The 72,089-nt window shown below is 35.6% G+C and overlaps 4 protein-coding genes across 7 annotated transcripts; 2 read left to right on the top strand and 2 right to left on the bottom strand.

Annotated features, from left to right (window-relative positions):
• Nucleotides 1-4,008: 4,008 nt before the first annotated feature.
• Nucleotides 4,009-4,470, bottom strand: LOC115719943 (uncharacterized). The gene has a single exon (XM_030649114.2). The coding sequence runs from the start codon at nt 4,468-4,470 to the stop codon at nt 4,009-4,011; it is 462 nt and encodes a 153-aa protein (XP_030504974.2).
• Nucleotides 4,471-27,232: 22,762 nt separating this feature from the next.
• Nucleotides 27,233-47,672, top strand: LOC115720625 (ALBINO3-like protein 2, chloroplastic). Its single transcript, XM_030649788.2, has 16 exons — nt 27,233-27,724; nt 27,850-27,956; nt 28,076-28,203; nt 28,301-28,372; nt 28,773-28,874; nt 29,115-29,174; nt 29,359-29,424; nt 29,938-29,985; nt 43,532-43,762; nt 43,858-43,913; nt 44,021-44,138; nt 44,410-44,499; nt 44,632-44,741; nt 44,842-45,842; nt 46,016-47,305; nt 47,448-47,672. The coding sequence occupies exons 1-14, from the start codon at nt 27,318-27,320 to the stop codon at nt 44,996-44,998; spliced, it is 1,752 nt and encodes a 583-aa protein (XP_030505648.2). The 5' UTR covers nt 27,233-27,317; the 3' UTR covers nt 44,999-45,842; nt 46,016-47,305; nt 47,448-47,672.
• LOC133034213 (F-box/FBD/LRR-repeat protein At3g26920-like) lies at nt 46,046-47,624 on the top strand. Its single transcript, XM_061109257.1, has 2 exons — nt 46,046-47,305; nt 47,448-47,624. The coding sequence occupies exons 1-2, from the start codon at nt 46,046-46,048 to the stop codon at nt 47,622-47,624; spliced, it is 1,437 nt and encodes a 478-aa protein (XP_060965240.1).
• A 15,537-nt stretch (nt 47,673-63,209) lies between the features above and the next one.
• LOC115720973 (ALBINO3-like protein 2, chloroplastic) lies at nt 63,210-68,968 on the bottom strand. Of its 4 annotated transcripts, none has more exons than XR_009686205.1 (15): nt 68,452-68,968; nt 68,234-68,322; nt 67,913-68,019; nt 67,749-67,820; nt 67,180-67,281; nt 66,820-66,879; nt 66,415-66,480; nt 65,926-65,973; nt 64,996-65,163; nt 64,847-64,902; nt 64,616-64,733; nt 64,253-64,342; nt 64,000-64,109; nt 63,497-63,895; nt 63,210-63,419 (listed from the first exon to the last, which is right to left on the bottom strand). XR_009686205.1 is itself a non-coding variant. In XM_030650196.2 (14 exons), the coding sequence occupies exons 1-14, from the start codon at nt 68,871-68,873 to the stop codon at nt 63,751-63,753; spliced, it is 1,653 nt and encodes a 550-aa protein (XP_030506056.2). In that variant the 5' UTR covers nt 68,874-68,968; the 3' UTR covers nt 63,210-63,750. The 4 variants fall into 4 exon arrangements, 1 of the variants encoding a protein (XP_030506056.2); XR_009686203.1 differs by having other exon boundaries at nt 63,501-63,895; XR_009686204.1 differs by having other exon boundaries at nt 63,505-63,895.
• Between the last annotated feature and the right edge of the window lie 3,121 nt (nt 68,969-72,089).

Here is a 72,089-nt window from a genome sequence, read left to right as displayed (position 1 = left end):
TGAAATATATGTATGTATTCAATAGATAACAAAACATATAGAATCTTAGGGTAATAACCCTAAATTACATACCAAATTGTCTCTCATATAACATATCATTGCATGCTCAAAATAACACTTATAGAGATTAATAACCCTAATTCATGCTTTCACTTGATTAGCAATATTATTGTACATCATGACTTTCTTACCTTCACATAACTTCTAGGGTAATAACCCTAGACCGCATTACTATCAAACTCAAGGTACTAATTTACCGAGTCTAACTTAATTATGCCTTGTGCGCATAATTCTTTATTACAATATATTTAGCATGGCATAGCATTTACACATTAATAATTACTAGGGTAATAACCCTAGGCCATTAAACCGCTCACTTTAGGGTAATAATCCTAATCTCGGTTTCTAATTATCACCAATATAATATTCAATATAAGCACCACCGTGCATATCTCTACGTGCAACTACTGTCTTACCTGTTGTCCCGCAAAGGCAGAGATTCCGAATCCCCAAGTGCTCCTGACCAGGTGCCGGTAATCCTAGTCACACAATCCGGGATTTTTCACAAATAGGGTTAACCCCTGATTTCATATTCATAAAATAAATTCATGGCATTTCAAATACAGATAATCACATAGAGCTCGAAAAGAGCTTTCCAACGGTATAAAGAACGTCCCAAACGGAGTCCCGAGTCAAAAGTTATGGCCAAAACAAAATTCAACATTTCCCGATGAACTCCAACCGGAATTCCGGATGAACCAACCGGAATTCCGGTTGTCTGGGCAGAGAACACGAAATTTCTCAATCTTTAAACCCCCAAAACTCACTCAAATCATCCCCAAACATTCCCAAACTTTCCAGAGCATCAATATATGTCATAATAAACATATTCCACAACTTAAACCCAACAATTGCACTAAAAATCAAAAAGTGCCATTAAAGCACCAAGCTTGAGTTCCATGAACTCAAGCTTGCTTTTCACAACTAAATTCTCAATCAATCCACTTACAGAAGCTAGCAAATATTATAGGGTCTTAAACACATACTTATGCATCAAAATCACATATTAAACTCAAAATTCAGATTGCCCAAAAGTATAAAAAAATCAAGTTCCAAACTTGTAAAATTCAAGCTCTTGAACAAGAGCTTCAAACCCAACAACTCCATCAATTTTTCAACCATAATTACCAACAATAACCTGAGTTCAAGGTAAGAGAAAACCCTAGAATTCTTACCTAGAGATCAAACAATCATTTACCAAGAATTCAAACACAACAAACTCAAACTAACAAGAGAATAACACCTCATGCAACATACACTTTCAACAACCAAAATCATGTTCCATCATCAAGAAAATTCAGCAAGGAAGTCAAAATTGAAATCTAAAAAAGCTACCTCAAGTTTAGGTAAACTTCCTTCACTTTCAAGCTCACTAATCCACAAACTCCAAGCTCCAAAACAAGCAATTCCCATCAAAATCAAAGCTAGAATAAGGAGAGGGTTTGAGAGAGAGAGGGTTATGGGGAAGGGAATACCAGAATTTTCATCTCATTAACTCAAAATTCAGCTTTTACTAGAATAAATTAAATAAGGTCAAAAGACCAAAATGCCCTTAGGGCCAAAGCACACATATTCACCCTCACAAGGGTACTTTTGTCATTCCATGCATATTTAATACCAAATAAAATTCCGATTATCAAATATCAAATAAAATGCCAATTCATTCCATCCAATTGCATTTCGGGCCCGAACCCGGTTCGGCCCGAAATTCCCGATTGTGACTATACCGCGCCAACCTGTCAGAACACACCTGAAAAGACAACATAGGCACACTATATAATAGTATAGTTCTATTAAGCACGTAATTAAATTAATTTCATCATTTTACCCTTCTCGGATCATAATTACCAAAATGCCCCTGACTCACCAACGGGGTCTTTAATATATTAAAATTCATATAAATCACATATATTGAACTATATAATAATATAATTCCTCCATTATACATAATCATCTAGTTAGGGTTTTGCTAATCCATTTCTGAATTCCGGGTATTACAAGAGTAATAGCATTGGTAGTGTCTATTGGGGTTATAGAGTCAGGTACAATGGTTTAGTGTTTGTGGCAGGGTTTAGTGTAGACAAAGGATAGTTTTCTGGTATTGGTTGTAAGATATGGGGCACAAGAGGTGCTGGAGTTGACACAGTTGGTATTGGGGGAACCATTGTCTCAGTATTTGGGGAAACATGACCAACAGGCGTAGTATTAGTGCATGAGTTAGTTAAAAATGTAGCAGTAGGAGTAAAGAAAGGAGCTGCCTTAGTTACCTGTTCAGTCTGTGATTGGTGAGGCATGCCAGGATAGTGTGTCTCATTGAAAATGACATTTTGAGCAATAAACACTTGTCCATTTTTATTTTCACAGATATAGCCTTTGTGGACAGGTGAGTACCCCAGAAACAAACACTTCTCAGATCTGAACTCTAACTTGTGAGAGTTATAGGGCCTTAGATGTGGCCAACAAGCACATCCAAATGGTTTTAATATAGAATATTTAGGCTTAGTGTGAAACAAACACTCATACGGGCTAATATTACCATTAGCAGGGGTTGGCAATCTGTTTATAGTGTAAGTTGCACACTGAAAAGCATGCCACTAGTAGCTGAAGTCCAATTTTGCCTGTGCCAAAAGTGTCAGCCCTGTTTCAGTGATATGCATATACTTTTTTTTCTGCTCGGTCATTTTGTTGGTGAGTGTGAGGGCAAGGGTGAGAAAACAAGATACCTTGATCAGCTAGGAACCTAGCAAATGGTTTATACTCACCTCCTTAATCTGCCTAGACACTTTTTATTGGTAAGCCAAACTGTTTTTCAACCAAACTCTTGAATTGAATAAACATTTCAAATGCCTTGGATTTTAATTTCAGTGGATAAATCCAAGTGAATTGACTATAATCATCCAAGAAATGAATATAGTATTGAAATCATTCTTTGGAGGGTTCATAAGAAGGACCCCAGAGGTCAGTATGTATAAGGGAAAGTGGTTGGGTGGCTCTTTTTGAGGAACTGGTGAAGGGAAGCCTGTGACTTTTCCATTTCTGGCATGCATTGCAAAACAGGAATTGTTTTAAAGTGTCAGTGTGTGGTATGGTTGGTAGTAGCTTCTGCAATGTGGACATAGCTAGATGTCCCAATTTGTAGTGCCAAAGGCTGATATCTGAGGGTGTTGAGGCATGAAAAACAGATTGCTCATTGGGACAAGAAAAAGAACTTTTATTGGTTGAATGTGTGTTACAAAATTGGTGTCTAATAGCACACTGGGAATTACAATTACAATCTTTATTACAGACACAATCAGTAGAAAAAGACTCAGAAGTAGCAAGGTGACATTGCAGAGAAGAGTTTGTGTGACTTGAGGAATCACCAAGAAGGTAGAGGCCATCTCTAGCTTTCCCTTTGAGCAGTACAGACCCTGTTGTCTTGTCCTTGACAAAGCAATAATTTTTGTGAAATTCAAGAAAAATGTCATTATCTTGAGTGAGCTTAGAAACACTAACAAGATTCTTAGTAATCGAAGGCACAGTTAAAACAGATTTCATATGTAAAGGACAATTTTTATGATAAGAGGGAATAGAGACAGAACCAGTGTGAGAAATAAACAATATCTTACCATCACCTATGGCAAGAGTCTCAGGGCCAGAGAAGGGTTCGGACTCATCAAGATTGCCTGAATCAAAGGTGACATGAGTAGTGGCTCCTGAATCAAAGTACCAGGAGTTGTCTTCTCCAAAGTTTTGGATCATAGTGATTGTATAGGCCTGAGGATCACAATCGCAGTCAATCTCAGTAAGAAAGGCATGATTGTTACCTAGTTTTGGGGTTGTCCAGTTTTTATCAAAGCGATAATGACACACGGCTACAGTGTGGCCAATCTTCATGCAGACTTGACACAGAACTTTCTGATGAGGAAATTTAGAAAAACCTCTGCCTCGACCAGTTGATGTTGTTAGCTAATTGTTGTTGGCAAATGATCGAACACCTGTGGATCTGCCTTGGCCAAGAGCCATGTTTGCCTGCATTTTGACAGTGATATCATTCATAGCAAGATGATGTTCGATCCTACTTTCGTGAGATAGAAGAAGGGCTTGAACATCTTCGACCGTCAAGATGTCACTTCTTGATGTTATACCTGAAACCACTGAATCAAACTCTGGTCCGAGACCATTTAGAATCTGAAGAATTAAATCTTGATCATCAACAGGGGATCCTGCAATCGCCAGAGAGTCAGCAATCGATTGCACTTTGTCAATGAAATCAGAGATGGGAAGATTTCCTTTATGCACATGTGAGAATTGGCCCTTAAGCTGAAGTTGTCTGGCTTTGGTTTGAGAAGCAAACTTCTGTTCAAGTGCGCGCCAAACAGAAAAGGATGTACCATAGTTTGCAACAGATGCAAGAATGGTTTCTGACATAGATGAACGTAACCAGGATAAGAGTAACTGATCCTTTCGTCTCCATTGGAGATATTCAGGATTCGAGTTACCATTGAGCAGTGTGGTGGGAGGAGGAACTCCTGTGAACAAGATCTTATCGAGATCATGTCCAATCACAGTAGGAATGACCTAAGAATTCCAAGAAAGGAAGTTTACACGATCGAGTTTGATTGTTAAAGAGAGGACAAAGAATTTGAAAATGGATTCCAGGATTCAGTAGGAGTGGGTTGTGAGGCAGGTGCTTGAGGAGCTTGTGTTGCAGGAGTCATGGCAGGGCCTGAGGATCGGAGGTAGACGAAGACATAGTCTTGAGTCAAGACTTCTGATACCATGTAGAGAAAGAAAGCAGAGAAGAAAAGAAAGACAGAGAAAATGCAAAGAAGCTCACTTTATTCAACTGATAAGAATTGTATTTATACAAGTACAAAACAGAGCAATTAGCTCATAACAGAAACAGTTAACAACCATTAACTAACTAACACATTTAACTAATCTAAGCTAACTGAAAACTAACTAGGATTAGTGAACTGTGTTAACAATTACCATGGCTCTGAGGCCAGTTGTTAGGGATTATTTACCAGGATCTAAATTTACTACCATGTATGTTATTTAATATCCTAAATATGAATTTCTAAAACAATGTAATTTAAACACATATAAAGTTTAAGAAACTTTCCATTGGAAGCAGCGGAATTAAATGACTCCTTCTGCTCAGATTTCTAACCCTTGTATCCTTTCTATAGCAGAGTATCACCAAGATCTGAGCCCGATTCTCCTTCACTTGAATGGATTCTTCACAGTCTTACACACTATGATTGAGGACTTACTTGTTATGAGTGGGCATGCACTCAATCACTATGGGGTTCAAAAATTGAAGAGAGAAAGAGGGAGAGAAGGATTCAAATGAGAGAGAGATAGAAGGCTGAAAAGATTTAGGTTTTCATCATCTTTTAATTTGAGACCATCACTATCTATTTATAGGAATCCAACTAGGTTTAGGTTTGAATTATTTGGCATTAAAAAATTGATAAAATAAATGGTAATATAGAGCATTAGTGTTCGGTCTTGGATGTGGGCCCATCACTTTGCAATTTTACCATTTTTCAACTATTTATCTTATTTTTCTCAAAAATGCCTTATTTTCCAATTCAACCATTTATATGCCAAAACTATTTATTTAATAATTAAAATGTATTATTAAATAAAATTGCCATTTAACATATTTATTAATTAGACTTAACAAAGTCTCTTAATTAACAAATAAACCCTAGAATCTCTTTTCTTCACAATTAAGCCCTAGCTTAGTGAAAATTCAAAAACTAGACATAGTCTAATTTTAGAATTATAATTGATAAACTAAAATCAATTAACTGAGTCTTACAAGCAATTTGTCTCAACTAGTGTGGGGACTATGGGCCTATATAACCGAACTTCAAATAAGAAGATCTAGAATTTACCAAGTGAATTCCCTAACTTATTAATTCCTCATTGAACCACTATAGAACTTGGAATTGCACTCTCAGTTATATAGAACGCTCTATATGTTCCACGATATAGATACGCTATAAATTTAACCATCGTTCTAATCCTAATAATCAAAGATCCTCTATAGATGATTTACACCGAGTAGAGACAAATTTACTGTAACGCCCTAAATAATTAGGCACGCTACCCAAAATACTTATAAAGCCCTAATCCCCTAACCGGGATTACTAATTAAAATAGCGCAGAATTTAAACTTTTATATTAAACAGACTGAAAATAAACTTGTAATATATTTAAACTTTTCAAAATAGTTGAGATCCCAAAAATATTTACAAACTTATTACAAGTTCTTTCTTACTAGCCGACCTAAGCGGCAAAACAGAATACAAAAGTCAACACTGTTAGACCCATAACCCGCTTGGTCTGAAGTGGCATGAACATGTACATTCTTCGCCCTGCTCCTGAAACTCATGGCTGATCAGCTAATGCCTTACCCTTTCCTGCACAGTAGAGCACCCGTGAGCCAAGCCCAGCAAGACAGTATAAATCATAACAAATATATTATGCTCATTCACATATGTCTGTATAGCACAGACCTGATCATTATTTCATCATGCCCATTTATGTCTACGTGGCGTAGACCTATGTGTTGCGCTCACACATCTAATTAAATCTACGTGACGTAGACCCACGTGTTACTCTCACACGTCTAAATACATTAAGGCCTTAGAAGCGGTTCATCTCGGTTATGAGTACCGAGTCCAACCTGATTATGCCTTGAGCACATAATCCTTAAATCTCATTTCAATTAACATGGCATGGCATTTATACACATATATCACTAGGCTAATAACCCTAGGCTATTAGACCGTTCCTATTAGGGTAATAACCCTAATCCCGGTTACTTAACATTCATGCTTATCATTATCAACATAAGCGCCATTGCGCATACTCTACGTGTTAATCACTGTCTTACCTGTTGTCCCGCAATAGTAGAGATTCAAAATCCCCGGGTGCTCCTGACCAGGTGCCGGAAATCCTAGTCACACACACTCCGGGATTTTCACAAATAGGGTTAACCCCTGATTTCACATTCATAAAATAAATTCATGGCATTTCAAATACAGATAATCACATAAATTCTGCTGCATATCCGTCTCGAGTTCCCAGGTTGCCTCTTCTACTTTACTGTTCATCCACAGTACTTTCACCAGTGCCACTGTCTTGCTTCTCAAGACTTTTTCTCTTCTATCAAGTATCTGCACTGGTTGTTCCTCGTATGACAAGTCTGGCTGAAGTTCCAATGCTTCATAACTCAGAACATGGGACGAGTCTGAGACACATTTCCGAAGCATTGAAACATGAAACACATTATGTACAGCTGCCAGCGCTGGGGGCATAGCCAACCTGTACGCTACTTGCCCTATCCTCTCAAGGATTTCAAAAGGTCCAATTAACCTCGGGCTAAGCTTTCCTTTCTTCCCAAAGCGTTTTATGCCTTTCATCGGAGATATTTGAAGAAATACGATGTCCCCGACTTGAAAATCAATATCTCGACGCTTTGGATCGGCATAACTCTTTTGCCTACTCTGAGCCGCGAGCATTCGCGCTCTAATCTTATTAACTACCTCACTTGTTTTCTGAACAGCTTTGGGACCCAAGAACTTTCTTTCACCCACTTCATCCCAGTGAATGGGCGATCTACATTTTCTTCCATACAAAAGTTCATAGGGAGCCATCCCGATTGTTGCTTGATAGCTGTTATTATAAGAAAACTCGATCAGGGGAAGGTACTTTACCCATGATCCCTCAAAGTCAAGCACACATGCCCGTAGCATGTCCTCTAAAATCTGAATGGTCCTCTCGGATTGCCCATCCGTCTGAGGATGAAAAGCTGTGCTGAACTTTAACTGAGTTCCCATAGCTCGATGCAGACTCTCCCAGAATCTCGATGTAAACTTCGGATCTCTATCCGACACAATGGACTTTGGGACACCGTGCAGACGAACAATTTCTCTAACATATAATTCAGCATACTGATCAATAGAGAAATTCGTCCGAACAGGTAAAAAGTGAGCAGACTTTGTAAACCTGTCCACTATGACCCACACAGAGTCAAATTGTCCCGTGGTTCTAGGCATACCTACCACGAAGTCCATAGCTATATCTTCCCATTTCCATTCTGGTATTTTCAGTGGTTGCAGCAACCCTGCAGGTCGCTGGTGTTCAGCTTTCACTTGCTGACATGTAAGGCACTTTGCAACATACTCAGCGATGTCATTCTTCATGCCTGGCCACCAAAACATGGCTTTCAGGTCTTGATACATCTTTGTCGACCCTGGATGAACTGAATAAGGAGTCGTGTGAGACTCATCCATGATCTCTTTCTTGATGTTTTCATTCATAGGCACACAAACTCGACTTCCAAATCTCAACATTCCCGTTTCATCTACTGAGAAATCACTAGCCTTCCCAGCCAAAACCCTAGCTCGGGTTTTTATCAACTCTGAATCTTGCTTTTGTGCTTCTTTAATTCTCTCTAAAAGAGTGGATTGTAGGGTAATATTAGCCAATTGCCCCACAACCAACTCAATCTGAGCTCGAGTCATTTCATTTGCTAACTGTTGGGAGATTTGCTTCATAGTACTCAAGTGACTCTGACCTTTTCTACTCAAAGCGTCAGCAACTACATTGGCCTTACCAGGATGATAAAGGATCTCACAATCATAATCCTTCACCAATTCTAGCCAACGTCTTTGTCTCATATTCAAGTCCTTCTGGGTGAAGAAGTATTTCAGACTTTTATGATCAGTGTATATCTCACATTTCTCGCCATAAAGGTAATGCCGCCAAATCTTTAGCGCAAATACCACTGCTGCGAGTTCTAAATCGTGAGTAGGGTACCTCTGCTCGTACTCCTTTAACTGCCGAGAAGCATAAGCTATTACCCTCCCAACCTGCATAAGCACACAGCCGAGACCCTGTCTCGAGGCATCACAATATACCACAAACTTTTCCTTATCTGAAGGAAGAGTTAGTACAGAGCGGTAATCAAGCGTTGCTTTAACTCCGTGAAACTTTTCTCACACCGATCGGTCAAACAAACTTCGGTTCTTTTGGGTCACTCCGTTAAGGGTACGGCAATCTTTGAAAAACCCTCAACGAACCGACGATAATAACCACCAAACCCCAAAACTTCGACCTCTCGTAGCCGACTTCGCATCGGCCAATCCCGTACAACTTCAATTTTAGCCGGATCCACCATGATCCCATCTTTATCCACTATGTGCCCCAAAAATGAGACACAAGATAACCAGAATTCACACTTTTTGAACTTAGCATAAAGCTGGTGATCCCGTAATCTTTGCAAAACCGCTCTGAGATGCAACTCATGCTCTTATTCTGTCTCAGAGTACACCAAAATGTCATCGACAAACACAATCACAAACCTATCCAGGTAATCCTTAAACACCCGATTCATCAAATCCATGAATGCCGCCGGGGCATTAGTGAGTCCAAAAGACATCACAAGAAATTCATAGTGTCCATACCGAGTACGAAACGCAGTTTTCGGGATATCTTCCTCTCTAATTCTCAGCTGATGATAGCCTGAGCGAAGATCAATCTTGGAAAAGACCGTCTTCCCCTTCAGTTGATCAAACAGATCATCAATTCGAGGTAAAGGATACTTGTTCTTAATGGTAAGCTTGTTCAACTCCCGGTAGTCAATACACATTCGCAGTGTTCCGTCTTTCTTCTTCACAAACAAAACCGGAGCACCCCAAGGTGAGTAGTGTTGGAATTTATTTTACCAGGATCTTAGATCTACTCACAAGTATGTTTATTAACATCCTAAATATGAACTTTCTAAAACGATAAATTAAACACATATAAAGTTTAAGAAACCTTACATTGGGTGCAGCGGAATATAATGACTCCTTCCGTTCAGATATCTAGCCCTTGATTCCTTTCTGTAGCAGAGCATTATCAATATCTGAACCTGGATCTCTTTCTCTGAATCTTTGATGCTGAAACTCCTTTGCTGATGATCTTTCTTCACGATCTTCCTCACTATGATTGAGGTATCACTTGATGTGTGTGGGCACTACTCATACACTAAGGATTTCGAAATTATCAAGGAAGAAGAGAGAGAGTGGTCAGCTAAAGATAGGGAGAGAGAAGGCTCAGTTTTTTCTGAATAGAAAAAGTCAGAAGAAAAGTGTAATTTTTCTGAAGCCTTCACTATCTATTTATAGCATTCCACTAGGGTTAGATTTGAATTATATGGCATTAAAATAATGAAAAAATCAATTTAAAAAAGCTACAAAGGTGGTCGGCCATACACTTAATGGATTGGGCCTTGGGCTTTGCAATTTTGCAATTTTAACACCTTTTGTATCTGATTTTCTCAAAAATGCCAATTTCCTAATTCAATCATTTAAATGCCAATTCTAACTATTTAATAACTATAAATAATTATTAAATAATATTGTCATTTATCATATTTATTAATTGAACCATACAAAGTATCATAATTAACAAATATGCCCTTATAAACTCTTTCTTTACAATTTCGCCCTTACTTAGTGAAAATTTCACAAATAGACATAGTCTAATTTGAGAATTATGATTGATTAATCAAAACCAATTACATGAGTCTTACAAGCAATATTATCTCAACTAGTGGGGGGACCATGGGTCTATATAACCGAGCTTCCAATAAGTAGATCAAGAATTTAGCACTAAAATTCACTAACTTATTAATTCTTCGTTGAATCCACGCATAGAACTTAGAATTGCACTCTCAGTTATATAGAATGCTCTATATGTTCCACCATATAGACACATCATTAGTTATCCATTGTTATAATCCTAATGTGATCAATGATCCTCTATATGAATGATCTACACTGTAAAGGGATTAAATTACCGTTACACCCTACAATGTATTTATTCCTTAAAACACTTGACCCCGTATAAATGATATTTCAGCTTATGTGAAATGAGTACTCCACCATTTATGTTCGTTTGGTCAAGCTCGAAGGAGATCATCCTTTGCTTACTATTCGCCAGATAGAAGCTATAGATTCCATGTTTATGCTAGCGCTCCCACTCAATTGCACTACCGCGTTCCCAAAATGTACGTATCACCCTGACCTAAAAGTAGGCTTAACTAACAAATCAAAGAACACGAATAGCCTTTCAAGATTGAGCCTAATCATAACAGGATTAAGAACATTTGATCTAGGATCAACTTGGCGATATTGACTTGAATAGATTTTACGGTAAGTTTAATTAAATCTAAGTCAAAGTTCAATATCGGTCCCTTCCGATGCATACTCCATGCATCCAACCTGAGCTTTACTTTAACCAATGCTCTGGAAAGAACATAGTATTTCTCCAAATACAAGTAAACTCTTGTTGTAGATTATCATATCAGTAAAACCCTATGTCTGATAAATCTAGGAAACTTTATTCACATAGTCATGTTTACTTTCCAATGTGTTGACGACACAATAAACAGGATCAAGTATGTGAAAAGGGTTTCAGATGAATTTATACATTATGTACATATAATCAAGAAATAAATCATGTGAACCATGCAACATTAAATGTTGTTTCTGATCTATATTAATAAGTAAATCTGATTATATTGAAATGAGTTTTATTTAGGGCATAAAACCCAACAAGTAGCTCGGTCTGATGAATCCCAGATTCAGTAACTCTTGCAATTGTATCTTCAATTCCTTCAACTCAGCTGGAGCCATTCGGTACGGTGCCTTAGACACTGGATCCACTCCCGGAGCCAATTCAATAACAAATTCAATTTCCCGAACAGGTGGCAATCCCGGCAAATCTTCTGGAAAGACATCAAGGAACTCACATACCAATCTCGTATTCTCAGGCCCTGATGTCACAGGTTGGCTAGTGTCCACTGTAGTAACTATGAACCCTAGACAACCTCTACCCATCAGGTCTTTAGCTTTCAACAGTGATATTCTCGGTATGCGTGCCCCTTGAACTTTACCCACGAACACCGCTGGGTTAGCACCGTCGGGCTCAAACACCACCATCTTCCGTTTGCAGTCAATCATCGCTCCATATTTAGACAGAAAATCCATTCCCAGGATTATGTCAAAATCAGATAATTACAGCTCAATTAGATTGGCGGTCAACTCACAACCGTCAATCAAAAAAGATAAGGACTGAATCCACCTTGTGGATATTATCAGGTCTCCCGAGGGTAACAGGGTTCCAAACCCCGAAACATAAATATCACATGGCTTATGTAAACTTTCTATCACTCTACTCGATACATATGAATGAGTAGCTCCCGAATCAAATAACACAGTATAAGCACAACCATTAATAGATAACTGACCTGTCACAACTAACGGACTAGCATCAGCATCTGCCTGAGTTATAGTGAAAAGTCGCCCCGGGTTCTGAGCAACATTCTTCTTAGGCTCTTCTCTCTTGGCTTGGGGACAGTCTCTGATAAAGTGGCCCACCATGCCACATTGGAAACATGCCTTGGCTCGGTACTCACCAGGATGATGCTTCTTGCATTTAGAACATTCTGGATATGATCGGAATGAGGACCCGCGACCCTGACGACCACCTCTGTTTCCCCGAAACTTTCAATTTCCCCCTGAAGCTCCGGAAGCCTCAGCCTTCCGTTTGTGCTCAGGGTTGCCACTGTCGGTCCCCTTACTGACATTACCACCAGCAGGAGGGTTTGATGCCATGGCGGCATCCTTTGCAGCCTGCTCCTTCATTACTTGCTGCTCGGCCTCCTCAGCAATTAAGGCCAAGTCTACCACTCTCTTATACCGAGTGTCATGTGATGTGGTAATCTTCAAGTCCCGACTAATTGTAGCATTTAGTCCTCGAACATATTTATGCTTTGTGGTAAAATCTGTAGGCACCAGATCACCAGCAAATTTAGATAACCGATCGAATTCCAGAGTATATTCGGCCACAGACATTTTCCCCTGAGTCAACTTTACAAAATCTTCTTGGTGTGAAGTCCTCACTGCAACGTTATAAAACTTTTCTTCAAAAAGTTTCTTGAACTCTTCCCATGTCATCACACTGACATCTCGAGTCTGATTCACTATATCCCACCATACGCGGGCATGATCTTGAAACATAAAGGCCGCACAATTCACCCTCTCAGTTCCCGTCACCCCCATATTATCGAGGATATGGGTAACAGTGCTCATCCATTGATCGGCCTTAATAATATCAATGCCTCCCAGAAAAGCCGGAGGTTGCAGCTTCACAAACCGCTCGAACACAGAGTCCCGGTGCGGCATAATATACCCTTGGTTACCCACCACTGGCACAGGAGCTGGTGGTAACCCTTGATTCACTGGGGCAGCTTGTTGCCTTAAACGTTGCAACTCTTCCTCTTGACGAAGTATGACACTTCGCATTTCATGAAACGTCCGCCGCGCCGCGGGAGGATTAGCATTAACGCCCCCGCATTATCCCCCGGATTTTGCGGAGGTGGAGGCAAAGGCTTGGTGGATCGGTTTGGGTAACCCCGGGCTCTACTTGCTCGCCCTGTGGTCTAGATGATTGCGGAGGGTCCATTACTAGTACCCCTGTAATCAACAACCCCAGCGAGTTAAGCACCAATACCACACTTACGCACTTATTGCCTTAAACCCTAACTCATCTATTTACCTCATACATATTTACATAAACAAATAGCATTTATAGCATGGCATCACATAACACATACATACTCTAGATGCTTGCATACTGCCTAAAATGGAAAGCGGTAAACAGATGATCACACATACAGTCAAGTATTTACTCTCAATACTTACTGCACCATGAGTCGAGCCTATCTCTGACGACGAATGTACATGTTCGGCCGGTCTACAAGAAGTTTAAAAAACCTTGGCGCTCTGATACCAAATTGTAACGCCCTAAATAATTAGGCACGCTACCCAAAATACTTATAAAGCCCTAATCCCCTAACCGGGATTACTAATTAAAATAGCGCAGAATTTAAACTTTTATATTAAACAGACTGAAAATAAACTTGTAATATATTTAAACTTTTCAAAATAGTTGGGATCCCAAAAATATTTACAAACTTATTACAAGTTCTTTCTTACTAGCCGACCTAAGCGGCAAAACAGAATACAAAAGTCAACACTGTTAGACCCATAACCCGCTTGGTCTGAAGTGGCATGAACATGTACATTCTTCGCCCTGCTCCTGAAACTCATGGCTGATCAGCTAATGCCTTACCCTAAACTGCACAGTAGAGCACCCGTGAGCCAAGCCCAGCAAGACAGTATAAATCATAACAAATATATTATGCTCATTCACATATGTCTGTATAGCACAGACCTGATCATTATTTCATCATGCCCATTTATGTCTATGTGGCGTAGACCTATGTGTTGCGCTCACACATCTAATTAAATCTACGTGACGTAGACCCACGTGTTACTCTCACACGTCTAAATACATTAAGGCCTTAGAAGCGGTTCATCTCGGTTATGAGTACCGAGTCCAACCTGATTATGCCTTGAGCACATAATCCTTAAATCTCATTTCAATTAACATGGCATGCCATTTATACACATATATCACTAGGCTAATAACCCTAGGCTATTAGACCGTTCCTATTAGGGTAATAACCCTAATCCCAGTTACTTAACATTCATGCATATCATTCTCAACATAAGCGTCACTGCGCATACTCTACGTGCTAATCACTGTCTTACCTGTTGTCCCGTAATAGTAGAGATTCAAAATCCCCGGGTGCTCCTGACCAGGTGCCGGTAATCCTAGTCACACACAATCCGGGATTTTCACAAATAGGGTTAACCCCTGATTTCACATTCATAAAATAAATTCATGGCATTTCAAATACAGATAATCACATAGATCTCGAAAAGAGCTTTCCAACGGTATAAAGAACGTCCCAAACGGAGTCCCGAGTCAAAAGTTATGGCCAAAACAAATTTCAGCATTTCCCGATGAACTCCAACTGGAATTCCGGTTGGTTCGGAAATTCCGGATGAACCAACCGGAATTCCGGTTGTCTGGGCAGAGAACACGAAATTTCTCAAACTTTAAACCCCCAAAACTCACTCAAATCATCCCCAAACATTCCCAAACTTTCCAGAGCATCAATATATGTCATAATAAACATATTCCACAACTTAAACCCAACAATTGCACTAAAAATCAAAAAGTGCCATTAAAGCACCAAGCTTGAGTTCCATGAACTCAAGCTTGCTTTTCACAACCAATTTCACAATTAACCCACTTACAGCAGCTAGCAAATAATAAGGATTTAAAACACATCAAAAATTCAGATTTAAGCAAGATAAAAACAAGCTCAATACTTTGAGCAAAATTCCTCCATGAACACACATACAAGAGCTAGAGTTCAAGGATAAACTCTACACCAATTCACAGCTGCAAAGACCAACTAAAGAATCATTTTAACTCATAATTTTAAATAATATCACAACCTAAAATCACCCACAACAACCTTCAAGCATGAACAAAGATATAATATCATGAAAACCCTTAAATCCACACACATGCATATCAAGAGAACATCACATAATTCATGCTTTTCCCATAATAATTCAGCAGCTAAAATAAGTTTAAGATCATGGAAAGCTACCTTAATCTCTTGCTCAAACAAGCTCCAAGCTTCCAACAAATTTTTTTCTCACAATCCACCACAAAATCAAGCTATTTCTCACAACTTAAATTGAAAATTAAGAGAGGGTTTGAGAGAGGGGAAGGGTTGGCCAAGAGGAAAGCAAAACCAGAAAATTGCTTTTCATTTCATCAAAAATCAATTTTAATCAAACATAATAATTAGGGGTGAAATGACCAAAATGCCCTCATGGCTTAATATTCACACCTACACCCTCACAAGGGTAAATAAGTCATTTCATGCTCAATTAATTTCAAATAAATTTCAGATTATCATTCATCAAATAAAATGCCAAATAATCAATCCAATTTACATTTCGGGCCCGAACCCTGGTTTCGTAGAAATTCCCGGGTGTGACTATACCGTGCTAACCTGTCAGAACACACCTGAAAAGACAACACAGGCATACTATATAATAATATAGTTCTATTAAGCACGTAATTAATTTAATCTCAACAATTTACCCTTCTCGGGTCATAATTACCAAAATGCCCCTGGCTCACCAACGGGGTCTTTAATATATTAAAATTCATATAAAATCACATATATTAAATTATATAATAATATAATTTCCTCAATTATGCATAATTATCTAGTTAGGGTTTTGCTAATCCATTTCTTAATTCCGGGTATTACATTTACCATTTCACCCCTCAATGTATTTTATCCTTAAAATACTTATCTTCCTATAAACGATAATTCAATAAACTAATATAATCACTGAAATAAGAGCTCTTTCATTTATCTCTATTAAGCCAAGCTTGAAGGAAATCATCATTTCACTTCTATGTCCATATAGAAGCTATAGATTCCATATCTATGTTTAGCGCTCCCACTCAATTGTACTATCATGGTCCCAAAATGTACGTTTTACCCGAATCAAAAGGTAGGCTTAACTAACAAATCAAAGAACACAAATAACACTCTTGAGATTGAACCTAAGCATGTCAGGATTTAGATCTTTTGATCTAAGATCAACCAGTGATATTGACTTAGAAAGATACAACGGTAAGATTATAATATCTTTACCAAGATCAATATCGGTCCCAGTCTAATGTATACTCCATACATCCAAAACTAGCATACTTTGCCAATGTTCTGGAAAGAACATAACACTTATCCAAGGTGTAAGTATACTTTATCGCTGACTATCACATCAGTGTAAATCCAGTGCACTGATGGATTAAGGGACATTATTTTTTGAAGCATATAATCACAATTACCTTCCACTGTGTTGACATCACTGTAATTGTGAATAACTATATGTTCTGGATTTAACAGATTTTGTACACATTAAACCATAAACATGAAAACTACATGTAAATATAAATGACTTCTGATCTTCTATTGATAACAAATCAGATTATATTGGAATAGGTTTTATTTAGGGCACAAAATCCCAACACTTGGAATAGTCAAAATCTTTGAAGCTTCAATAACATCAAACAAAGAGTCAACAAAAATAGAATTTCATTTCCCATTTTCCAACAAAATTTCACTAAAATTTGAAACACTAGAGTGACCATGAAATGAATAAGAAATTGATGCAGTCTTTTTAGGAATCCAAATATCAATTTCAAATTTATCTTGGTACCATTACAAATTAACCACCGAGCATCATCAAGGAAAAGATTCCTGGCCCTTTATAAGGTTCTTCAACATTTAAAAACGTATAGTTAAGAAAATAGAGATCCCTCAAAACATTGGCAGCTAGAGACTCAAGAAAATTATAAATTTGCCAGATTGGCTTAGCAAGAAGAGCTTTATTAAACACAAAGAGGTCCTTAAAGCCCATTGCATCATTAGACCTATTTTTAAGGTACATCTTAAAATTTTCTTTAATTTTATTATATTTAAATTTGCCTTTTTGAAGAGGGGCAACAATAATAATAGAAATAAGGGCAGAATATTTGTACCCAAAAATCCAAACTCGACCGACCTGAGCTCAGAAAACTTGACAAAAATGGGTTGTAAAATTTATTGGGTGGGTTCGGGTGAAACTCGATTACAAACTGGGTTAAGTTCATGGGTTAGTATAATTTAACATTTCTGGAACCCAAGTTTTACTCGAACTCGCCTAAAACCTGGATACACTATAAAACTAATAAAAAAATTATAATTTATTTACTTACCCCAAATGAAAAAAAAAAATCCTATCCAAACCTAAATCTAAAATAATTCTCCCATCCCTGACCCTTCCCTCCCTCCCTCTCTCTATTCATTTCGGCAACCAACCAAGAAGCCCACTTAGACCATCTCAAACGATGCCTACGAGTGGACTTTGTTTTGTGAGAGGACTTTGTTTTGTTAGACAATCTAGTTTGATTAGATATGTATTTGTTGTTTAGTTTCAGACTTTGATAATCAAACTTTGATAGTTTGATTATATGTTTGTTGTAGGACTGTGGACTTTGGTTTGTTTGGACTTTAGATTATAGACATTGGTTTTTCACACTATAGACTTTAGTTTGTTAGAGTTGGACTATGGACTAACTTTTCTTAGAACTTTTAAATTAAATAGCATTCATTTGTTTTGTTACTTAAAAGTTAAAACTCTACTTAAGGACTTACTAAATTGTATTTGAAATTAGAATAATCAATGTGAGAAATGAATGGGTTTAAAATATAATATAATCGGAAATAATAATTTGTTATGTTGTTTACTAAACTGTCCGGAAAAAAAATTAAAATCATTTTATTTTATTTACATAACTAGAAAAAATAATCTGAATGCTAAAATTTGACTAAATTGTCATTGTTAAAAAATGTAATAGTTTTTGGAAAGGCATATTTATCTTTTAATTTTTTAATTAATAAAATTAAAATATAAATAAAGTAAATTATGATAAGGAAAGACATTCCCTATAAATGGGAGTAGAATTTTCTTATTCTTTTCTCCTTAATTAAATGGATCTCACTAGCTTCTCTCATTATAAAATTTAGTAAAGAAATGAATAAGAATCAATTCCATACAATTGATTCTCAGTAAACATGTCATAGAAATAATGAGAATAAGGATTAAAGATTAGAATTTATAAATATTGTATTGTAAAATGCCAAAAAATCAGATTAAAGAGAAAAAAAGCTACTGAAATTTGGATAGTTTTATGGGAAAAATGATATTAAAAAGAATTAAAAAAAAAAAAAGCCATTTTTGTTGGCCTAGCCTAACTCGAAATCCAATCCTAACCACCTGGACCCGTGCTGACCCAAGCCCGACTCACCCGCACCCAAAACCTGCACTCCCTAACGGGCGGGTCTGGTATACACTTCCCCCACACCCAAAATCAAAACTCGAAAAACTCTTAGAGGTTGTTTGGCTTCATAACTTAAAAAATAATTTTCTGTTTTTTAAAACTAAAACTAGTTTTTAAATTCTAATAGGAGTCATTTGGCAAAAAAATTTAAAAACAGTTTTTTAAAAATTAAGTTTTAAAAAACTAGAAAACAGAAAATAGCAAAATATTATTTTTAATTTTCAAAAATATTTTTTTTGTCTAACATATTATATTTTATATTTTTGCTCACATACTCGGATCCTAGACCCGGAACTATATCCGAACTTGGACCTGAATGGGTTCATGTCATGGTATAGTGTTAAAATATTATTTTTTTAGTAAGAAAAAATCTAAAAATAGTTTTAAAAAATTTATGCCAAATACCATTAAATTTTTAAAATGACAAAAATCTATTTTTTATTCTTACTTCTAAATACAATTTTAAAAATTGAAAACTAAAAGTACATCTACACAGGCTCTAAAAATCCATAAAACCTATTTTACTGGGCTTTTGATAATGGTCCTTGGTGCGTTCGGGGGTACTCTCTCTTTCTACAGGCCTAGACTCCTAGCATTGCTAGACCGATTATCTTCGAGTGTATTAAGGTGTGGGTGCAAATACACAATCTACCACAAGAATACTTCTCACTTGCTAATGGTAACCTATTGGGTGGACTTGCTGGTAAAGCGATGACTATGGACTTGGACGAGGAAAAACCAGCTTCATGGAACGTGTTTCTCAGAGTGCAAGTTGATTTAGAATTTACTAAACCTCTGGTTTCAGGGTGTTACTTTGATCTGTACTCGGGTGTCAAACGGTGGCTCCAGTTCAAATATGAAAAGATTAGAATTTTTTGTTATAACGGTGGGTGTCTCGGCCACCAGAGAAGAGGTTATTCTCTGTCGTCCCCGGTTACGGTGGCGAGTTGCGATGGTGTTCCATTTCCCCTGTACGGCCCATGGCTTTCCATGGCGTCTTCCTCCCAAGATGTGTTTTCTGGAGCTCAGCCTATTCCTCGATTGGGATCCACGGTGGCTACGCTGGAAGCGTCTAAGGCTCTTCCTCCTCCGACGATTTCAAATCCTGTTGATGGGAAGTTGATGCCCCTGTTCCCAAGACTGGTCGAGGTCCGAGGCGTGCGTGGATGGTGAGTGATCATGGTTCGGCTGGTCAGAGAGCTGCTCAAAGAGCTGGTTGGAAACCCAGGAAGGGGTCAGTGTGTCGTGAGTTGGTCATTTCCCCTATGGGTAATGGGGTTGATGTTCGTATGTCGAGGAAGGAAATGTCGCCTGCCTCTTTTCCTATTTTAGAAGACATCCTTGTTGACTGTGCTGGGGAAAAATTGATTTTTTAAATGATAAAAGAATAGTGGGCCATGAAATGGAGGATAGTAAGGTTATTGTAAGGGTTGCTAGTGGGCTGGCTTTCGTTTCTAATGGGCCAGTTGATTATTGAAACCCAGTTAATGGGCCAAGGGTCTTGGGTTAGGAGGATGTGGTGACCAATGGGGCGGTTTTAACTAATGAGACTAATTTTATGGGCCCAATAGTTGGTGGGCAGTTAAGTGGTATTTGCTCTTTGAATGTGGGGCTGAATGCTTTGGGTGGTGAAATGGGACCTGCGGGTCATGACATTGGGGTGTAGAATGTCCATTCTCTTTTCAAGAAGAAATGGCTTTATCTAGTTTTTTTAAAGCCCAAGAAATTTTTTTGAAAGATCAAAGCAATTTGGGAAGATGGATTTGTTTGAGATCAAGTCCTTGGGAGGTGACATTGGTGTTAAAACCACTTCTGAGACTAATGTTCAAACCACTCCTTTCAAGAAAAGAAAATTGTATGGAGACTCCTATTCTCTGTGCTCAAGACCTCAGAAGATTATCCAAAAACATCTGCGCGTTTTCCTCGACTTCCCATGGGACACCAACGAGAAAGAGGAAGATCAAGCGACCAAGGTTGCCTATGAAGACCCCTCTGAAGACCTCTCGGATTCCTTGAGTCACACTGAGGGTGTCTTGAAGAACCCGCTTATCGGCACTTTTGTCATCGAAGAATCCTGCTCTAGTTTGTCTGCCCACTCTCATACCCCTGTGGAGGAGAATGTCATATCTCCTCCACAGGAGCCATGAGAGGCCTTACTTGGAACTGTAGAGGGTTAGGGCATTCTGCTTGAATTAGGGTATCAATGTCCCACTCTGATTCAAGAATTTATCATCCAGAAGCTTTAGAGTTTGAGTTTCGTACAGAATTGGCCATCCCATATAAACACAATCCCTCAAAACTCACCTCCAAATTAGAGATAAACGATGCTAGGGCTAGGGAACACACATTGAGAACCCAACAGGAAGATATTTCTAGTCGCCACAGGCGCTTCTTCCAAGAAATATCCAAAGGTAGACGTTAGTTCTTGCGAGAAGAAGCCTGGCCATAACCACCCAACGTATCCTTTATTCCTGTTGCAAAGCCTTTATTTTTACCCAACGTCATAATTGCTTTTGAACCGGGTGACTTAGATTTTGAGATTAAGCCTACCAAACCACGTATGTCCAAAACTCCTCAAGATCCCAGCGTCACCTTCGAAGCTGAGTTAATAGAATCGAAGCTGCGATCTATCTCAAGCTACACGGGCGACATGCTGAAGACATGTGGAATTACACATGGGAAATCATGCCAGGTTAGGTCAGTACGAGAGGGTGAATGTAGTACTACCCCCTGCACGCTTTGCCAGTAGTAACCCAGGAACCAGTGGTAAGACCAGTACTAGTGGTTCAACTAGTATGGGCGCTTAGAACCTTTAGCATATTTGTGCAGGGGCCATCCTCCCTCTTCGGGACTACTTCAAGGATTACATAAATCACATCGGGGTTGCCCCATTCCAGCTGAATCCTATTTCTTGTAGGATTCTTGCTAGTTTGAAAGTCTTATACAAAATTATGAATTGGGGTTGTCCCACGCCAGTAGAGATTGAGTATCTTTACTCAGTTAAAGTCGTTCCATCGACGAAGAATGCTGCAGGGGGATTTTTCTATCTTGGCACTCATGCTAGCGAGCCGAAAATTATCGTAGACTTGCCAAATAAGGTGTCCTTCAAGGACGACTTCTTCTAGACGTCTGGTCTTCCCCCATTGGCACAGCCACATTTCGCAAACTCCATAAGTGATTGTTCTCTTCTTATTTATTTACATCAGTCTTCCTTTTTTTTAAGTACTTGACTAATGTGTTGTTTGTTATGACAGCTCTTCTGACGAGACCCACCCCTACCCCCGAGATGGTTAGTAGGCACAGGCGCTTGATGACTCTCCCTGACAGTCTTCGATCATGGAAATTCCTTTTGAACGAAGTTAACTTGCGATCGGCGGGCCTTCTCGCTGACAAAGAATACACTTGTGATTACAAGATTCCCAAGTATACTTCTTGGCAGCAAATAATTGTTCCACCCGAAGACCAGGCCTGGAATTGCTTGGCCCAAGCACAATACCTTCAAAGCCCTGCCCCTCAGGAATCCAGTGCAGGAACATCCTGAGGTAATCAATGTGGCTAGTCACCTACTGTACTTAGGGTTGAGCGTGATACATTACTTACCTTTCAACACTCCCGTCTTAATTTTTATACTTGGAATTCCATTCTCGTGGACCGCATTGCTCATAAGTTTGACAGTTTGTATCCTAGATTCTATGTCCAGATCAACTGTCACGAGTCATTTTATGGTATAGCCGAGCAATATGGTACCATGAAAGATAGGGCAGGTCACATAGATGCGAGTTGGGATTTAGAACCAATCGAGCCTTTTGATAAATTCAAAATTCCAGGTTGTAGGGATTTCAGCGAATATTATGGTCCTTCTACCCCCTCATCTAGTGATAGCTCGCCTTCTAGTGATTTTGGTAAATCCCTTAGGTGGAAATTTACAGTCCTCCCTTTTTTAAACATCTTTTATAATGATTGTAACACCTCATCTCGTTTTGCAAACATGGGTTACAAAGACATCTTGGATTGTAAGGGGAAGAAAAGGTCATCCAACCCTGGAGGCCCCATTGCCGCTGAGGTGGTTCCTCCCAAGAAGGAAAGGGAAACCACCGCTTAAAAGAAGAAGTTACCGGCCGAGCCTATTGATCTCAAGGTTTTGGACAACGAGATTAAACAGGAAGTTCCTCCTCCCGTCATTCCTAAGGCTAATGCCCTTCATCTCGAGGTGACTTCCGCTACCGCTTCTCCGAATCAGGCCGTCGAGACCCTATCGGTCGCAGTTGGAGAAGCTGGCTCTGAGTTTGCCCAGGCATACGGGGTCGCTTGTTGGCGCAAACTTCAAACTCTCCTACCCCCAGATTGGGATTTTCTCAATCTTAGGGATCCAGAGGAGATGCTTTCCAGGACCTTGGATTGTCACTTCATGGTATGTCGGCTTTGTTAATATAATTATACTATCTTTTTATACCTCTTTTATACTCATCTATTTGCAATTCTCCAGGCTTCATTTGCTTCCAATCGACTACTCTCTCAGCGACTTGAGTATTTGAAGGGCGAGACTCACAAATTAATATCCCAATGCAAGGATGTGTGAGCAACGACACAACGCCCAACAGGAGATTACTCGCCTTAAGTAGGAAGCTGGGAAAGCGAAGGAGAAAGCAGAGACAGCAAGGAAAGAAGCCGAGAAGGTAAAAGAGGAGGCCGAGAAGGCCCTCAAAGTCCAAGCTGATGAGTTTAAGGAGAAGCTTGCTGAGAAACTTTTCGAGAAAGAAATTGAGATCGTAGAACGGTGCGATAAAGTTGGTTTTCGCACTGTATACCGAGTCTGGCTTTGGAACCCTAACATGGATACCAACTTCTTGGAGGAGAAGGAAGAGGAGACTTTAGCTCTCTGCGAGAAGACCAAGATGGAAGAAGACGACGACGAAGTTGAGGAAGAAGAAGAAATTATGTCCAAGTCTCCCAGCATGTAGACTTGGTTTATTTATCTCCTTTTTTTCTTTTAGGAAATGGCCCTTTGGCCGAGACAATGGTTTTGCCCCTAGTGGTACTTTTTTGTAAAGACATATTTGCAAGGTTGGACGGCCAACTTTGCTTTTTTAATGCCTCACACTTTTAAGTATGAACTTTATTATGCGGATGTTTACTTGCGTTTTATTCATAATATAAACTATCACAGACATAAAGTTCATTAGGGGTTTCCATTGATTGTCCTTTCTTTCGATGTTAAGTAGTTAATTTCCTACTTTATGTCCGAGCAGATCTGCTCATTCCTCAATCTACGAACCGTCATAAATTCCATCTTATCATCGGAAATGATCCCATTTTAAGCACTTTCAAATATATTTTTAATGAACTTGTCATTTTATATATATTCTTATTGCTTACGTGAGTAGTTTAAAAATCTACCCACGTGTTGGGTTTAATTATTTTTTCAAGACATTTGGATGTCTCGTTTAATACTTCCCCTAGCGCAAACTGTTAGTATTCAGTTTTATGCGCTAGTCGTAACTTTTGATTTCCCTTTCTCGTCAGATAGGTTATAAATCAAAAATTACAATGGTTTGATCTCTTTCTCGTCAGAAAGGTTTGATCAAGGTGTTATAATGATTCGACCCATTTTTCGTCGAAAAGATTTGATCAGGGAGTTATAACAGTTCGACCCCTCTTCCGTCAAAAAGGTTTGGTCGAGGCCATTTTATAAAGTTTTCAAAATTTGAAACTATGGGTTTGCATTGTACTATGTATTTCCAGATCAATTCTGGTTACTCATACATATATGCCCCTCGAGTAATTTTAAAGATTTTACGATTTGTAATTACTTGTTTGAAAGAAATGATTATTTTATTCACAACTGGAATTCGAAATATTCCATCAATAATGTGATTTACAATCATTAGTCTCAAAAGAACTTCCCCAGTTCAATTGTTTATTTTATCAATCTTCCAAGAACATCTGGTTTTGATAAAATGAGTTTTGATGTCCAGGGTCAATCCCTAACATTCTCCCACAAATCGTTTCAATATTCAGGGTCAATCCCTGACATATACCGGAGTTCCAGGTGGAGTAATCCTGGTTTTAGTTCTGTCGTCGACTGCCACTGGTTGACGTCCAATTATGGCAATCATAACGAGCCAGTATATACTCAGGTCGCAATTCTTTTACAAGTTTGCTTTTACCGGAGTAACTGCCTTTTGTACTCTTGCGACCCTCTCCCTCTCGAGATAATTAAAGTGTATCTCATAGGGATGCCTCGTCGAGGAGGGAGCCAAGATCACTTTGATTGCGATCAGCTGCTTGTCATTTTAGCTTCTCGAGACTAATATTCTCTTAACCCTGATGGTTATACTTTCTGGGGTCGAAAAGATCTTCCTTGCATGCAAAACATCTTTTAGCGAGATAATTGCCTCGCTATTTTTTATCTTGACTCGCCACACTATCTGTACTCAGTTTGTATATCGCATGATATACGTTAAGTATTTTTAGTGTTGTCGCTTTCTCTTTCATGCAGCGAGGTTGAGGCCTCGTCATGAGCGTATGCACTCACATGGTTTCTCGACAATACATAAATTAGCAGTTTGTATGTTTCTGTCTCGCAGAAGGTTATTCAACCAAATGAGTTATAAACCTACCTTGGGAATTATATTTCCAACGAGTTGTTCCATGCTAAGCGTACTTGTCGTTTGTGTGTTTGAGTTCTTCCCAGCTTGACACGTGTCCTCCTTTGATGTGCTTACAAAACTTCGGGTATAACACCTTCCTTGCTAAATGGGAATGGAATATCTTAAATGGTTGCCAGTCTCTGTGTTGCCGGATTCTGACTGCTAAATACCTTAGAGGGCAAGATTTCCTTAACTGCATATATAAAGACTCTGATTCTTGGTTTTAGAAAAATGTTGTTAAAACCAAGACTATCTTGAGGAAAGGAGCGTGTAAAATAGTGGCCAACGGGAGGGACACTAATATTTGGGGGGATCCGTCGATTCCCCACATAAAAGACTTCTACCCCAAGCCAAATGGATCTCTTGATCTTAATCCTTGTCTAGTTGCAGATTTACTCTCCTCTGAGGGAGGATGGGACATTCATAAGTTGAGATCTCTTTTCAAACAAGAGACTGTTTCTACAATTTTAAAAGGTGGGTCCCCCAGATCTCGGAAAAGACAAGTGGAGTTGGACTCTTGAAACCAACGGTTAGTTTTCGTGCAAATCGGCCTACCTGACCCAGGTCATGGAGAGTGCCCCCCTCTGTGAGGTCACTCCTTTGCTCTAGAACAAGCTCTAGACTAGTAAAATTCTGGAGCGCCATAAGATTCTTTGGTGGTCTATTCTTTCCAATGCTCTCCCGGTTCGGGTAGCGATTAAGAAGCGGTTTCCGATAGAAGACACTAGTTGCCCTTTGTGCGGGATGGGCGAGGAGTCTCTAGAACACTTATTTCTCTCTTGTGATGTAGCATTAAATGTTTGGAGATCCTCGCCTTGGGGCATTTATTTTGTTTGTGATACTTGTATCCGCTTGTGGGATTGGGTCAAATTCATCTGGGACCTAAAATAAAGGAATTGATGCTGAGAAAGTTTTCCTGTATGCTTCAATTACAGTGGACACGATCTGGCATTCCCGCAAGCAAAGGTTCATAACAATGATTCAGTTGATGTGAAGAAGTGTATTGACTCTATATGTACTTCTTTTGCAGATCTTCAGGATTCTCTTTTTCCCTCTCCCGAGCCTTGTCGGACGGAGGTGTGGTCTTCTCCTCCTGAAGATTGGATAGAAATAAACTGTGATGTTAAGGTGGGATTGGATAGCATGTGTACTGCAGTTGTTGCTAGAGACCATCTTGGTAGGGTGGTTTGGATCCAAACAGCTCATCTGGACTTCTCTGATGTGTTGTGCGGCGAGGCGGATGCCTGCTGCTTGGCTATCTCGATTACGAAGGATCTGGGCTTTAAGTTTGTCATTGTGGAGAGTGACTCGAGGGTAGTTATCAATGCTCTCAATGGGAAGGTATTCTATTGGGCTTTGGATAACTATGTCTCATTTTGTATTAGTTATTCTTCCTACTTTTCTAGTTGTATTTTCTGTAATATTAATAGAAATTGTAACTTGTTGCCCATAATGTGGCTAAGTAGGCGTTTTCCTACAAGAAGTTTGGAGTTATTCCTTTTGATTCCATTCCTTTTGATTTGGTTTGTAATGACCGTGAGGTCTAACAGTATTTTTATCTAGCAATATAATCACGCTTTTCTTCAAAAATAAATAAATAAATAAATAAAATAAAATAAAATTTCGGGTATTATTCTGAAAAAAATGGTGGTATTACATGATTCAGCAATACGACGTCGTCTCATTTCTATCAATGGTTTAAGCGTGAAATAGTCGGAGTTCTGGCCGTTAATGGCGAGCTACAAGATTCTCAAACGCCTCCGCCGATCTATTCAAGCTAACTATCTCTCTCACAAGCGTGATTACCACCTTCTCAACATTCTTAACTCTAATTCTAGCTCCGTCTCTTATGCTCTTCCGTTTTCTTCCCACCTCGGCAAACCCAACCTCCCGTTAAAAAATCCGTACTCGTTGTTGCTCAACTCTCGAGCTATTACCACTCAGTCTGAAGATGATTCGGTGTTTGGGGAAGCTCGAGCTGTTGATAGCCACCACTCGATCACTGTCTCGCCCGAGTTGATTGCAGAATCCAATGTTATGGATGAAGCTTTATCAATTAGCTGTGAAGAGTCAATGCTTCCAGTTCGTCTAGTAAGCTCAATGCTGGATGGATTTCATGAATTTAGTGGCTTGCCATGGTGAGTTTCCACACATTGTTTTTTCTTTTTACTATATTTTGATTTTTTTGCTTATCTACCTATTGCTTTGAATATGAGTGTGTTCATCTATATTGGTTGCTTTTGTTATGTGTATTCAATTATAGGTGGGTAGTTATTGCTTCCTCCACATTGGCTCTCAGAGCTGTTCTGTTCCCTTTGCTTATATTTCAGCTTCATAAGTTGAAACGAATTGGAGAATTGTTTAATAAATGTAAGTGTTTTTTGTATCTTCACTTCAATTTGTTCATTACTCACTCAATTATGTCACCATTAGTTTAGGTATCATGTATATCATAAATTAACTTCCTTTGGTTCTTATTATCTGCATAGTGCCATCCCCATTTCCAGAGCCTTTATCAGGAAAAGGTTATATTGATCATCTTTCACACTTCATGAAGGAAAAGAAAGCCATTGGCTGTCCCTCATTTTTATGGTTCCTTCCATACGTCTGTGTCCAGGTAAATATTTTCTTAAAGTGTAGGAGAGGAGTGATGTTTGTCTATGTAAGTTCTATTTGTAAATTTATTTATTCATTGTTATTCAAAATATATGCAGGTGCCATGCTTCTTCTTGTGGATGACTACTGTACGAAGAATGTCGCTGGACCATCACCCTGGGTTCGATTGTGTAAGTCTCTGAAGTTTTACTACTAGACAAGCATAATTTGATCAATTGTTGATACAATTGTTTACAAGGTTGTATAGCCAGAACTAGCACAAATGTTTTAACTTATTTTAGGTGAAAAGCATGGAGCTATGTGAAAGTTTCTTTTGATTGGTCTGATATATTTTCTTCGTATTTGATTGACTATCATTATTGATTTCTTCTTCTCAGTCATCATTCATGTGTATCTTTAAGGCTTTTTTTTTTCTTCTTTTCATTTTAATGGCTTTGGCTGATTTCAGTTGATTGCATCTTTTGTGTCCACCGTCATACAGGAAATCTCTAAATTTTATAACCATATGTTGCATATTTATATAGCATTCATGGATTTGTTAAATTAAATTTTCTACGGTGTTCATGTCAGGGGGGTGCATTTTGGTTCCAGAATTTGACTGAATTTTCTCATGGGATTTCAGGCTCCATATTCCCTGTAGTAATTGCTGGTTTGCACTATACCAATGTTCAGGTATTCAGTTGGTTACCAATTACAGCTGATAACTACAGTTCTAATTACTTTGTCTTAGTTATATGTTGATGTAAGATAACTAGTCTACAAGCAAACAAAAGATACTTAAAAAAAATCTCTCTAAATGGCAGATAGTTAGATAAAGATATTTTTACTATGAGCCTGTCAGCATACTTTACCATGTTACTGTAAGCTAATTTGAAAGAGGGTAGCCTGATATCTTGTTATTCAACTTTTCAGATTTCCTTCAGAAAATCTGCAATTAAAAAGGTCACCAGCCTGCTTGACTTATTAGTAAAAGTAAGTATTCTCAACTACATAAGTCTTGTATATATTTTAGACGACAACTATTCTTTTTCTCCTTAGTGGCATGTATCTCATTAGTTCTATATTTTCTCTTAGTAGTTATATTTCCATCGATTTTTGTTAACTGTTAAAAGTATTTTAGTTTGTGAAGATGATTTGAGCTTTTAACCTTGTGCAGTACTACAAGCACTACTTGGATTTCTTGACACTACCTATACTCTTAAGCTGTTATTTTGTTCCTCAGGTAACTTGATATTTATTGCTGTGATTTCGTTATTTGTTATTATTATTACTATTGAACTTAGGTTTTGTAATATCAGATTACATAATTGTACATTTCAAGGCATTACAAAATGTAGCAGTTAGCTTTAAAGTAAGGGGAATAGTGAGACAGAAGATCAACCAATTTTCGCCACAACTTTCAACTTTCTACGCATCTTCTCTGTTGGTCTTTCCCTGGCAACCAAACCACCTTTGGAATCTTCTAAGATGTTATATTTTTGACAGCATTGCTCATTTTAAGACATAGTTCAGTCTCTCCTATTTATTTCGGAAAACTAGCAAATATTTAGATCATTTGTTGTGGACTGAAGGCTGTCTAACTAAGCCCACGTAATTATAACATAGACTATCATCAGTAAAATATAAAAGGGGTAAACAATGTATTGTATTTGTTTCTTGGTATTGCTTGCATATGTGAAGTGGCATGCTCTGCTCTGACAAAGTTAGGCCTCACAATTTTACCATTGTTTTGCAGGGAAGTCTTGTCTATTGGGTCACAAATAGTTCACTCACGGCTATACAGGTGAATTCTTCTTCTTCATTGAAACAAAACAACCACAGAGAGAAACCCAGTTAGCCACACTTGAAATCATGGTGTGATTGTAACTATGGTTTTCCTCCGCCACAAATGAGGCTTTTCAATTCATATTGGGGAGGGTCCTGTCTAAGACAAGAGGATCCTTTCTCTTTTTTCAAAAAAAAATCATGGTGTGATTAATGAGCAAGAATTTTTTTTATATACATTTTTATTATAACAGAATTCATTACAGTTGGCCTAAGATAACAACGACACTGGCAACCTAAACTAACTTCCTAACCAGAATCAAGCCATCCCCCCTCAAACGAAAAGGGGTATTTACAACTTTGAGTTTGGTTTTGAGATACAAATTGGATCTTTAGGCAAGCATTTAGTTAGAATATCGACCACTTGGTCAACTGATGGCACAAAACGAACTGAAAGTGTATTATTCAGAATCTGTTCACGAACAAAGTGTTGATCGATCTCGATGTGCTTACACTGAGCATGAAAGAAAAGGTTTGCGGCTATGGCAGCTACCCCTTAATTATCGACCCAAACTATGGGAACATCAACAAGAGTGACTTGCAGTTCAGAAAACAAGGATCGTAACCACATGATTTCAGCAGCGGTATTGGCTAAGGATCGAAATTCTGATTCGGTAGAAGAGCGAGCAACAACTTGCTGCTTCTTAGCAGACCACGAAATGAGATTTAGACCAAAAAAGACCGGAAAGCCACCAGTAGAATGCCTGTCATCAATACAATTGGCCCAATCGGCATCCGAATAAGTTACAATTGACATTCGAGAAGCAAGTTTGAGAAGAAGTCCCTTAGTTATAGTACCTTTCAGATATCTCAACAAGCGTTTACATGCTTCCCAATGGACAAAAGTGGGGGCATGTATAAATTGAGAAAGTTTTTTGAAAAAAGGGAAAGAGGCCAATGTCTTAGACTAGCCCCATCCCCGGAATGGATATAAATCCTCGCTTGTGGCGGAGGAATACCGTTGTTACAAAAATAAAGCAGGTTCCACAGCTTTAACCAAAGCTAGGGACACTAAAACAAAACTCGCTTCTCTGTCTAATCGAATGAAAACTTCTGACTCCCTAGTGGCCTAGCGCAAAACTGACTCCCTCACAGTATAATTACCTATGAGGCTACACCAGTGCAAACTTACAACAAAGTTCTCCAATCTCTAATTAGGTCTAAGAATGAAAGATTTTCGAAATGCTTAGTCTTGTACACCCATGTGGCTGTCCAGAATTTGATTTTTTCCCATAGGATCTCTGTCGAGCTTTCCGAATCTTCAAAGATTCTCTTATTTCGTTCTAACCAAACAACCCAAAGAACCGACAATACTGCCGTTCTCCATAGGCTTGTGCTACGTTTACTGCCTCCAACCTTACTTACTAACATGTAAGAAACCGAACCAGGCATAGCCCATTGAATCTCAAATTCGTTTATCAGCATTATCCATAAAGATCTTGCGAGGCGGCAACTTAAGAACAAATGTGCGTTGTCTTCCCCATTTATCTTGCAACAAGCACACCATCCAGGTGATATACACAGGAATGGGCGCTTTTTTTGCAGTCTAGCGTGTAGGTTCAATTTATCTAGAGCCACCAACCATCCAAACACTTTGACTTTGGAAGGACCTCTACTTTTCCAAAGGATCTTTGTCCAGAACAACTCATCAGAATTCTCGGTTGAGGTAAACCAACCGAATGCTGATTTAGAAGAGAAGATCCCACAAGAATCTGGTAACCAAATACGGCTATCATCAAGAATGTTAAGTACTCTGACGTGTTCCAACTTTTGTATCAATTGTGTCAAGCTCGGAATCTCTTGATCCGTAATGTTCCTTCTGAATTTAAGATCCCAGCTTGCCACACAATCACCAACCTCGCCCTCATCGCCAATCATCTCCTGAGTACTTACATTCTTGGCCCTAGATATCACAGCTAAATTTGGAAATGGATCCCTTAATGAAGATCTCCCAATCCACTCATCTTCCCAGAAACGAATACTTGCCCCATTTCCTACTTTAAACTTTACCAACTTCCCGTATTCATCATAAAGATCTGAGATATCCTTCCATGGTCCTCGTGGAGACAATCTAACCCCCTGTTTTGTATCCCAAAAATTGTCTGCTTTGCCATATCGACTTTTAATGACTTTGTGCCACAGAGAGTTCGATTCTAGTGGGTATCTCCATAGCCATTTCATGAGCAAACCTTTATTCCTCATTTCTAGTCTTCCGATTGCTAAGCCACCCTCCGCTCTAGGTTTACACACCTCATTCCAAGCCACCAAATGATCCCCGCCTGCTAAGTCTCCTCCTTCCCAAAAGAAGTCTCTCATCATTTTTTCTAGTTCCTTTAAGACCACCTTTGGAGCTTTGAATAAGGACAAATAGTAAATTGGAAGTGAAGAGAGGACAGACTGAATGAGGGTCAGCCTACCTCCTCTAGAAAGGAAAGAGCATTTCCATCCATCCATTCTTTTAGCGCATTTATCCAAAACAGGCTCCCAAAAGGACTTCTTCCTTGGAGAGCCGCCAAGTGGCATTCCCAAATAAATCATAGGCCACTTGCCCACCTCACACCCAATTGGGTCCGCACTATGGGCCACTGCTTCCTCGTTCATACAGATTCCTAACAATTGACTTTTATTCAAGTTTACTTTTAGTCCCGAGATACCACAGAACGCTTCAACAATCTTGATCAGCTTTCGAAGAGAAACCTCATCTTTAACAAAGAAAAGAGTGTCATCCGCAAACTGTAAATGACTAAGCCGAATATGGTCTTTGCCTATCTGGAACCCCGCCAAAGATTCTGTTTCTATTGCCCTATCCACCATTCCGCCAAGAACATCCGCTATCAATGTAAAAAGAAACGGTGATAGGGGGTCTCCTTGACGTAGACCCCTAGAACCATTGAACCCCTACCATTAATGAATATAGAGAATGAAGTTGATGAGACACATCCTCGGATCCATTTTCGCCACCGCTCCCCAAAACCTTTTTTCCTCAAGACCATGTCTAAGAAACCCCATTCAACACGATCATATGCTTTCTCAAAATCGATCTTGAGCACGAACCCTTTTTTACCACGACTCCTATAGTCCTCAACTGCTTCATTTGCCATTAGCACCGAATCCAGGATCTGTCGCCCTTCCACAAAAGCCGATTGGGTTTCAGCAATAGTCTCTCCCAAGACACCGCGAAGTCTAGTGGCAAGAGTCTTGGCGATGATTTTATACACGCTTGTGATGAGGCTGATGGGTCTGAAGTCTTTGACTTTGCAGCTGTTTAATCTTTTAGGGATCAGACATATAAAAGTATCATTGATACTGCCTTCAACTCTTCCCTCTCTATGAAAAGCCCGAAACACTTCCATAAGATCATTCTTGATCGTCTCCCAATTATTTTGGAAGACCGCCATGCTAAAGCCATCTGGCCCTGGAGCTTTATTTCCTTCACAACTAAAGACAATGTTTCTGACCTCTTCTTCTTCAAAAGGGCATTCTAGTTGCCTGGCTGAGGAATCGACAATCTGTTGCCACTCAATACCTTCGACCCCGGTCCCCAATCTCACCTCCGAAGTATAGAGATTTGAGAAAAAAGTTATTAGCTCCTCAACAATTTCCTTCTCGTTATCAATAATAGCCCCATTATCTCTTTCAATTCTCGAGATGGTGTTCCTAGCCTTTCTTGCATTCAATAGATTATGGAAGAATCTTGAGTTTGCATCTCCTTCTTTTGCCCATTTGCATTTAGACTGCAGCCAGATACCTCTTTCTTCTTCAAAATTTAACCGCTGCCATTCCTCTTTTAATTTCCTTCTTTCATCATGCAAAGATTGACTCCAAGACGAGGTTCCTTCTAATCTGTCTAACACCCCCAATCTTCCTTCCAGCGCATTCTTTTGTGGCCTTATTTTGTCCATAAGTGTATTTACTCCACTCCTTCACCTTCCCTTGAAGTATTTTTAGTTTCTTCATTTATTGATAATGAAAGCCATATCGGGCCTAGTGAGAGTCAAATATTGCAAGGCTCCTAAGGTACTTCGATAGAGAGTTTTGTCTTCAAAAGGAGACCCTTCAGTAAGTGAAAGTTTGTGAGCACTACTAGTAGGACTAGAACAGCTTTTGGCTCCTTCCAAATGAACTTTGACACGTAAATTAGTAATATACTTGCTTTGGGAAAGATACATGCCATTCGAGTCTATATAAATCTCTACACCAAGAAAATAATGAACCTGTCCCAAATCTTTTAAGGCAAGAAAGTTGTTCAAGTCAGCAATAAGCTTGCAAATCAACTGAGAATTCTGTCCAGTTATGAGAATGTCATCTACATAAATTAGTAGAATGACCATAGTCACAGTAGTCCCAAAAATAAACAACGAAGTATTAGCCTTAGAAGTGGTGAAATCCCAACTCAACAAAGTTTGCTTTAACTTGTCATTCCAAGCTCGAGGAGCTTGTTCGAGGCCATATAAAGCTTTGTGAAAATGACAAACATGATTAGGTTTAGATGGATCTTCACAACCTTGAGGTTGAGTCATATAAATGGTCTCTTGTGAATTGCCATTTAGAAAAGCATTAGAGACATCCAGTTATCTAACTTCCTAGTTGGAAGATACAACAAGAGTTAAGACCATTCAAACAGTGATTGGTTTAACTACAGGGCTGAAAGTATCTTCATAATCGATACCTGGCTGCTGCAGATATCCTCGTGCCACAAGTCGAAATTTAAAACCATCAACAGGTCCGTTAGCATTAATTTCACTCGATGAACCCTTTTGTTGCTGATGAGCTGCATATGAGGCTCATAAGAGACTGATGTTTAGGTATGATTAGCAATTAAAGCACGAAATTCATGACTCATAGCAGCATTCCAAGCAGGATCCTTAAGAGCAACAACTGTGGATTTAGGCTCAGTTGGCAACAGAGATTCAGGAAGTTTATGCTTCATGGCAAGATACGCCTTTGGTTTATGAATCCCATTTTGAGCTCTAGTGCGCATAGGATGTATTCTCTGAGTTGTAGCTTGTTCGGAGGAGGCAGGTGAAGCTGACTTAGATGCAGAAGAAAAAGAAACCTCTTGACCACCAAGAGTTGCTAACTCATGAACGGATGCTGCTGATGAACTTGGTGAATTGTCCTGACTAGAATGCAAGGTAGGAGCTTCAAGATGAACTGCCTGAGACCAGGAACTGACTTAGAGGAAGAGGCATCAACAACATTCAACATCAGCAACATTTGAGCGAACAACAATAGTCATGTCAACAGCAGCAACACGAGAGTGAGACTCGGGGATACCATCATTAGGAGAAGATGCAGAAGGTATATTAGTATTGAAATATACTGGACTAGTATGAAATGAAGCAGTGGGACAAGAATCCAGAAAAGAAGGTACTTGAGAGGCAGATGTTGATGAAGAGATAGAAGCTGGATAATGTGACTCATTAAAAATCACATTTCGAGCTATAAAAACTTGACTTGCAGCATTCCCACACAAGTAACCTTTGTGCTTAGAAGAGTATCCTAGAAAAATGCATTCTTCTAACTTGAATTCTATCTTATGATGATTATAAGGGCGCAAGTGAGGAAAACAAGAACACTCAAAAGGTTTCATGATAGTATAATCTGGTTGCTGTCTGTAGAAAATAGTGATTCGAATTGTGTGTATATTTCATAGAATAGTACATATTTATATACAAAGCTAGGAGACTAGGAAATAGGAAACTACCAACAAAATAGGAAACTACTAAATACAAGTTGCCCTAATTCTTTTACACCTAATATACAGCTAATATTCTAACACTCCCCCTCAAGCTGGAGCATAGATGTTAATCATGCCCAGCTTGTTACAAAGATAGTCTATCCGCACCCCATTCAAAGCTTTTGTAAAAATATCTCCTAGTTGTTCTCCGGTTTTCACATATCCTGTGGAGATCAGACCTTGTTGAATTTTCTCACGAACAAAATGACAATCGATCTCAATGTGCTTAGTTCGCTCGTGGAATACGGGATTCGAGGCAATATGAAGAGCAGCTTGATTATCACACCATAATTTTGCTGGAATAGAAGTCTTAAACCCGAATTCAGTCAAAAGCTGATAAATCCATATTACCTCACACACGGACTGGGCCATAGCTCTATATTCGATTCGATCGGATCTAGATACAACATTTTGTTTCTTACTCTTCCAAGAGACCGCATTGCCCCCAACAAATACACAATATCCGAAGTGGATCGTCTATCTACCTTGGAGCACGCCCAATCCGCATCGAGAAAAACACTCAATCTGGGTATGTCCATGATCCTTGTAAACTATACCTCGTCCTGGTGCTCCTTTTAAGTAACATAAAATTTGTTCTAATGCTGCCCAATGATGAATTGTTGGGGAAGACATGAACTGACTGATAACACTAACTGGAAATGCAATATCTGGACGAGTCACAGTTAAATAATTCAACTTTCCAACTAACCTGCGATATTTCTCAGGATCTTCAAATGGTTTCCCATCACGTGTAAGATGCACAAATCGGATTCATTGGAGCATTGCAAGGTTTTGATCCCAATTTCCCTGTCTCAGTTAGCAAATCAAGTACATACTTTCTTTGAGACAGAAAAATACCTTGTTTACTCCGAGTAACTTCAATCCCTAAGAAATACTTGAGTTCCCCTAAATCTTTCGTGTTAAACTGGGTGTGAATGAAAGACTTAAGGGATGAGATGCCTTCAGTATCATTTCCAGTAATAACGATGTCATCAACATACACCACTAACAAAATGATACCAACAAATTGATCTTTTATAAAACACAGAATGCTCTGACTTACTTATCAACAAACCAAACTTCTCAACAGCCTGACTAAATTTACCAAACCAAGCACGAGGGCTTTGTTTCAATCCATACAAAGATTTGCGAAGATGACAAACTCGCCCTAACTCCCCCTGAGCAACAAACCCAGGAGGTTGCTCCATATATACTTTTTCCTCAAGATCTCCATGAAGAAAAGCATTTTTAATATCAAGCTGATGCAAAGGCCAATGATGAGTAGCTGCCATGGAAATGAACAGTCGAACAGATGTGAGTTTAGCAACGAGGAGAAAAAGTATCACCATAGTCCACTCCATAGTTTTGAGCATAACCCTTGGCAACAAGACGGGCCTTTAAGCGAGCAACTGTGCCGTCCGGATTGAATTTAACCGTGAACACCCATTTACACCCGATGGCCTCGTTTTCCGAAGGTAAATCAACCAAGACCCAAGTACCATTCGCAACCAAAGCATTCATCTCTTCTATCATTGCAGCAAGCCAACCAGGATGAGACATCGCTTCTCGAACAGTTTTAGGAATAGTGATAGAATCAAGAGAAGCAATAAAAGAACAAGAAGAAGAGGAGAGATGATTATAAGACACAAAAGAAGTAATAGGAAAAGTACATTGACGTTTACCTTTACGTAGTGCAATGGGAAGATCATCTGAGATGTCCAGATCTGATGACGAAGATGCAGGTGCAGGACATGAAACAGGAGGTGGAGGAGGGGCGCCCGGTGTACACTATAGGAGGCCGAGGGAGTGGTGGAGGTGGTAGAGGTGGTGGAGGTGGTGGAGGTGTAGACATTGTGGGGGTGACGACCGAGGCAGTGAAGGAACAAGAGACCCGCCGTAACATGGAGCGGGCGCATAGGATGTGACAGAATAAACCAACAAATCATCATCCTCCCCCTGACTAGTAGAAGTAGTGGAAGATGAAAAATAAGGTGTATTTTCTACAAAAGTAACATCAATAGACACAAGATATTTGTTGAGATCAGGACAATAACACCTATACCCTTTCTGAAGACGAGAATAACCAAGAAAGACACACTTTAGTGCCTTAGGGTCTAATTTGGTGACAGATGGACGGACATCGCGAGCAAAACAAACACTACCAAATACTCGCGGAGCAACTGGAAATAATGACTTATTAGGAAAAAGAATTTTAAATGGAATTTCACCATTAAGAACGTAGAGGGCATGCGATTAATAAGAAAGCATGCCGTGGAAACTGCATCGGCCCAAAAAGGTTTAGGGACTTTCATTTGAAACAAGAGAGCACGTGCAGTTTCAAGAAGATGTCTGTTTTTACGTTCGCAACACCATTACGAGGTGCCGTATCAACACAAGAAGTTTCATGAAGCATGCCATTAGAGGTCATATAAGATTGAAATTGAGCATACATATACTCTTTGGCATTATCACTTCTCAAAGTACGAATAGATACATTAAATTGAGTTTGAATCTCAAAGACAAAAAGCACGTAATATAGAAAACAACTCAGAACGATTTTTCATTAAATATAACCAAGTTAAACGAGAATGATCATCCACAAAAGTAACAAAATACTCGAATCCGGAGTTGAGACAAAATAGGACAAGGACCCCAAACATCAGAATGAACTAACTCAAAAGGAACACTAGCACGTTTATTGACACGTGGACTCAAACTAACACGATGATGTTTGGCAAACTGACATGACTCACATTCTAACGAAGATAAACTACTATATTGGGGACACAGTTTCTTGAGCAAAGGAAGGGATGGATGACCTAAACGACAATGAGCCTCAAAAGCGGAAGCAACACTCGAACAAGCAATAGCGGTTGGCGGAAGTGGGTCAAGAACATACAAGCCACCAGATTCATGTCCTTTACCAATAATCTTCTTCGTCATAAGATCCCGAAACAAACAATGATCGGGAAAGAATGAGATGCAACAATTTAGATTACGAGTGAGTTGACTAACGAAAGCAAATTAAAGGACAAATCGTGTAAATGTAAGATCGATGATAAAGATAACATAGGTGTAGGAACAATAGTGCCGGATCCAAGAACGAGCCGTTGACCCATCGGTAAGGTGACAACGAAGTGGGACCGTGAGACCGAAAAGTGGAAAAGAGACGGGAATTACTCGTCATATGATCCGTGGCACCGTAATCAATGACCCATTTTGAGGATTTGGAAAGAAGGCAGGCATTAGAGTTACCTCGAATCGGCAATCGCGGTGACGAAGAAGATGAAGACTTAAGTGTTTCCACGATACCTTGAGAACTTGGCAAATTCATCGGCGAAATAAGGACCGATTTGTCGGATGCATCACAAGTGCTTGCAATATTGGCGAGTGTTGTTGTCGATTCTTAAATTGTAACTTCCTACACTCAAACTTGGTGTGGCACAGTTTCTTACAATAATTGCACATGATGCTCCCGAATTTGGTGTGCGGTTATCAGGTCCTTGTGAATTACCTCCTTTAAATCCACTTGGAGTAGAGTTTCTTTCCGGTGCAGAATTATTACGACTCACCAAGGCGCTATTCAGAGGAGTTGAAGAGGTAGTCTCTGTGCGAAGAACACGAGTAAACACATCTTGTAAAGAGGAGACATCGTAACCGGAGAGAACTTGTGACTTTGCGAGTCAAATTCGGATGAGAGTCCCGCAAGAAAACTCATAATAGCCATCCGTTCTCGTTGGCGCTGTTGAACTTTTACATCAGGACTAAACGGTAATAGCACATTAAGTTCTTCATATGTTTTCTTGAAAGCCATAAAATAATTCATAAGAGACTTATCTTGTTTCTCCGCGCGATAAAAAGCTTTGCAAACATCATATATGCGAGATATGTTGTCTTTGCCAGAATACAAAAACTCCAAGTAACCCATTAGTTCTTTAACCAATTCACAATGATTAATCAAACTAATTACCTCATTATCGATAGAATTTCGAATTTGAAGGAACAAGCGAGCATCCTCACGGAGCCATATTTTCCTTGAATCGTTTGTTTCTTCGGGAGGATCGTCGATCGAGTGATCATCTTTGTCAATACTCCTCAAATACAGTCGAATCGTCTTACTCCATTCCAAATAATTCGAACCAATCAACTTATGATCCGTGATTTTAGACATTACGGGAACAACATCAGAAACAACAACTGATTTTGAATCTGATCTTATCTCTGCCATAATCTCAAAAGCAAACACAAAGACAGAGAAAAAGAACAAAAGAACACCAAAGAATGAACACCCAAACACGAAGAAGACAAACAAATACCGAATTACAACCTAGAACAGATGCGAGTGGGCTTAGAAGAACCCAGTGAAGAATCGGCAACAGAACGCCGTCGAAGGCGCCGTCACACGCGCCTCCACGCGCCGGCGCGTGAGCCCCACGCGCAGAAGCTTCAGGCGGCGCGTGAGCCCCACGCGCGAGGAATCCGGCGACCGGACTTCGGGGGTTGGTAGATCGGCGGCTGGGCAGTCCTCCTATGTGGGCGGTGAGAAACAATGTTCACTCCAAATAGGATTTTCGAAAAAAACAACCCTAAACTCAAACCCTAAATTTTTTTTTTTTTTTTTTTTTTTTTTTTTTTCAGAACCCTAATTTCGAATTTCGAATTTTGAATCACAATGCTCTGATACCATGTAGAAAATAGTGATTCGAATTGTGTGTATATTTCATAGAATAGTACATATTTATATACAAAGCTAGGAGACTAGGAAATAGGAAACTACCAACAAAATAGGAAACTACTAAATACAAGTTGCCCTAATTCTTTTACACCTAATATACAGCTAATATTCTAACACTGTCCAAATAAGCAGTCAAAAGGACTAATGTTGCCATTGATAGCAGTAGGCATCCGATTAATAGAGTAAGCTGCTGTGTGGAAAGCATACCACCAACATGACATATCTAAACCTAATTTGGCAAGCAAAGTTAAACCAGTCTCTGTTATATGTCGATGTTTACGTTCCACCCTTTCATTTTGCTCATGGGAATGGGGACAAGGCCTTTGGTTTTTAAAGCCTTGATCACTTAAAAATCTCTCAAATGGTAGTCTATACCCACCACTACCATCAGCTTGGACATCTTTTATGGGAAGATTAAATTATTTGTCAACGAAGCTTTTGAATTGAACAAATAATTCAAACGCTTGAGACTTGACTTTATGAGGAAATATCCAAGAAAACTGACTATAATCATCAACAAATACAATATAGTATTTGTAATTATCTTTAGACGCGACATGGGAAGGACCCCATAAGTCGCTATGAATATGTTCTAGAGGTTGTGAAGCTTTACTAGAGGACAAAGAGTAAGGAAGTTTATGGCTTTTACCAAGTTGACAAGCAGTACAAAAGCTGAGATTTTTAAGTGAATGAGGAATATTGGCACGAGACAACATCTTAATCAATATAGTAGGTGCAGGATGACCCAATTTGATATGCCACAAATTTATATCACAAGAAGCTATAGATAAATGAACACTAGGTGATTCAAGAACAGGAAAAGAAGCTTTATTTATTTGACATTGCAGTAGCAGTGCAAGTACAATGAGAATTACAATCATTTTTGAATTGAGACATAGCACTAGAAGTGACAAGATTGCAATCCAGAAATGTTGGAGAGATATTCGAGCTACCATCACCTAGAAGATACAGACCATCTTTATTCTTCCCTGTGATCAGAACAGCACCTGTTTGCTTGTCCTTACCAAAACAGCAAGATGTGAAATTTCAAGAAAACATTATTATTTTCAATCAACTTAGAGACACTAATGAAGTTTTTTGTAATTGAGGGCACTTGCAAAACAGTTTTTAGTTCTAAAGATTTAGTGGAATTAGAAGGAATGGTGGCATGACCAAGATGAGAGATAAAAAGCTTCTTACCATTGCCAACAGCAAGAGTTTCTTGACCATTGTATGGAGTAGTTAAATCAAGGTTGGCATGACTGAAAGCAAGATGATTCGTGGCACCAGTATCCACATACCACCCAACATCATCACCAAAATCAAGAACTGATTGAGTAACAAAGGCCTGAGATTCATATTCTTGAGACAACTCAATGAGATGAGCTTGAGAAGGGGAAGAAGAATGCTTCGGAGTCACCCAATTACGATCGAACTTGTAATGACAGGTTGGTGCAGTATGGCCAAAACTCATACAAACTTGACAAAGAGGCCTGTTCATATTGGGAGGTCGATTCGAGCTTCGAGGATTAAATCGGGACTGATGGTCAGAGGGAATGCCTCTTCTAGACCGCAAGTCTGGTCTATTCGATCTAGATCTTGATCCAAAAGTCAGATTCGCAGACATCTTTGTAGAAAGATCCATAACAGAAGTGTGGCTGGTTATCATCCCGAGCAGTTCGTCGATTGAATGAATTGATTGGCTAGTGTCACACAGGTCTATCAATACAGAAATTTTCACAAGAGAAAGGGTAGACGAAGCTTTCAGTCTGATATGTATGATGTTTCGGTACATTCTTCTTGGGTCGGGTTTACTTGTTTATATGTCTATTCTCTTATGACTTTTTTTAGTATATTTTCGCTTGAAACGAAAGATTTGGAGAAAGGGAAGTGAGTGGCAAGATAATAGATATTGAGTCCATCATGAGATGACCCTTTCTTCCCCTACCTTTGATGTACTTGACTTCTGCGTTCAAGACGAATCTCTTGTGACATGAGGAGAGCTTGCACTTCTTCAAGAGACGGGAAATCACTCCGAGACGTTATACCAGACACCACAGGATCGAACTCAGGGCCAAGACCATCAAGAAGATGAAGAATGAGATCAAGATCAGATATAGCATGGCCAGCAACAGCTAAAGAAGCACTCAAAGATTTGACCTTATCAACATAGTCAGAGATACTGAGAGTACCTTTTCAAAGAGTCGAAAGTTGTCCTTTGAGCTGTAATAACCAAGCCTTTGATTGGCTCAAAAACTTCTGCTCCAGATCTTTCTAGACAGAGTAAGAGCTGGAATAGCTTGCAACGGTACCAAGAACACCTTCCATCATCGATGAACGAAGCCAGGAGAGAAGAAGCTGGTTTTTGCGCCGCCACTGAAGAAACATAGGGTTAGGATCGCCATTGATGAGATTCGAAGGAGGCGTGATATCACTGAACAAGATTTCATCTAAATCATGTCCAATGACGGTAGGGACGACCTGAGACTTCCACGCCAAGAAGTTCGATCGGTCAAGCTTTGTTGTGAGAGTCGAAGACAGAGAGTTGGAGAACGGATTCCGAGTGTGAACTAGAGCAGCAGACTCTGATTGAGGATCGGAGACTCTGACTGGGGACGAGTTGTCGCCGGAGGAAGCCATGGAAGCTAGTTAATGGCTCTAATACCATGAAACAAAACAAACACAGAGAGAAATAGAGAGAAACTCAGTTAACCACACTTGAAATCATGGTGTGATTAAGGAGCAAGAATTTTATTTATACACATTTTTATTCAGCACAAATAGAGGAATTCTGTTATAACAGAATTCATTACAGTTGGCCTAAGATAACAACGACACTAACAACCTAAACTAACTTCCTAACCAGAATCAAGTTGTTGGTTATCATTCTTCTTCTTCAATGAGAAAATGAACTTTCTAATAAAAAAAATATTTTGATTACTTTCCAGCTTCACATTGCTATAAATGCATTTCAATCCATGCCCTCTGTGATATTTCTTTGATATTAAGTGTTTTATGATGATGTTGTAGCAATTATCACTCAAAAATCCTGATGTACTTGTAAAGTTGGGTTTATCAGACAAGATTACTTCTAGCTCAGCTGCACACTCTGGCATTAGTATTCCTCCTATAACAACCTTAAGTGAATCTAAAAGACTGCAAAATGTATTTTTGGAAGACCTCTCCCCTACACCCTCAAGAAAACCTGGAAAACATATGGAAGTATCTTTGGAAGACCTATACCCTAAGGAACTTCTTAACGTAAGTGACCTTAATTTTTTTATCTTGAAAACTACGTTAAACATCAGATGTTAATAAAAGTTTATCCTAAATTTCGTCACTGGAATTGTTGGCAGCTTTCCGTCCAACTATTATCACAACAACATATTGAAAGAGCAATTCCTATAATGCAGTAATTTCTGATCTTCTCTTAGAAATTTAGACTTTCAACTTGTCTGCAAAGCTTCATAACAACTTTGTCTTTAGCTGCAACATCAAGCTCATTCTCTTTTACTGCAGACTGGCACTTTCCAAGGATCCTGATTACACACAATGTTTGGTTCTCATGGGTCAGATTCTAATGCAGAAAGGAATGCTTACAGAGGCGATTGAGTATCTGGAACGTGCTATTTCTAAGGTCTGGGACTCTAAATTCATTTTCTAATTGTCAAGATTGCCGTATGTGGTACATGAATGAATTAATCTTGTGAGATAATTACTTTGCCTGCAATATGTGACTGAGAGAGTTTATCTCTGTAGCTGCCTCAAAAAAAAGTTATACATGTATTACTTGCTTTTGAACAATTATTTGGAACAGGACTTTGGCTCTAATATTTCTTATTTTGAATTTGGCTAATACCGATTCTTTCAAACTCTGCACCCCATTGATCTATTATTATTCTCACCAGCTCTTGCTTGCTGAAGAGCTAACAGAAGTGGAGGAAATCGATTATTTAATCTTTGCATTGCAAATGGCGGGGTCTCTGTATATTTGTCAGGTGCACTAACTTACTGGAAAAATAAATTTTGAGATTCAACATGATTATAACAGCTCAATATACATGTTTATATAAAATTATAAATGTGGTAAACATTGAAAGCTATGTACTTTGTATTTGTGTATGGGACAGGGGAAACTTAAGGAAGGGCTGGTACACTTGGAAAGGATCGGAAGGTTGAAAGAACCAGAGGACCCAATTAGCAAAACTCACTATTTTGATGGAATATTAAAGCTTTCAAGGTATATATATGCAGTGGAGTACTATTTGATTATATGACAATAGGCTCCATCGCCATGATTGTTGTTCATCTTGAAGTTGATGATGAGTTTGATTTTTCAGCGCTTTATACAATGTGGGGCGCAGAGATGAAGCTGCATATTATCTTCGATTAGCTGCTGCATATAATCCTGCTTTCAATATATATTTGGAGCAATGTGAAAATGAGGATGACTCTTTGATCAGTGATCTTGCCAATAGTAGACGGCAAGATTATTGACTTTTACATATTCTCTTTTTCTCTTTATTGCTTTGCTTATTCTCATTGAATAATCATACTACAACTTACTATATTTTTTTTCTTTGATTTAGTTTCTCAAGTAAATATATGTGTGTCAGTGTGTGTGCGTGTGAGTTTCACTATTTAAATTTTCTATTAATAACAAAAATTGCGTATCTATAAGTTTTCTCAATTTTACATTTCTATTTTAATTTAGTTTGTATTATTTTTTAATATTATTTATTTCGGTTTGATCAAATGATGAGGTTATATACTGTGTATTTAATTTATCACAGTCGGCATGTTCAGTTAAATCAGTGATCACTGTTTTATTGTTTTCATGAACTGCTGTGCTCTGCTCATAATATTCTTTTAAAATCTAAAAATTTCTGCCACGTAATTATCTATTCGAAGATTATCAATTATGAGATTGCAAAACAAACCTCTTTGCAGCAAAAAGAGATTGCAAAACCTCTAAAGCACAAGCGAATTAAATCCGTCTATTTTTATTAAATAAAAAAAGTGGTGTTTTGTTAAATTTGGAAAGAAAAGTCTTATATTTATATCAGGTGTGATAGATTTTAATTATTTAGTACTTTAAAAATATCATAAATTATTAACAAGTGCTTGTTGACTTGTGATAATATAGTAGCAAAACAAGTCTTACTTTTCTTCTTCTTCAATCTGTGTTTCCTTCTCATTACTCTCCTCAGATTCTAATGCTCTGTTTCGTTAGTAACTAAAAACCCTCTCCACTTAGCAAATCTCTTGCCCCTTCGATTGTTTAGCTTACTTTCTGGTTTCATTGAAGAAGAAGAAAATTTCTGCAGCTTCTACAAGTAAGGTAAGGATGAACCTGGTTTTCACTTTTTATTGTTTCATTTTTCTGCCTTCGAAAATTTTTTTTAGTCCTTTTAAAATCTCTTGATACACCTTAAGCTCTTGAAAATTCCAATGTTTAGTATTAGCTATCAAAGCATATAAAATGATGACTTTTATGTTCTTTTCTGGTTACAGTCCAATCCACTTTGGGTTGTTTTCCAACTTATGGCAAGAAAAAGAGCTAAAACGGCAATATCAATGGCTGAGGAAGATGATGGATTTTCGAAACTACCTGATGCAATCATCCAACACATCTTGTCATTTCTACCCACTGTGGATGTCGTTCGTACAAGCCTCCTAACAAAGCGTTGGAAGCTCATGTGGTACTCAGTCCCCACACTCATTTTCTCTGATGCTACAACTGATTTTCAATCGTCACAGGCCGTAGAAAATTTCTACAAGTATGTCGATAATTGTTTGATATGCCGCAAGAGAGGTATGAATTTTATGGTGGATACAGCCATAGCTAGTTTCAAGCTTCAGATGAAGAATTCCTATCATACAAGCAAAGCCACTTACCTAGATAAATGGTTAGAATTTTTAGTTAAAAACAAAGTCAAGGAAATAAATCTTCAATTGGGTTTTGCCTTTGATCGTGCTTTGAGTTGTTACAGCTTACCTATATCAGTACTCAACACTAGAGATTTGACTGTTTTAGAGTTGGATAGGTTAGATTTGAACACTGCTTATTCAATTAGACTTCCTGCATTGAAAACTTTGTCATTGAAAAATGTTTACTTTGAAGATAATTTGAAGGATGATGCAATATTTAAGTTATTGCTGGGTTGCCCTTCCCTTGAGACATTGTTGTTAAGTTTGTGTGATAACTTAGTTCCTCTTGGTTATCCGCTCTGCTTGCAAAGTTTTAGCCTGAAGTGGCTGAAAATTAAATATCTTGCCTTTGTACCACCTCTTCAAGTCGAAGCCATAAATCTTGAATCTTTGGTAGTAAATGGATTCATCTTTAAAGATACAAATCTCTTTGCATGCAAGAGAATTAGAAATCTCTCACTAACTTTTGATCATTGTAGTGAAGAAGACCCATCTAAATCATTAGAGTGTCTCATTTCAACCCTTCCACTCCTTGAGAATTTGACTTTGAAGGACTGTTACAAAGTGAAGTTAGAACACATTAAAATTTCGAATCAGCAGTTGAAAAGTTTCAATTTGAAGAATAGGTGTACTAAATATGATTATGGGATGAACATTATAATTGAATTTGCTCCAAAATTAGAATCCTTCAGTTATGAAGGCCATACCAACTTTGGCATATCAATGGAGTCTTCTAATTTGTTGAATGGAAAATTTGTGATTCATAATCTGCATGAGAACTATGACGCAAATGGATTTATCAGTATGATGAATTTCCTTTTGAATCTCAATTGCTCTTGGAATATTGTGACTTTGCATGTTCCTTCATTTAAGGTTTGTTCATTATTGTTTTTATTTTATTATTTTTAAAAAAATAATTTCATTATTTCTCTTGTTTGATTTTGTTGTGGCTTTATTTCAAGTTCATATTACAAATGTATATTTCAAATATTGATATGTTCATTTGTTTTCTTAGGTTCTCATAATGCCTGAATATTTGAAGAGGATATGTCACTCTTCTTTACTTAATTGGAAGCATCTCAAAATTAACTCTGATTGTAAGTTGGTCAGAGAATCGGACTTAAAAGATAACTTGTTGCGAATATCATCATCTTTAGAAACATTATATATTAATGAAAAAGACATATTGTAGTTGTAACTGCTGATTATAAGGAGTAATGATTATTTATATTTTTCATTACTAATTGTGTCTTTAGACCTTTTGAGTACCTATTTAGCAGCATAAAATAGAATAAATTCAAATGGTTTTTTTGTATTAATGTAGAATTATATTATTATATAATTTAATATGTGAAATTATACTGATAAATTGTATTTTAAGGCCCCATTGGTGTATCAAGGATATTTTTAAAATTTTGACCCGAGATGGAAAAAATCGTAATTATATGATATATTGTGCTTATGGACTATATTATTATATAGTATGTTTATTACGTCTATCTGTAAGTGTTTTCTGACAAGTAGACAAGATATAGTCACAATCAAGTATTTTGGAATTTATTTATGGCATTATTTTGAAAAATGGGAAAATATAAATTAATATGTTATGTGTGTGCGATTGAAACGGCTATAATACCCTTAATTATGTGGATATGATTATGTGTATTTTTCAACAAAACTATTTTTTTGAAAATTAGAAAATTTATTTCTCTCTCTCTCTCTCTCTCTCTCTCTCTCTCTCTCTCTCTCTCTCTCTCTCTCTCTCTCTCTCTCTCTCTCTCTCTCTCTCTCTCTCTCTCTCTCTCCTTCTTAATCCTTTTGTTTATGTTAAATTCTAATATTTAAATGCTCAGTTTGTGCTTGATGTTCTTGTTTAATGAGATGCATGTTGTTGAGAAAGACATTATTTAAAGTGTTTTTGACTACGTTATTGCTAGTAGATTCATGCTAGGAGTTTCTTTATTGTCTTTGGAAGTTTTGGGTGAATTTAGGATATGTGATGCTAGATTCCACTTTGATATTCTGGGCTGCTTGATTTTTTGGGTTGCTCATTTGAAGTTCAGGGTTTGGATGTTTTGAATGTCTTGGTTTCAAGATTGGATGATGTATTGCATGTCTATTGGTATGGCATGCTTTGGTTTTGTGTTAGCCTTGAACTTGAACTTTGTTTTAACTTAAATTCTTAGTTAATGTTGATTATGAGTAGTAAAGTTTTGAATTTGAGTTTGAACTTGGTTTTGGATGAAGTTTTATGTCAATTTGGTGAAAAATCGAGCATGTTGATGATAGGATTATTTTACCATGATCTAGATTTACTAACAAGAATGTTGAATTAACATCCTAAATATAAATTCTCTAAAACAATAAAAATAAACACATAAGGGTTTAAGAAAATCTTACATTGATTGCAGCGGAATATAATGACTCCTTCCGTTCAGGATCTCTAGCCCTCGATTCCTTTCTGTAGGAGAGCATTATCAAGATTTGAACATGGATCTCTTTCTCTCCTTCGGCTTTAGTTACCACTGTTTTACTCACTATGATTGAGTACTTAACTTGCTATGTGTGGGCATGGCACTCTATCACTCAAGGGTTTCGAATTGGATGAACAATGCAAGAGGTTTGAAATCACTATTGAAGGTGTCTCTCAACTACTAGTTGTCAGAGAATGAAAACTAGATTTGGTAGGTTGAATAGTCAAGTTGAGAAGAGAATGAGATGAGAGCATCATGTACCTTTTACAGCGTTTCAACTAGGGCTTAGGGCTGAATTATATGAATTAAAAAAGAATAAAATATTGGGCAAAAATCAACACTAGGCCAGCCATACAAATGACCAATCTCTAGTTACAATTTTGTCACTTTTTTCAACAACTTATTCTTCTTTCAATAATACCATATTTTATAATTCAATCCTATAAATGCCAAAACTATTTATTTAATAATTATAATTAATTACTAAATAAAATTATCATTTATATTATTTATTAATTAGACCATACAAAGTCTCTTAATTAATAAATTGACCCCAAAACCTCTTTTCTTCACAATTAAGTCCTTGCTTAGTGAAAATTCATAAATAAGACATTTTCTAATTTTAAAATTATAATTGATTAATTAAAATCAATTAACTGAGTCTGCAAGCAGTATTATCTCAACTAATGAGGAGACCATAGGCCTAAATAACTGAGCTTTCAATAAGTAGATCTAGAATTTACCAAGTAAATTCTCGAACTTATTAATTCCGCCTGCGCCACCATAGGTTTGGAATTGAATAGCACTCTCAATTATATAAACGCTCTATATATACCACAATATAAATACGTTATGATTATCCATTTTTACAATCCTAATAGTCAAAGATCCTCTATAGATGATCTACACTGAATAAGGGACAAATTTACCGTTCTACCCTTCAATGTATTTTATCCTTAAAACACTTAGCTACCTATAAATAATATTTCTAGTAAGCTAGTATAATTACTGAAATGAGATCTCAATCATTTATCTCTATCAAGACAAGCTCAAAGGAAATCATCGTTTCACTTCTAAATACTTATAGAAGCTATAGATTCTGTATCTATGATCAGCGCTCCCACTCAATTGAACTACCATGTTCCCAAGATATAAATATCTGCCAGAACCATATGTTAGCATCCACGAACAACTTGAAGAACATAGATAATATAATTAAGCTGAACCTAACCATATCAGGATTAAGATCCATAGACCTAAGATCAACCATTGATATTGACTTAGAAAGATATAACGGTAAGTTTATGATATCTTATCCAAGTTCAATATCGGTCTCTTCTAATGTATTCTCCATACATCTGATACTGGTAAACTTTGCTAATGTCCTAAAAAAGACATAACACTTATCCAAGGTGTAAGTATACCTTATCGCCGATTATCATGTCAGTCTAAATTCAGTGAACTGGCAAATCATGGGAATTAAACTTTTGAACATATAATCATGATTATATTTTACTGTGCTGACGACACTATAATCATGAACAAATATATACATATTTATATATATTCTGGACTTAATAGAATTTATACATCAAATATAATCATAAAATAAATCATGCGAACCATGCAACATAAAAGCGATTTCTAATCTTATATTAATTAGTAAATCTGATTATATTGAAATGGGTTTTATTTAGGTCACAAAATCCAACAGTTGAAAATGGAAATTTTTAGGGGTTACAGGGCCCCTCGCCTCAGCCACGTTTGGCTCGCCGCAGCGTGGGCAGCCAAGTTGTGGCCGATGCAGCCACAATTGTTTTTCCTGGGAATTTTCGGGTTTTTGTTTTTTCCATAACTTTTGACTCGGGACTCCGTTTGGGACGTTCTTGATATCTTTGGAAAGCTCATTTCGAGCTCTATATGCGAATTTGTAATTAGAATGCAAATTATGTGATTATGTGAAAGTGATTTTGGGATTTACCCTATTTGTGAAATCCCGGGTATGTATGACTAGGACTACCAGCGCTTGCTCAAGAAGACCTGGGGGTTCGGAATCTCCACATACTTGGGATACCAGGTAAGACAGTAGTTAGCACGTAGACTTAAGCGTGTGGCGCTTATGTTTGATATTATGCTTGTGATTAAGTGAGAAACTGGTATTAGGGTTATTACCCTAAAGTGAGCGGTTATATGATCTAGGGTTAAAGAATTACGCAGGTAAGGCATAATTAGGTTAGACTCGGTAATCAAAACCGAGATAAACCAATCTAAGGCCTTATTGTAAATAGACGTGTGAGCGCAACACGTAGGTCTATGTCATATGACAATAGATACAGTGGCGTTAGTATTTATTTAAATTAAGAATATATTGCATTATGTTGTTAAAACTGTCTTGCTGGGCTCGGCTTACGGGTGCTCTACTATGCAGGAAAGAGTAAATCTGTTTGTGATCAGCCATGGGTTTGAGGGCTTGGCAGTGTATTGTACATGTTTAGGCCAGACTAGACCATGCGGGTTGGGTCTACCAGAAGAAATATTTTATATTTTGACTTTTGCCGCTTAGGTCGGCTTGTAAATGTAACCTGTAATATTCTGTGGAAGTTTTTACGGGATCCCGGGACAAACGTAATCTTTTGGAATGGTTGTAAAATTAAATATTTACAAGTTATATTTTTACTCTATGATTGATTTAAAGTTTAAATTTTCGCTCTTAAGTCTAGTAATCCCAAATTAGTGGGGTTAGCTTAGGTTTAATGGTAGTTCGTAGCGTGCCTTTTATTAGGGCGTTACATCCAACGTTCTAATTCAAATAGTCAAAATCCTCTATAGATGATCTACATCGAATAAGGACAAATTTACCGTTCTGCCCTTCAATGTATTTTATCATTAAAATACTTAGCTACCTATAAATGATATTTCAATAAACTAATATGATTACTTAAATGAGATCTCAATCATTTATCTCTATCAAGCCAAGCTCAAAGGAAATCATCGTTTCACTTCTAAATACGCATAGAAGCTATAGATTCTATATTTATGATCAGCGCTCCCACTCAATTGAACTACCATGTTCCCAAGATGTAAATATCTGCCAGAACCATATGTTAGCATCCACGAACAACTTGAAGAACATAAATAATACAATTAAGCTTAACCTAACCATATCAGGATTAAGATCCATAGACCTAAGATCAACCATTGATATTGACTTAGAAAGATATAACGGTAAGTTTATGATATCTTATCCAAGTTCAATATCGGTCCAATCTGATGTATACTCCGTACATCTAATACTAGCATACTTTGCCAATCTCCTAGAAAGAACATAATACTTATCCAAGGTGTAAGTATATTTTATCGCTAATTTATCATGTCAGTTTAAATCCAGTGTACTGACATGGGACTTAAACTTTGAAACATATAATCATGATTATATTCCACTGTGTTGACAACACTACAATCATGAATAACTATATGTTCTAGATTTAATAGAATTTATACATTAAACATATAATTATGAAATAAATCATGTGAACCATGCAAAATAAAATAATTTTTGATCTTTTATTAATTAGTAAATCTAATTATATTGAAATAAGTTTTATTTAGGGCATAAAATCTAACAAAAAATAACTTACTCACTACTTTGCTAGTTGATTGAAGCTTTTTGTCAAGAACAGTCTGATCATGGTTGAAAAGGGCCAATTGCTCAAAGAACAACTGTAATACCCTAGATTTAAGAAATGGATTAGCAAAACCCTAACTAGATAATTATGTATAATTGAGGAAATTATATTATTATATAATTTAATATATGAGAATTTATATGATTTATGCTATGTTAAGACCTCGTTGGTGAGCTAGGGGTATTTTAGTAAATTTGACCCGAGAAGGGTAAAACAGTGAAATTAATTTATTAACGTGCTTATGGGACTATATTATTATATATTATGCCTGTGTTGTCTTTTTCAGGTGTGTTCTGACAGGTTGGTGCGGTATAGTCACAACCGGGTATTTCGGGTCGAACCGGGTTCGGGCCCGAAATACAATTTTGGGAATTAAATATTGGCATTTTATTTGGTATTGGATAATCTGAATTTTTATTTGAAAATAAACGAGTATGAAATGACAATTATGCCCTTGTATGTTGAAGTGGATGTTATTTGGCCCTAGGGGCATTTTGGTCTTTTGACCTTTATTGATTTACATTTGATTAATAGAATTTTTAGAGAAAAGGAGTTGTATTTTCTAGCTGCTTCTTCCCCTTACCCAAACCTTCTCACTCTCTCAAACCCTCTTGAATTTCAAATTTGACTTTGGTGAAAACTAGCTTGATTTAAAGCTTGATTGTTGGGAGATTGTGTTGAAAGCTTGGAGCTTGTTTGTGCAAGAAATTGAGGTAGTTTTCTACTAATTTTTATTTGAGTTTTTGCTGATTTCTAGTTGTTGTAAAAGCATGAAAAGTGAGTTGTTCTTGAGATTTGCATGTTAAGAGAATTGATGTTTAATCTTGATGGATTTGGGTATGAATTGCTTAATATTGTTGTGGTCTTCATTGTTGAGCTCTAGATGGAATGATTAGGGTGTTTTCTTATTAGAATTTAGGTCTTTATTTGATGTTTGTTGCTGGAAATAAATGGGGATTTCATGAGTTGAAGCTCAAGTTCTTGAGCTTAACTTTTTGTTGGTTTAGGCATGATTTTGATTATTGTGCAATCTGAATTTTGAGAGTTTGTTGTTGATGTTTAATGCATGAAATGGTATTTTAGACTCTCTGTTTAATGATTGAAAGCCTATGTGATGGTTCTAAGTTTTGGTTTGGGTTTGGATGTGTTTTGGGCATAATTTTCGTAGCTGAAAACTAAGAGGTTGTTTGGCTTTATAGTTTAAAAACTGTTTTCAGTTTAAAACTGAAAACAGTTTTTAAAAACTATTAGGAGTCGTTTGGTAAAAATTTCTAAAAACTGTTTTTTAAAAATTGAGTTTTAAAAAACTAGAAAACAGAAAACATCAAAATGTTGTTTTCAATTTTTAAAAATAATTTTTTTGTCTAACATATTATATTTTATATTTTGCTCACATACTCGGATCCTAGACCCAAACCATACCCGAACCTAGACTTGGATGGGTTAATGTCATGGTATGGTGCTAAAATATTGATTTTTTTTCCTAAGAAAAAATCTGAAAACAGTTTTTAAAAATTTGTGCCAAACACCATTAAATTTTTAAATGATAAAAAACTGTTTTTTATTCTCACTTTTAAAAACACAATTTTAAAAACATAAAACTGAAAACACAACCAAACAAGCTCTAAGCTTTCTGGGTTTTTAAACCCCTGGGTTTTTAAACCAAGTGGTCACGACTATCATAGGTCTGGTCGCGACCATGATACTGACAGTTTAGTAATTTTTTTAAGTTTTTGTTTTTGCCATAACTTTTGACTCGGGACTCCGTTTGGGACGTTCTTTATACCGTTGGAAAGCTCGTTCCGAGCTTTATGTGATTATTTGAATTTTAAATGCCATGAATATATTTTTTGAGTGTGGAATCAGGGGTTCACCCTTGTTGTGTAAAATCCTTATATTGTGACTAGGATTACCGGCGCCTGGTCAGGAGCACTCGGGAATTTAGAATCTCTACTTTGCGGGACATTAGGTAAGACGATAGTTAGCACGTAGAGTTATGTGCGGTGGCGCTTATATTGAAAATGGGATATGTGAGTAATTAATAACCGGGATTAGGGTTATTATCATAATTTGAGCGGTTTGATAGCCTAGGGTTATTATCCTAGTGATATATGTTGTGTAAATGCTATGCCATATTATATATATGAATATGTTGAGATTTAGAGTTATGTGTTCAAGGCATAACCAGGTTCAGTGGCGGACCCAGAATTTAAAGTGAGGGGGGGCGTAAATAAATTTAAAAAGAAAATATAAAGTGTAGTTAGTGGGAGTTGAACCTTTACCCTCTAACCTATTTACCAACTACCTTAACCATTACACCAAGGTTACTATTATGTCTATAAATATCATCTTTTAATACAAATATATGTTGTAACTAATTAAAATGCATATACATTTTTTTCTCGATTTTTTTTTCAGGGGGGGCGACTGCCCCCCCTCGCTACAATGTGGGTCCGCCCCTGACCAGGTTGGACTCGGTAACTAGAACCGAGAGAAACCATTCTAAGGCCTTATTGTAATTAGACGTGTGAGCACAATACGTACGTCTACGCTACATGGATATAAATAGGCGTGTGAGCGTAACATGCAGGTCTGTGTCATACAGGCATATGTGAATGGCATTACTAATTATATAGTGTGATAAATATGTTATCATTATTTTATACTGTCTTGCTGGGTTTGGCTCACGGGTCTACTCTGCATGAAAGGGTAAAGTTGTTTCTGATCAGCCATGAGTATGGGAGCTGAACAAAGAATGTACATGTTCAGGCCACACTAGACCAAGCGGGTTGGGGTCTACGAGTGATGTATTTTGAAACTTTGTTTTGCCGCTTAGGTCAGCCAAAGGAAAAGAACTTGTAATAATGTTTTGTAAATACTTTTGGGATCCCAACTTTTGTTACTTTTAAATTATAAGGTTTAAATTATTAATTTTCATTCCGTTTATTAATAAAGTTTAATTTCCGCACTTATTTTACTAGTAATCCCGATTAGGGAATTAGCGTTTCACAAGTTTATTGGGTAGCGTGCCTGATTATTTAGGGCGTTACAACAACTCTCCTCTCGCTTTGCACATTTTCAAATGGTTAAAAATTACAAATAGGTATTTTTGATCCCATTTATAGGATTGTCGAAGGGTATAATGCTATTTAATTTCAAATATTTCATTCCCCCACCCCCCAAAAAAAAGCAAAAAAGTAATCATTACAAGAATTGTGTAACCATCAGTGCACGATCCCCAAGATGCGATTTCTAAGGAAAAATAACTAATGCAGAGATTTGAAAGGATAAGGAAGGATTTGCACACTTCGGGGCAGAACTGATGTCATATCCATGTAGGTACGTGGGTACAAACGTGTGTCACCTAGTCGTGCAAATTGCAAGGTCTAGAAAGTCCTCATACAACCAAAAGTTTCCACGCAGACTTGGGGGCAAATGTTACCCTAAAATTTGCACTGATATGTAACACCTGGCAAGCTAACAAGTGGTAAGGAGATTGACCCTGTGTGGAATATGACACCAGTTTGTACCGACCAGACCAGATGATGCTAAATGGCTGACCGGGGCATTTGTTGAAGATATGTCAAGATACATTCTTTAATTGGTTCCACAATAATGGGCCAATTGATATCCCTATTTCCATGGGATTTGATTTAACAAATGGAGAAAAGGGGATTCACATTCAAACCATTTTTAATTTATTTCCAATTTTTTTTGGGTAACTTATGTATTCATTATTCCTTATATAGTGAGGTCAAATCACTATTTAGGGACTTCGATTGTCACGTGCTAAGAACAGAGAGAACACTCTGAAATATTTGTAACATTTTTAAGGGATATTGAGAAACTCACTTCATCACACCTTGTTATCTTGATATTCATTCTAAAAGTAATACAACAAAAAAAGGAATAGACTATTACTGTTAAAAGAGGACGAACCTCTATAAAATTCGTAACATTTACAATTTTTCATAATCCTTGTTATGATTCAAATGCTTACATTATCGCTTTATTGACTCAACGTTGTTGACTAGAAACGAAGTCAACAACAAGTACCAATAGAAACTATCAATCGAAAAATGGAGGAATGAAAAAAAAAAAAAAGAGTAATGTTCGATACATACTTAAAATAAGTGTATAATTTAAGTGTGTTCCAATCATTTTTCTTTTAAAAAAAAAAAAACTATTTTTTCGCGTGAAAAAAAACCCTACCCTATAATTTAAGAAAAAAAGTCAAATATAACAACATTAAAAAAATTATTACACTTCACACCACGTTATAAGCTTGTACAACGCACCGTTTCAACCAATCAATTGCAAGAAAAAATGCCCTTATGAGTATGAGAAAATACTATGCCCTCTCCTAAGAAAAATCATATAAATATATATATCTATTCTATATAAAATATGGCTATGTAACAGAATTCTTGATTTAACGATATTTTTTTTTTATTTCCAATTAACTTCAATAGAATATTCTATTATTTGACATAATATTCTTTATTAATTTTATAATAATATTATTATATATATTTAAAAATAAAATTATATAGATATTTTATATAAAGAAATTTAAATTTAAATTTAAAATACTTGAAATATTATAGATATTTTTAATCATATTTTTAAATTTATTAGTTTAACTTTAAATTAAAATAAAAAGAAAAATTATGTAAATATTTTATATAAAGAAATTTAAATTTAAAATATTATAAATATTTTTTATCATATTTTTAACTTTATTATTATTTTTGTAAAATTTGGGAATAAAAATATTTATATTAAATTTAAGAATCCAATCTACATATAGACACACTTAAATTTGGTTATGTGAGTTTTGGTTAATTAAGAATATAATAAATTACAATATATACATTATTACATACGTTACCTGATTAAATTTTTTTAAAAAATACGTATATATAATCACATTTAAATATCACACTAATGTAGCAATAGCTAAAAAACAATTTTAAAGATCAAAATCTCAAACTACATTTCAAAAATAAAAAAAAAAATACATTATTTAATTAAAAAAATTAAAGTATTGTACTTAACATCACCTAATTGAACTTAATTATAAAGAAAACTAATTATACGTGCATTGCACGTAACATCAACCTAGTATAAATCTATTCTATATAAAGTGTGCATATATAACTGAAATTCTTGGTTTATGAGAAATTCATGGGTCACTTTTAATTTTTATTTAATAAAATAATAAAATAAATCCTATTAATATTTGAACTGATATTTAATAAAATAATAATAAAATAAATCCTATTAATATTTGAACTGATATTAAATATTGGAGAATCACAACCCATTTAAAAAGAAAACAACCGGGGATTAATTTCAAAAATAGCTATTCCCTTTTCAATTCAAAGCCCGAGATTTGTTCGTCACTTTCTCGAGAAAATCTAATCCCAATTCGCCACGTTGCTGAGTGTGGAAGCCGAGTATTATGTCGTCCAAGTACTTGCCTTACTCCAACAAAGATATCAACCGACAACGCCAAGTTCCGTCATCGTTCCTGGTTCAAGGTTTATTCAACATTAAATTCTTACTATTCTGTTGATGATGATTATAATGCTCGCTGAATTGTGTAGTTTCTATGTTTGTATATTCATAAATTGGAGATTTTGGTTGGTTTTGATATGCGTTTTCATGGTTTTGCTTGGTTATTGATAGAAATTATTAGAATTGTGGTGGTTGGCCGAGCTTCTGCAATTGAAACAGGGACAAAGCTTTACATATCAAATTTAGAATATGGTGTTTCAAACGAGGATATTAAGGTTACTTTCCCCATTATTTCTAATTATATTTTTTCCCTTCATATATACATACATGTATTAGTTTTAAATAAACATTTTATATTATTCTTTGTTTATTCTGAGATCATATAATTACGATTATTACGTTCTGTAATCTATACTTTTTTTATTTTTGAAATATTAAACTGCACAGTATTATATTGAATTTATTTTTTGCAATATTGATCGTAACACTTCTTCCCTGATTTGTAATTATTAATGAGAGGGAAATTTAGTCATCCTTACCAGTTGGTTGTTACATATTTTGCTATTGTAGGAGACTTTGTCGGCTTTCTTAGTAGATAGTTACTACATTTAGTGTTTTACTGAGTTCTGATTAATTGTGTTGTTGGTACATGTCATTATGAGTATAGCAAAAAATATAATATCAATTACTAGGGCTGAGAGGGCTCTCCCCAATCTTTTCTTGGATACAGCACATACAGCATGTATCAAGGTGGGTGATATTAAATCAATAATTCGATGCAGATGCGTGTGTAAGATTTGGTTCTCCGTCCTGGATTCAATTTACTATCAACACAAAAAGTTACTTCATGATTATGAATCTATTGATAATACTCCATTTACTTTCATATTTAAAAGCGATACCCCTAGAAAAATAAAAGAACCATTCTATGAGTATATTTCCAATGAATCACGAATTCTCCATCATAATAATCACATACTAAGTGATCACCATTATCTTCACTTTTTACCACATAGATATTTTCGTATATTAGCCACATGTGATGATTTGTTATGCCATAAAATAGAAAGATCAGGTATATATATCAAAACTAAGAGCTCGGTTCATATTAGGACTTCTATAGAGACAAGTATAAAAAAAAAAAAAAATGAAAGAAAAATCATTAATTTGCTTCTTCTTCTTCGTACATAAACAATCACTCAATCCAATTGTCAAACCACTAATGAAACAAAATTACTGATAGAAGAAACCCAAACTCTATAATCAGATTAGACTTTTTTTATTATTATTGATATGAGTTCTATCACTTTCTTTATTGTTATCTAATTTGTATAAATTGTATTGGTATTACAAATATACAATACTTTAAATTGCATTGGTTCTACAAAAATACATTACCTTTTTTTTTTTGAAGAAATACATTACCTAAAACAAAAACTATATATAACAATACTTTCAAACTATCTTATTTACGTTTTAAATCTTTATATATTAAAATTTAATTTGAAAAAACTTAAAAAACAAAAATAAAGTAAAAACGTAAGAAAAAGGAAGATTTAAATAAGATAGTTTGAAGATATTCTTCCATTAATAAATTAATAATAAATAATTATTAAAATTTCATATAATTAGAATATATATATAGAGATATTTGTGATAGAAAAAAAATTATAAAAAATAAAGTAAAAAAATCTTTTTTCAATATGATATTTTTTTAAATCCAAAAAATTAACAATTTTTTTTTTTTAAATTAACAATCTTTTTTAAAAAAAAATGAACAATTTTTTAAACGGTTATTAGTTTTCAATAATAATATATTTGTTAAACAAGATAAAAAAAATAATATAAATAACAAACAAATAGGAAACGAATATTTTTTCACATTTTGAAAAAAGAAGAAACTGCCTATAAATATAAAATCTAAAGAACTAAATCCTCACTTGGAAACAAGCAAGAACTTCCTCTGATCAAATCAAAGCTTATGTTAGTCCACATTCTTTCATTTTTTTTGTTATCAGTTTAGAAATTTTTGAAAAATATGTTTATGTTTATAGGAAGAGTAACTACATTCTTTTTTTTTTCTTTTTACTTTGTTATCAGATTAAATTTTTAGAAATATATGTTTTCTTTTTCGTTCTTTTCTTTCCAAGATTATGATATTTTGATTTTTCTTGATGTCGATTAAATTGCATGGCACTGATAATAATGACTTTTGTATTTGAAATTCGTTTGATAAATGTAAAAAAGAGTTAAGAGAGGTTTGAGGCATCATGTTGATCAAATTGCATGGCACTGATTTGATAATGACTTTTGTATACAAAAATTATACTATTATCTCTATCAAAGAAAATGAAGATTGAAATCCACCAATGACTATCATTAGTTTTCTTATCTACAATTTTTAGACTAATGCTATCTTCAATTAGCAACAATTTAGAGATTGATTTTTAATTTTCTTTTTATCTTACCTCCATTTAAGTAATGTTTCTTTAAATATTGGAACATCAATTTTGAGTTTATTTTTGGATTAAATTAAGAATATATTTAAATCATTAAGCTTTCTTAAACACTAATATATTGCATTCAGTATTCAATAATAATCTCACTTTCGAATAACATAGAAAAAACCTAGCATAAAATTTAATATACGTGCCTCGCACGTAGTTTTTTGCTAATATATAGATAAATCTTAATATATAGATGAACAATATCTATTCTATATAAAGTGTGCTTATATAACTGAAATTCTTGGTTTTTGAGAAATTTATGGGTGACTTTTAATTTTTATTTAATAAAATAATAAAATATTATTTATACATAATAAAATAATAATAAAACAAATACTATTAATATTTGAACTGATATTAAATATTCTACCATCACACCCCATTTAAAAAGAAAATGTCACTTGAGTCACCTCTGCCGTCAACTAAATCAGGGTTATGACTCAAGAATGGGCGACCTAATTTATCAAACAATGAAGATCAGGAAAAAAGGAAAATATAAAGATATCGGCAGCGACGAGGATGATGATGGAAAGAGAGCAAAACCAGGTTTATCCGACGGTGAGAAGAACATAGCGAGGTACCTCAGGTCCATGGAAGTATTTAAGCGTCAGAATTACCATCCCCACCATCAACGGCAGGGAGATCATAGTGCTATTTATAATTAAATCTAACAATTTTAAAAAGAATGGCTGCGATTATAGTGCTATTTATAATTAAATCTATATAATTCAATCACAAGTATTTGGTTACATAAAAAGTGCAAGTCGAAAAGCATATATGCTAAACATAAGCATAAGCTAACCTGTTCATCATTTCGTTCCCTAATACTTTTAACCAAACCAAAAATGAATGTATCGACAAAATGTGGCTCATTGCTCCTCCAGCAACATTCAATTATTTCACAGCTGTATCGAACCTATAAAGACCACAAACGATTTAGCAAGCCAAAATTAGCCTGCAGTGACTTCATAATTTGTCATTATGCTGGAGAAATAAGTGTGAAATTTAATAGACTTATTGTAAAATACTTTGATTCATTCATTCATTCATTCTGTTTTCTTTAATTATATTTCTGTTTGGTTCATGAGCAAATATGATGGAAAATCACACTCATACACAGATAAAGGGAAAGAAAGAGAGTGTGGCTATGATTTGTCTTGGGATTTTGGGATTTTCAATATAATAAAATTTTTTACAAGTTCGATAATGGAGGCGCAAAACTTGGGGTTTCATGGTGTCCTCCGGTGGTGGAGCCGATTTGGACTATGAGATTTAACTGCATATGATCGATTACACGGTGGAGTTTATTTTTTTCGTAGAGGTTGACATCTGATCTGGGTTTGTTCCCAATTTCTCTTTCAGGTACTTGATCACGTGCCTTCCCAACATTTTTTTTTTCATCTTCAAGACTAGCTTCATCATCCCCTGTAACTCCAGAAACTCAACCTTCCTTTTCTCTAATACAAACAACACTAATCTCAAATTCAAGAGTTTCACAGAATGAGTACTCTTTTTCTTGGACCCAATAGTTTAAATTTGGAGTCCAACAAAAGTTTCAACGTTGATTGTGATGAAAATAAGGCCACGTGTTTGTTTTACTTAAATATAAGAGCATTTTTTTTTAAACATTTACACTAAAAACAAAAATAAAATTACTATAAAAAATAAATGACAAATTATAGTCTTTTTATCCAGTAATGTTATTTATTAATTTTTTTTTTTTTTTGAAAGAGTTCTTTTTGGAGAAGAATAATAATATTGTAAAAAAATGAATTAGCAAAAAACATGAATAAAATAAAATGTAAGAACAATTCTTAATTTTCAGTAATAAAATTTTTAAATAATTTTTTTAACAACAAATTTCATAATATGTTTATTAGTATGTTTATTAATTTAATAAGTTGATTTTTTTAATTAAATAAATTATGCACATCATGTCTAATCATTCTAAATGAAAATACATTACTGTTTGCTGGAACACCGCTGCTTGCTTTGTCGACACTACCATATTCAATTTATCAACGAAAAAATGGACAATCCAGTTATGTGCGGACCCGGCTAGAATAAAAGTGTAAAATACAAAAATTACACTATTGTTTATATCGAAGCAAATGAAGATTGAAATCCACCAATGAGTATCATTACTTTTCTTATCTACAATTTTTAGCCAAATGCTATCTTCAATTATCAATAATTTAGAGATTGATTTTTAATTTTCTTTTTATCTTACACCCATTTAAGAACATATTTAAATCATCAAGGTTTCTTACTAATATATTGCATTCGGTATTCACTTTTAATTAACAACATTATAAACTATAATATTTAGATACACATAATTATAATCTCACCTAATAACTAATAATATTTTTTTCTTAATTTTTAATTGTATCACTTTCAAATAATATAGACAAAAACTAGCATAAAATTTAATATACGTAGCTTTTTGCTAGTATAGTATAAAATAAGTATTGTTGACACGTAAATACGTCTTTAAAATTTCTCTTAACACAATATAAATAGATCTGGTTAAAGTTGCTCAATTGGATATACCAACCTACACATCAAGGTGAAATTGGACAAGGCAAAATAAGAGAAAATAGAACAACCGTGTTTTCTCTAGCAAAAGTGGCCATAAAAACCACAAATTATTTTGTTTGTTTTTCAATTCTTTGTTTTATCAAATACAAATTAAGTCGCTTTTTCTCAAAATTTTCAAACTAAGTTGCTTACCGTCATCAATTTTATAAGCTTCTGCAATTTGGAGACCAAACCACTGCACGTACAACTCTATTTGGACCTGTCAATCATCAAATGAATCAGTTAAAATTACTAATTATGCGTCTGTTTATTAAGTTAATATACATACATACATACATACATACATAGATGTCCTTCATAACAGTACTTCAAGCTTTAAGTCTAAAATCTGCGCTTACTATCTTTTCTTCTCAAAGTATGTCCCCCAAATAAAAATACATACCTGGGTATCTAGGAAAAAGGTTATTATGATAAATAATCACAACAATGACTTCCAAAATTTTATTCTCTAATCGCTTTATTGGTAATGCAATATAATGGTAAGAAGGAAAACAAAATTTGTATTGTTCAGCCTATGTAAATGATCTTGTCTATTGTTGTTTGTTGGTAAGATCGCTGGGTGAAGAGTCATCATTTTCGCATTGCTCTAAGAACTCGTTGAAAGCAGGGTTATAAGCAGCAGCTAATCGAAGATAATCAGCAGCTTCTTTCCTGCGACCCTCGTTGTATAAAGCACTGAAAAAGAAGGGCCTTAATAAATATGAAAAATGAACTTAATATGGGAAAATAATCTATTGCGCAATACAAATGTTCACATAGCTTGTAACTATTTTCACTACCTTGAAAGCATTAATAATCCATCAAAGTAGTGAGTTTTGCACACTGGATGCTCTGGTTCTTTCATTCTTCCAATCCTTTCCAAATGTATTAGCCCTTCCTTGACGTTTCCCTATTTCATACACAAGTAAGTAGGCAGTGAAAAAAAAGAAAAAAGGTTTGATCTCTACCATACTACTATTAAAAAAAATGTGTTGATAGTGCGGTATCCATTTTAAAGGTTATTCCATAGCAAGTTTTGTAAATAGTCTGCACCTGCCGAATATGGAGAGAACCAGCCCAATTAGAGGCACGGATTAAATCAGAAATATCTGCAACTTCTGTAAGATGGCCAGCAAGTAAGAGCTGATGCAAGAAAGCACTTTCTGATTAATGAATTATCAATGGACAAAGAACATAAAACATGGTATGAACCTAATCTTAAATATGCAAATTAAAATGACAGGTGTTGGTTTACATGATGCGCCCAAACAGACAAGATGGAATATCCTGAACTCTCAGTCAAATATTGCAAGCAAAGCAATTTTTACTCGGAAAATTAATTGACTCATACATAACACCGTGCAAGCTTAACAAGCGAAAATTGCGTAATGCGAAAATGAATGCAGAGTCCCAGACCTTTGAAACGGCACGCTCCATGTATTCAATAGCCTCTGAAAGCAGTCCCTTCTGCATTAGAGTCTGACCCATGAGAATTAAACCCCTAGCATTCTCAGGATCTTTGGAGAGTGCCAGTCTGCAATTAAAAAGACATTATAATTTAATTTGGCAGCTATGGACAAATCTACTAAGCTAACATAAAGAAGTTAAGGCAAAAATAAAAATGCAGATTGGAAGATCAGCATTTACTGTAGTATAGGAATTGCTCTTTCTATATGTTGTTTCGATAATAGTTGGGTGGAAAGCTGCCCACAGTCCCAGACATAAAGATTCGACAAAACTTCAATTAGTATCCGATGTTAACATAGCTTGCAAGGTAAAAGCATAGGTTCACTAACGTTAAGCAATTCTAGTGGAGAGAGGGCTTCCAAAGATGTTTGGTGCGGTTTTTTAGGTTCACTTGCAGTTATAGCAGGAGCAGTAACACTTGAATCTGCAGAATTAAGATATTTCTCGACTGGTAGTCCTAGCTTTGCACGCACAACAGGATGTTTGAGGAGAAAATGCTGCAAGGTCATCAAAGAACTTTCACATCAGGACATTTATTGAGATGCTTACACTGCGGTGTGCAGCAAGACCTAGATTATTATTGGAGTGTCAGTATTATAAAGTTCATTTTCTAATCAAAATCCGATTTCCAAATTCCAAATAATCAATTTCAACATGTTACAATTTCAAAAAGTTGTTTCATCAAAACTCCACAGCCTTTTCTTTTTTTTTTTCCCTTTACGGGTAGAAAGTGATTTAGTTTCATTTTGGAATTGGGAACTAGAAAAAGTACTCCTGAGGTGTTATCAAAAAAGGACCAACTTTGAATTAAAATCGATAATTTAACAATATGAGTAGTGAGAGAGTGATAATCACATAACAAAAGCCTGATAAGTAGGTAACTGGAATGATTTAGCGTTGGCTACTACTCTCCTCTCAGACAAGTAATATATGTGGTATTCCATGGATTTTCAGGTACGAAAGATAATTGAATCTGAGGACAAATACAAAGGAATGTATCTCACCAAACCAAAGATAAATAAATAACGGAACAATTGAACCATACACATTGGATATTGAGAAAACCAGAGCTCAGTTTTAAGAGCGGAGAAGGAAAATACTATTGATGCATATAGCAGAATCTTATTTGGGAAAACAATCACAAGGAACTAAGTTTAAATATAGATATGCACATATATGTGGGAAACATGAAATCAAGTCTCCAAGTATCAAGTTAATATGTTTATTAAAAAAAGAATGGACGCGGTGTGACGAATCACCTGAGTAAAAGTCAGTGAAAGATTTGTAGCCCAATAGACTTGACTTCCCTGCAAAAGAATGTAGAGAAGTAAATTATGTACTCTTTACCAGAATACTGTTATAGAGAAGAGGAAATAGATTTTCAATGCCAGATGTTTGAACATTTCAGTAATAAAGAATACATTGTATTACCCCTTTTAGATTCTATTAATGTATTTCACATTAGTTTTTAAAACAAACTTTTGCACACAGCAAATTATCCTACAGATCTACATCTTCATCAAATAAATAACTGAATTATATCACAAGCGACAACAATCTGAAGAGAAGATGTAGAAAAATTTAAAATTCTGGCATAAATTGTTAGGTACTCAGTCTCACAATTAAATTCTGCCTATTTAGTTCATTGGCAACTGATAGTCTGCTAAAAAAATGCCTTGGAATGTGAGTAATATGATCCAATATAGTAAATCCTAAACATACATATGCATAACAATATAATAAGTTACCTGGGGGACACAATAACAGATACAAAGGATAGGTAGAGTCATGAAATCCAAGCCGAGCTTGTAATACTGCACAAGGTTTACAGGTCAAATCACTTCTAGAAATAAAAATACTTTTTAAAATGGCTAAAAAACCAGTGCCCTCCAACTGATTAAAATATAAAACTAATAAGAGACATGCCTCTCAAGAGAAAAGCAAGTAATAAGACAACACAGTGAAATTCAACTACTTCAAAGATATACAAACTGATATAATACATCCCCTGATCAGGAGAACATTGTGCACCTTAACTTGATTATAACTGATTAGATAAATGCAACTTGGATGAAAAACAAGTAACATGATACAGCATTCTCACCAAAAAAATAAAAATAAAAAATATGACTTGTATAGTTGTGACTACTTACTTTTACTGCTACGTCGAGTAGACCAGTTGTTTCTTTAACAGAAGATCTTCTAAAAGAGTTCTGAAAATTAAATAAACTAATCAGAATTGAGCTATGTTTTTTTTTTAGCAGCAACATCATCTATGTTCGTAAAGAATTTGTATTTACCAGCCATTACTTTACAAGAAACATAAAGATGTTTCTATTTTTGCTTATCTGCTTTTCTAGTTTTGTGTCATTCATGAACAATTGATTCTAAAACCAACCATTCAGAGACAATCCTATCATCATCTCTACTGGGTAGGAAACCATTGAGGGATTCAACCACTTTACTAAAAAGGAAGTTTCATACTTATATATATTAATAACCCAATTAAGTACCTGAACATTGGCATAGTGCAAACCAGCAATAACTAATGGAAATATGGAGCCTAAAACTCCATGCGAGAATTCAGTTAAATTATGGAACCAAAGAGCACCACCCTGAAATGAAAGTCACAAAAATTTCATGTTAATCAAACAAAATCATGAATGACGTGATTAAAAAATCTTTGTAGAATTAGACAATATCCATGCATGGCAATGAATACAAGCTTTCAAATGAACTAAATAATTCACAACATTATTAGGAAACATCAAAGATACCCATGAATGGCAAATGAGAAGAAGATAACACAACCTCCTCGCAATAATCAAATACAATAAACTTATTAAAGCTAGCAATGTTATAACAATAAGAAACCTCCCCAACTCAAAAAAAAAAATGTAATAGTAATAAACTTTTTTAATTGCTCTATGTTCTGGCTACAATAGCTCTATGTTTTTCACATTCAAGGAAAAACCAAAAGAGTGAACTTCATTGGTGCTTTGGCCCTAAAAACTTGAAATCCAAATTATCATCATCGTTTGTAAAAGTTTCCATGAACTTATAGTAGATTTATGAGACTTACACAATCAAACCCAGGGTGATGATTCAGAGACATTTTTCGTATACTAGTCATCCACAATAAGAAGCATGGGATCTGCATACAAATTCAACAACAAGAAAAGAGGAATTACCAGTAGAACTTATCAAAAACTAACGCCACTTTCATAGTTTTAAGAATTTAATTACCTGGAAACAAGCGTATGGAAGCAGCCACAAAAGTGAGGGCTTCTTATAAGCTTGCCTTTTCTCCCGAGAGAGCGAATTGGGATCAGAATGACTCTGTTCAGAGGGTCCTATGAAGGTGATAAGAAGAAAAGTAAGTTAATTATATGATATGCAGACACCTACAACATAAGAAGAAGATGATGGTGGTGAATACTGAAAAATTTAAGTGTAGCTACAATCAGTACAAGAGGATTAGACAAATGAACTCACGGTGACCCAATTGAGTGATTAACCCACAAATTGAAGAGAAAAATCAAAATCTCACATTGATTGATAACTCACTAATTTGATTCAACTTGCGAAGTTGCAAGACCAGAATAGGGAACAGAACAACTCTGAGACTCAATGTAGAGAAAGCAATAACTATCCACCTGTAATTACAATAACATATTCAATATTCAAAGAAATACGTAAGTAAAGCAAAAGAGTCTTGCTTCACAATGATAATAATGATGAAAACATCAAAACTTTCTCAGTAACGAAACTCAGTTAAACCTCACCAAGGTAAGCCAGTAAGGTCATGAAACCCATCAAGTATTGAAATGACCACTCGAACTGGAAGGATCGATTCATCATTACCAATTACTGAGGCGGCATCCATCATAGTAGACTCGGGCAACTTAGTGATGAAATTGATATCAAAATCTTCGGCTCTTCCGTACTCCGAATCATCTCCAGAACGAGTGAAAATAGTTCGAGAGTATAACAAACCAGGAGCCCCCAATAATGAGTACGGACTACTTGACAAGAGGCTGGGTCTGCGATGATGGGAAGAACACGGGAGAGGGCTAGTGGCATTGCAAGAGTTAGGGTCGGGAATAGGATTGATGAGAATGGGATATTCATATGCATGAGAGAGAGTAGAGAGATAGGTTGCTGGAACAGAACGGCGGACGCGGTTGAGAATTTTGTAGGTCGCCATTGACGCCCAAATTTGGACGAGCTCCTCTTTCTTTCAAACCATGAAGAAGAAGAAGGAATTTGGTATTAATTTGTGCTGTATGTATAATAATTTTAAAAAAATTTACATCACAATATAATTTTTTTTGTTGCTAGGATATGAAAATACTTTTTTTTTATTATGGATAACAAATAATAAAATTACAAATTAATAACAAAAATACTAAAACTACATATAAATATAAATAGCAAATATAATCACTATCTAATAATTTTTCATATATATAGGGCAAGATTATAGTAGGACCTAACAAAAATAGGAATTTTTTTTTACCATTAATTTTAGATCATATGGTTATTATGAAGTAAGGTGTATACTCTTACGATAAGACTGCTTGTATACAATTAAAAATTTATACTTATTATAATAATATTTGATAGTATATTTATTTTTTAAAAAATAAAATGATATTAATAATTAAAAATTTTATTATTGAATTATTATTTTTAAAAGGTTAATTTGAATTGTAAGTATTTTTTTAAAAAATAATTTTACTTACAAAATTTACTATCAATTTTTTTATACTATTAGTTAACTATAACAAAATTAATTACTTAAATACTTTTACCATTAATTTATTAACAAATATAGTTCTTCCATAATTATCTTTTAAATTATTTTGCTTTAATATTTTATAAAATTATGTAGTAATATTTTTATTGTAAATGTTTCATTATTATTTTTTTTATCAAGAAAGACATTTTTATTAATATAATCAAGACAATTATATCCACAAGGAATTTCTCTTTAAAACGAAAATTTACAACTCTTTTACATTTTTAAGAACAATTTTATTTATGCTAGACAACTTCTTGTAAGTGTTGTTGTTGAGCTCAATAAACTTTTTTGAATTTCCAAAAAAAAAAAAATTAAATCTACTCTTGAGTTTTTCTTTAATGTCACTATCTATACATCTGGGATTCACATTTTTTCTTATTTATACACAAATTTTAATATACTCTTATGAACATTATATAATTTTTATGATACTTTTTAATATATATTTTTTATTTTTAAAATTATATGTTTTTTTAGAAATATAACTGTTTTTTTTTCAATTGCAAAAAAAAAAAAGAACAAAGAACAAAGCTTATCAACTTGAAGCAAAAAAAAAAAAAAAATCAGCCCCGAACAAAATTTGCCTGGCGTGGTACACTGTGTGGACTAAATATGTTTTATAAAAAGAAATATTAAAATTTTGATTTAAAATCAAAAAATTATTGAAATTTTCATAAAAGCGAAAAAAAAATAATAAATAATGTGAACATAATCTGCTACAACTCTTTAATGGAATAATGTCTACATTTTACTTTTTCTAATTTTTCATTAGTTTAATTTATTACTCCATAACCATAAGTCTTACCCTAGAATAAAAAGTGCAAAATCCAAATATTACACTATGGTCTCCGCTGAAGCAAAAGAAAATTAGAAACCATCAATTATGATAATTTTTATTTTTCTTTTCTACAATATTTATTCAAAAAATTTCTTCAATTATCAACACTTCATGTCAAAAAAAATAAATAAATAATTTTTTTTTTGTCTTTTTTCACAATTTTACACAGTGTTTACTTTATGATTTTAGCATTCTGTTATTGTTTTTAAAATAACTTATAAATAATTTGCAATTGAATTATCATGAAATGTGTTAGACCGTTTTTTTTAAATCAATAACAATAACATTGCATACAATATTTATTTTAAAGTTCCAAACTTACAATACTATCATTGAATAAATAAAAATAACTCTATAGAATAGTTAATATTAATCTATACTGACTTAATTACTTTATATTAAAACAAATTCAATTAAACTATAAAAATAAATTAAATTACATATATCTATATATATAATATGTTATATCATTTATAATAGACTTATATAACACTTAAAATAAAACTAATTATATGTGTCTTGCACATAGATTTGATCTAAAATAAAACTATAACCCGAAAAGTGTTAGATCTTGATTTCAAAATATAATTAATAATTTTTTTTTAATTATTTATTGTATCATTACACAAAGAATAAAACTAAGTATACGTGCTTTGCACGTCATTTTCTTCTAGTATATATATATATATATATATATATATATATATATATCATCAATATAGGATTCAAGTTAAGCTTCGCTTCTAATAGAGAATTTAATCCTTATCTCCTCAATGTGCTTTTTTGCATGAATCTCCATATGCATTTTTATAGAAGACTTTCAAATTAAATAAAAATCTATTTATAAAACAATATATAACAAAAAAAAAATTCATCTATTTCTATTCTATATAAAATGTGGCTATATAACAGAATTTTTGGCTTATGAGAAATTATTGGGTGACTTCTTTTTAAATAAAAAAAATAACAAATTATTAGATGTTGCCACGTAAAGGTCAGCATCCATGTAGTTAGTTAAACTTAAATATAATTAATTCACCTAAAGTGTTGCAATTAATAATAAATTTGTTCATATTGTTTATTTTTTTATTAAAAATTATTTTCAAATTTTGATGTTTAGAATTAATTAAATTTAAATATTTTGATAGTTTAACCAGAGCATTTTCATTAATTCTGAAGATAAATTTAGGACGAATAATATTTTTTTAATAACTATTACAAAGTATAATAGTAATGTTTGTTTTTATTTAAATCACTATTATGCTTTCAAATTTCAATAATTATCACTACATTGAATATTATTAATTTTAAAATTATAATATTAAAAAAAAAAACTAAAAACTAAAATGAAATTAACATATGTGACTTGCGACGTAACATCTATTTAATATATATATATATAATATAAAAAATAGTGATCAAGAATACTTACCTTTAATATAAAATTGATTTGTGTTGTTGATTGTGTTGGATATATTTTACTAGGATCTAGATTTACTAACAAGTATGTTTCATTAACATCCTAATATGAGTTCTAAAACAATAAAATTAAACACATATAAAGTTTAGGAAACCTTACATTGGGTGCAGCGGAATATAATGACTCCTTCCGTTCAGATATCTAGCCCTTGATTCCTTTTTGTAGCAGAGCATCACCAAGATCTGAACCTGGATCTCTTTCTCTCCTTCCTTTAATGCTGAATCTCCTTCTTGTTGGTTGATTTTCCACAGTCTTACACACTATGATTGAGATATCACTTGATGTGTGTGGGCACTCACTC

This window comes from Cannabis sativa, chromosome 2 (assembly GCF_029168945.1).
Source record: "Cannabis sativa cultivar Pink pepper isolate KNU-18-1 chromosome 2, ASM2916894v1, whole genome shotgun sequence".
NCBI classification, from domain to species: Eukaryota; Viridiplantae; Streptophyta; class Magnoliopsida; order Rosales; family Cannabaceae; genus Cannabis; species Cannabis sativa.
This window is presented reverse-complemented; position numbering and strand designations above follow the sequence as displayed.

What these genes read in the sequence shown, in the direction of transcription:
- LOC115719943 (XM_030649114.2), bottom strand. Translation starts at nt 4,470, where the DNA reads ATGTCAGAAACCATTCTTGCATCTGTTGCAAACTATGGTACATCCTTT.
- LOC133034213 (XM_061109257.1), top strand. Translation starts at nt 46,046, where the DNA reads ATGGCAAGAAAAAGAGCTAAAACGGCAATATCAATGGCTGAGGAAGAT. An exon ending in TGCATGTTCCTTCATTTAAG is followed by an intron (nt 47,306 to 47,447) that starts GTTTGTTCATTA and finishes TTGTTTTCTTAG; the next exon opens with GTTCTCATAATGCCTGAATA.
- LOC115720625 (XM_030649788.2), top strand. Translation starts at nt 27,318, where the DNA reads ATGGCGAGCTACAAGATTCTCAAACGCCTCCGCCGATCTATTCAAGCT. An exon ending in TGCACTATACCAATGTTCAG is followed by an intron (nt 28,875 to 29,114) that starts GTATTCAGTTGG and finishes TCAACTTTTCAG; the next exon opens with ATTTCCTTCAGAAAATCTGC. An exon ending in ACCCTAAGGAACTTCTTAAC is followed by an intron (nt 43,763 to 43,857) that starts GTAAGTGACCTT and finishes AATTGTTGGCAG; the next exon opens with CTTTCCGTCCAACTATTATC.
- LOC115720973 (XM_030650196.2), bottom strand. Translation starts at nt 68,873, where the DNA reads ATGGCGACCTACAAAATTCTCAACCGCGTCCGCCGTTCTGTTCCAGCA. An exon ending in CTCCACTAGAATTGCTTAAC is followed by an intron (nt 64,903 to 64,995) that starts GTTAGTGAACCT and finishes GACTGTGGGCAG; the next exon opens with CTTTCCACCCAACTATTATC. An exon ending in GTTCTCTCCATATTCGGCAG is followed by an intron (nt 64,110 to 64,252) that starts GTGCAGACTATT and finishes TGTATGAAATAG; the next exon opens with GGAAACGTCAAGGAAGGGCT.